The sequence below is a fragment of the Nicotiana tabacum genome, chromosome 18 (genome assembly GCF_000715075.1).
Source record: "Nicotiana tabacum cultivar K326 chromosome 18, ASM71507v2, whole genome shotgun sequence".
Classification (NCBI taxonomy): domain Eukaryota; kingdom Viridiplantae; phylum Streptophyta; class Magnoliopsida; order Solanales; family Solanaceae; genus Nicotiana; species Nicotiana tabacum.
Window position 1 is genome coordinate 107,734,825 of NC_134097.1, and position 56,992 is coordinate 107,791,816.

At 37.4% G+C, this 56,992-nt stretch overlaps 2 protein-coding genes and 1 pseudogene across 2 annotated transcripts; 2 read left to right on the top strand and 1 right to left on the bottom strand.

The window, feature by feature from the left end:
- The first annotated feature begins 19,685 nt into the window (after positions 1–19,685).
- On the top strand, positions 19,686–23,262 carry LOC107795545 (non-specific lipid transfer protein GPI-anchored 2-like). Its single transcript, XM_016618203.2, has 3 exons — positions 19,686–20,842; positions 22,436–22,498; positions 22,901–23,262. The coding sequence occupies exons 1-3, from the start codon at positions 20,446–20,448 to the stop codon at positions 23,020–23,022; spliced, it is 582 nt and encodes a 193-aa protein (XP_016473689.1). The 5' UTR covers positions 19,686–20,445; the 3' UTR covers positions 23,023–23,262.
- A 3,909-nt stretch (positions 23,263–27,171) lies between these two features.
- Positions 27,172–46,472, top strand: LOC107795544 (uncharacterized). Its single transcript, XM_016618202.2, has 12 exons — positions 27,172–27,396; positions 27,489–27,639; positions 27,982–28,059; positions 28,684–28,799; positions 29,730–29,783; positions 30,805–30,892; positions 31,018–31,110; positions 33,646–33,686; positions 35,116–35,169; positions 35,258–35,421; positions 45,189–45,258; positions 45,917–46,472. The coding sequence occupies exons 1-12, from the start codon at positions 27,301–27,303 to the stop codon at positions 46,067–46,069; spliced, it is 1,158 nt and encodes a 385-aa protein (XP_016473688.1). The 5' UTR covers positions 27,172–27,300; the 3' UTR covers positions 46,070–46,472.
- Positions 46,473–46,723: 251 nt separating this feature from the next.
- LOC107795547 (short-chain dehydrogenase/reductase 1-like) lies at positions 46,724–50,782 on the bottom strand (annotated as a pseudogene).
- Between the last annotated feature and the right edge of the window lie 6,210 nt (positions 50,783–56,992).

Sequence of the window (56,992 nt, forward strand, 5' to 3'; positions counted from 1 at the left end):
CAAAAATCAAACATTTAAACAGTATCGATACATGGTTTGAATTATACTGACTAAGCAGAAATGCACACGAGGAGTTAGCTAGTCAGTCCAAACTCGAAACACAACCAATACACATGCCTTATCAGAATAGGAGGGGGGGATTTAGACAAACACAGAGGTTTAAGTGAAGTGGACAAACAAAAGTTGATAAAATCAAAACAAATATGAACAGACTTTTAAACAATCACACGGACTAAAACAAATAAAGGAAAGAAAGCAGACTTACCTTAAAACTTGAAAAGTTAACAGTTTGAACTCGGATTTGGACAAACTTTTCTTAAGGCTGAATGGACTTTAATCGAAGTGTTTCTCAAATGAGAAACACTTTGATTAAAGTCCATCAGACCTTAACCTCTTCGGTTTGAACCGGTTTGAACCAGTGACGAGGGACCTTGTGGTTTCGAAACTCAGATCTAATATTCGTGCTTCCCTGGTTATATTCGGACCAAACCAAGTATGGTTTGGTCACGAAGGGGGTCTGGGGGGTGTCTGGTATGAGTTTAAGGCAGATCGGTGTAGATTAGGTTCCGACTCGAATCTTCATTTGAAGATTCGAGAAGGTGGGATAGGATTCGAAGTGTGTGGTTGGTAGATTGGGTTCAGGATGGCATGGGGGTTCTATGGTGTTAGGGGCGAGGTCACCGGCGTCCGTGCCTCCGGTTTTCATGGTGAGGGGTACATGGGCGGCTCTAGGGTTTGGGGATTATGGTGAAGACGATGAAGGCTGGGGTTTGGATAGGGGGGGCAGGGTAGTGTTAGGAGTTTATAAAGTTAGTGAGCAAATGGATCCTGGCCGTTGGATGAGATGAGATGAAGGGCCAGGATCCTTTGGCTAAACAGGGACGACGTCGTTTCAAGGATAAAGGTTTGGGGTCGGTCCGGGTGAGACGGGTCGGGTTTGTTGGTGGGTTACGGGGGATTGATCTTGGCCGTTGATCAATCTGAGATCAACGGCCCAGATCACACTAGGCTAAAACGTCGTCGTTTGGATGTCCTGGGTATCAGGTGGTGTTGGACCGGGCAGGCCTGGGTTTTGGGCTGTTTGTTTGGGCCAATTTTGTTAAAATTGGCCCAAGTCCGGAAGGGAAGGGGTCCTTTCTTTATATATTTTTTTTTATTTTATTATTTATTTCCTTTTTATTTTAAAACAAAACTAAACCAAAAATCAAATTAAAATTAAATACACACTCAATACAATTATTTGCACACTAAAATATTTCAAAACAGGTAAAGTTGAACAAAAAATAAAATCACGGACGAAGATGCCTATTCATGATTTTCTATTTAACGACCGGATTACGGTTCGAATTATGCAGGACACATATATATTTTTTGAATTTTGTTTTAATAAAGTAAATAAATAAAAATGGGCCGAAGTCACAAATAAATTAACAAGGTGCCGCACAGAAATCCAAAATTTGTACAGCAGGGCCAATTATTATTTTTTACTTCCTTTTGGAGCGATTGTCGTGCGAAACAAAAATCACGTGCTCACAGCTGCCCCTCTTTGTTCGGAAACACGAAGAGTTTTCGTGCAAAGATGAAGTGAGCGTGTATGAGCGATTTTTGCCTATGGAGTTCTTTGTGTTTTGTTGGTTGATGTCAAGGACATTCAGGGTGTGTGACAAATAATTCGACCTAATATGTCATACAAATAAACAAGTATGATATATTATTTTGAACTAAAATACACACAAAATATTAAAGATTACCAAGCTCGAGTTCCTCAAGATACTTCAAATCTTCTTCAACACTAATAGGATTCTTCTCTTCTCTAAGCCAATCTTGAACATATATAAGAGCTTGCACACATTTAGGAGTCAATGAACTCTTAAATGAATCAAGAATACGGCCACCGGCGCTAAACACACATTCTGATGCCACACTAGAAATTGGAATGGCCAACACATCACGAGCCAACTCTGAAAGAATAGGAAATTTAGGAGCATGTGTTTTCCACCAACTTAAGATATCAGATTCTTCACTAAAAGGCTCTTGTTCTTCACTAATGTATTTATCCAACTCCGATTTAGCACCCCCACTTCCATTGTCTTCCTTTTGTTTCTTCAAGTGAAGCTTCGTCCTTATTAAAGATGCACTTATAACACTCACACTAGATGTATTAGACGTGTTGTTAGAAGAAGTAGAACTAGATGGAAATTGAGGACAAGATTCGATTGAATACTTTTTTTAGATACTCTCCAAATAAAGAATTCATATAAGCATACACCTCAACATTTATTTTCTTCCCTTTTTTTCCTCCGCAAAAAGTTTTTCAAGTGCTCCCTCAACATATTCAAATTTATTACGTGGATCCAAGATGGAAGCAATAAAAATCATTTTATTCATCTTTTCAGGCTCACCCCAATACTTCTTGAACTTTTCTTGCATTCGCTCAGCCATTTTTCTCAAATGCTCATCCTCACTAACTAAACACATTTTCAAATGACAATAAAGTTCAGATACATCCTCAAAATGAGAATTACAAGTGACATAACGTGAACCTGAAACTTTTTTAGTTAGCTCGTGAAATCTTGCAAGAAACTCTATCATATTCCTCACATTCACCCAATTATCAGATTAAAGAGGACCTGTACTACTACCATCTTCACAAAGATGAGAACATTGATAAGCAGAAAATCCATCATCAAAAAGATGAAACTTTTCAAAGGCCTTTTCAAAGTTTTGTGTCGTATCCAACATCAAATAGGTGGAATTCCACCTAGTAGGAACATCCAAACACAACGTTTTGGTACATTCTACCTTTACATGTGCACAACACTGTTTAAACTTTAAGGTCCTTGCAGGTGAAGATCTCACATACCTCACAATATTTCTAACACGTGTCACAGAAACATCAAGTTCTTTCAAACCATCTTGCACAATTAGATTTGGTATATGAGCGATGCATCTCACATGAAGAGGTTTACCACTCATCATATTAGTTTTCCACATATCTAACTGTTTAGACAATTCTTTGACTGTGACATCATTTGAAGAAGCATTGTCCACGGTAATAGTGAAAACCTTGTCTAAATTCCATTCAAGTAAACAATCCCTAATAGTTTTAGCCATCTCTTCACCCTGATGACCAGTGATAGGGCAAAAATTTAGTATTCTTTTATGCAACTTTCAATCCCTATCAATGAAGTGGGCTGTCAAACACATATAATTTATTCTTTGTAATGAAGTCCATGTGTCTGTTGTGAGGCAAATTTTTGGTTGTGCTTCTCTAAAATACCTTCTTAGGTTTTGCTTCAATTCACCGTAAACTTCATAACAATCCCTTGTTATTGTTCTACGAGAAGGAAGACGAAATAGTGGTTGAGTCTTTCTCATAAACTTCATAAAGCCTTCATTTTCTACAAAGCTAAATGGTAGTTCATCAATAACTATCATCTCAGTTAAGGCCCTCCTAACCACTTCTTGATCAAATTTCCAAAGTGGTCCTTCATCATTTTGGCAAGATTGAAAATTTATCTTTGTTTGACTATTATCTTTAACAATGTTAAGTGGGTATTCTTTGCATCTAAGCAAATGATTCTTCAATCCTGTTGTTCCATTCTTAGATGAGCTAGCAACATAAGCTTGCTTACAATATCTACATCATGCTTTACCAACCCCATTTACCTCAAATTTATCAAAATGGTTCCAAACATCAGACCTAGGTTGCATGACTTTACTTTTCTTAGAATCTTGAGTATCAATGGTGTTTGTGTTGCTATCTACCGTAATAGGTAAACTTTCACTTGAACCAGCATCACTTACTCTACTTTCATCTGCCATCTATACAAAATTAAATAAATATAAACACAAAGTAAGATTCTCATAAGTAGTGATTAGGATGGATTGATGTGATGTCATTGAACACTTATATCTCTTTTTATTGATATACTATATATGTATATGAACTCTCCATGGTGTACAACATAAGATACAGATATGAAATTGAGATGGAGTTACAGTGATTTAAAATTAAAATTGCATTTCTATAGAAAAGCAAGAACCAGAAAACCGTTAAACTAGACTAATAGTAGGATGGCAAAGACGTACTCGTGCAAGTTCTCATGTCAAGAAATGGTGTACTGAAGCAGCAAAATGCTTTGTTAGTACAGATTAACTCAAATTACAATTAATTTTCCCTTAACATATCACCAACTAATTCATAGTAACAACTAACTTCAGCAAGCGTCCACTGAGATCAGTCACAAATAGAGAAAACCAATTTCTTTACTAATCAACATCATAAAAAAAATACATCCTCCTCAAAGCAATAAAAAAATCGATAATACAAAACTTCAAAACTTCGCAGAGCATCCGAGAAAATGGACATTAGTTCTATCTAAACTTCAAAACTTAGATCATGAAATGAGAGTTCCTCGAGACAAAATAGAAAAATGAAGATTGAAGAATGAAAAATTGAAAAGTTATGAACCTATTGAAGTCTTGATTTGAATAGTTGACAGCGGTGAGAGGACACCGGATAGCCGATCTGGCGATCTCACATATGAGTGGCAACAGTAGACACCGGACAGCGATCTCACAGGCGAGTCGTTCATTCTTACTTAGGTTTCTCACTATCTTAGACTCTCCGTCGTTCTTACTTCTTAGTTCTTAGGTTTCTCAGATGTTATGACTTAGGGTAAGAATTAAGAAAGTGAAAAACTTTTGGGTTATTGGGTTGGGCTCCAAAAATTAAAATTTTAGCTTTTGGGTACTTGGGCTGGGGCACTGGGCACTAGGCAGTCCACACTCCTAGTCAGCTAGTCTCCTATATGATTTTTAAATTTTCGGTATTTTGGTATACCAAATTGTCAAGATCCTAATACCGAGGACCGAACCGAAATACCAAAATACTAAAAATTTAGTACCGAATTGAACCGAAATACCGAAAAAACCAAAACCGAAATACCGAATTAATTCGGTCCAGTTTGGAATTCGGTTTTTCGAATTTTATGCCCACCCCTAACCTCTGCACTTCCTTTTTGCTCGTGAGTATGTCTGGTATCTCCTCAATTGCTTTGATCTGTGCAGGGTTTATTTCAATACCTCGATTAGAAACAAGAAAACCTAAAAACTTACCTGAAGCCACGCCAAAGGCACATTTTTCGGGATTTAACTTCATATTAAACTTGCGGAGAATCTGAAAAGTATCTGACAAATATTGGATATGATCTCCCGCCTGTACCGACTTGACTAGTATGTCATCGATGTAGACTTCCATAGTCTTTCCCAGGTGTTCTTGAAATATTTTTGTTACTAATCTTTGGTACGTGGCTCCAACATTTTTTAGTCCGAAAGGCATGACTTTATAACAGTAAGTCCCCCAGTCTGTGGTAAAAGAAGTATTTTCCTGATCTAAAGGGTTCATCTTTATCTGATTATATCCTGAATATGCATCTCATCCTGGATCCCATGATTTTTGAAGGATCCTTGCTTCCTTTTCTTCTGTTTGACAGGTGGATACGATGGATCTTTATTCAGCTTATGGGTTATCACCTCCGGTGGTATACCAGTCACATCTGAATGTGACCAAGCAAAACAATCCATGTTAGCTTGTAAAAATTTGACAAGTTTACCTTTCATTCCCGGACTTAGCTTCATTCCAATATAAAATTTTCTATCTTGCCACTGCTCGGAAAGTGTGATAGTCTCGAGTTCTTCAATTGTTGTTTTGATGCTTTCATTCTCTTTTGGCTCTTGAATGGCATCAGGTCTTGAATCTACGTCTATCTATCCATTTTCAGTTGAGGTTTGTGTTGTTATGTCCTCAACTGAATTCTGTAGTTGTTATTTCTTATTTGCATCATTATTCGCTATGCTCGAATCTGCAACTGAATTGATACTTTTAGAAGCTTGCTGATCTCCACGGATTTGTTGAATCCCCCAATGCAAAGGAAACTTAATAACTTGATGTAAAGTAGATGGTACAATATCCATATCATGAATCCACGGCCTGCCAAGAATCATGTTATAATCCATGTATGTATCTATCACTTGGAATTTCGTATCTTTGACAACTCCTTCTGCAAATTTGGTAAGCATTATTTCCCCTTTTGTGACAACACTTGAATTGTCGAATCCAGATAAGGTACATGCTTTGGGCACCATCTTGTCATCAACTTACATCTCGTTTACCACCCTCAGAAGAATGATATTTACAAAGCTACAAATTCGTTTCACATTAGTATCATGTACAAGTAAAGATATTACCACTGCATCGTCGTGAGGGATTATCACGCCATCTGCATCTACATCATCAAACATTATACTTTTTCTTCCAAAACTTGGCGAACTCACTTCCCATGGGTAACCGTGTCTTTCTACATCTTTTTTGTAGCCGTATATGTCATATCATTGACATCTTCTCCTCCGCTTATCACACTAACCGTCCTTTTTGGTGATAGAGATTTTGGAGGCTCTTGTCTATTATTCATATATGATTGCTTACCTTTCTCACTGAACAAGTCATGGCGTGATGAATGCTGTCTTTTTCGCGTCCTCCTCATCCATTAAAATCTGGTGGTAGCCCGCATAAAAATCCACAAAAGAACCAACCTCATGTTTGACACAATTATCGATCAATATATGGATGTTCGGCAGTGGGAAATTATCCTTGGGACTCGCCTTGTTGAGGTCTCGATAATCAACACACACCCTGGTCTTGTCATCCTTCTTCGGCACAGGCACTACATTGGCTAACCAAGTGGGATACCGAGTGACCCGAATGATCTTGGCCTCAAACTGTTTGGTGACCTCTTCCTTGATTTTCACACTCATATCAGGTTTAAATTTCCTCAGCTTCTGCTTGACAGGGGGGAATGCCGGATCAGTGGGCAATTTGTGAACCACCAAACCAGTGCTTAGACCTGGCATGTCGTCATAGGACCATGCAAAAACATCTTTATACTCGAACAGTGTTTTAATTATCTCCTATCTGAGTTGTGGTTCAAGATGGACACTTATTTTAGTTTTCCGGACATTATCTTGGTCCCCTAAATTGATTGCTTCTGTATCACTCAGGTTAGGCTTGGGTTTTTCCTCAAAATGGCTTAATTCTTTACTAATCTCTTCAAAGGCTTCATCCTCGTCATACTCTGATTCAACATCACATTCTATTTCTTGAACTACTATTTCAGAACTATATTGGCTTATAAGACTGGGCCGGAGATTCTGCATGCATGTCATATCATTGAAGCCAGCATAAAAAGAACTGTACAAGGAAGAAAGGAAAACAAAAATAAAAACTATCAGGAAGAGAGGAAAAGAGAAATTGCATTTCATTGAAATTAAAGATAACGGGTTTATACATCCAAACGGACGGAACATAGAATCTGAATTACAACCCAGGAATAATCCAGATAAATTGAAAGAAAATCAAAGCAAACTACTAAAACTCCCTCCTGGTGGGGAGAGGAGTAGCTTCCCAATTGTTAATCTTCGCACTAGGCCCAACAAATTGCACATCTGCCTTGCTAGAACCCTCTCCAGCTTCCAACACGTTCACATCGGTGAATATCCTCTCGAACCTTTCCATCAAATCTCCATCTACATCAACCACCGAACTGGGAACCGTCGCCACTGAGCGTTTTCGGGTACTAGGCTTGACAAATGATCGGGAGAGACGCGGGACTGGCTTTGGAAGGGCCCATGCCCTCTGTTTCATCTTTCTGGCTCTTCTCACATCTACGACTGTGGGCTTGAACCCCAGACCAAATGTATCCAAGTTCTTAGGAAGAGAAACCGGTTGTACGATACCTTGCATAGATGCACCCAAACCTTTGCCCGGTACGAAACCATTTTTCAACATTTCAACAGCTACCATGACTGATGCAGTAGCTACCCTTGGAGTCGGCATGCACTTCCCTTCAGAAATTTTCTCTACCGATATCGTGTCAAAAACCTGATAAACCCATGGTCCCTTATCGTCTTTAGTCTCTATGAGCGGAACGATGGCATCATTGGGAACACAAAAATTGTCTTCGCCATGCACAACAATTTCCTGTCGATCCTCTTCAAACTTGACCATTTGTTGCAGAGTAGACGAGACTGCTCTGGCGGCATGAATCCAGGGTCATCCTAACAGCAGATTGTAAGAAACAGCCACATCGAGTACCTGGAATTCCATAGTAAATTCAACTGGCCCTATTGTATGCTCGAGCACTATGTCCCCGACTGAATCTTTCCATCCACCATCGAATCCCCGAATGCAGATATTGTTCTTATGAATTCTTTCATCATCCACCTTCAACTTGTTTAGAGTGGAAAGAGAGCAAATATTTGCACTAGAACCATTGTCAACTAGTACCCAAGTAACCACAGAATCTTCACTTTTCACCGTCAGATAGAGGGATCTATTGTGCTCGGTACCCTCCATGGGCAACTCATCATCCGAAAAAGTGACTCTGTTTTCCTCAAATATCTTGTTAGCTATCTTTTCCAAGTGGTTTACTAAGATTTTGTCAGGAACGTGGGCTTCTTTCAAGATCTTTATCAAAGCCCGACGGTGCTCGTCTGAATGGATCAATAATGACAAGAGTGAGATCTGAGTCGGTGTCTTCCTTAACTGCTCCACAATGGAATAGTCTTGTACTTTCATCTTTCTCAGAAATTTTTCTACTTCTTCCTCGATCACCACTTTCTTCACCAACACTGGGTTATCTTTTAAGGTTTTAACTTTTCTCAACTCTTCGGGAGCAAAGCATCTCCCCGATCTAGTCAAACCATGGGTCTCACACACTTCTTCTTTAAGATCTTTCCCCTTGTAAGTCACTGTCATTCGTTCATAATTCCATGGGACTGCCTTGTTGTTGACTATCGGTAATTGAGTTACCGGTTTGATAACGACAGGATCTGTGCAGGCGCCCTTCACAATTACCACAAGCTTGTTCGTCACTCCTGGCACAACCATTTTTGCTCTTTCATGTTTTCTTGCAACGTCACTTGAGGACCCCTTCTTGACATCCACGGATGGTTCGCTATTTGCCCCGTTCAACTTGATCACAGACTTCTCACTTGTTAACTTTTCAAATGGCATGGCTTCACTAGCCCGAATCATCATGACGGTTTGCGAAGGCTTCTTAGGCTCCCCTCCTTTATGCACTATCTCAATCATATTAGTCTCATGATGGGCCGACAACGGGTTCTGGTTGATGTTGGGTGCCTCTGGGGCTTGGACCTCAATCCAATTAGTATCAATGAGCTCTTGAATAGCTGTTTTCAACTTCCAGCATTTCTTTGGGTCGTGACCCGGTGTCCCTGAACAATACTCACAACTCATCGAGCGGTCAAGATTTCTGGGAAGGGGATTTGGCAGTTTAGCCTCGATCGGATTCAACATACCCAACTGTCTCAATCTGTGGAATAGGCTAGTATGTGATTCTCCCAAAGGAGTGAAAGTATTTTGTTTCTGCAACCTCTTATTCTTAAAGGCTTGATTTGGCGGGAAACCTGTTCCAGGGGGATTTCTGTAGGCTTTCGAGGGTGGATGGGCATTTTGTGGAGCTAGGTATGGACTTTGTGGAGTCGGCACACGCCATTGTGCGTGAGCGGGAGGTTGGGTATAGGTTTGTGCATGATGGACGGAAAAATGGGGATCGGGCGGTGGGTAGTAGTGTTGTGGTGGACTATATAGAGTGTGGGGGTAAGTTTGGTGGTAGGGTCGAGGCGGGTTGTAGTAACGTGGAATGTTCCTGGATCCAACCCAAGCTCCCGACTCAATTGTAGCAACATCCTCTTTCTTCTTCTTCCCAAGTACACCCCCAGTACCGTTTTGAATGGCTTGGGTGGTCGCTTTGATTGCTGAATAACTCATGATCTTGTTGGACTTGAGTCCCTCCTCAACCATGCCTCCCATTTTTACAACTTCATTAAAGGACTTGCCTATTGCTGACACCAAATGACCAAAATAAGTGGGTTCCAAAGCCTGCAAAAAATAATCAACCATCTCACTTTCTTTCATCGGAGGGTCAACCCTCGCTGCTTGCTCTCTCCAACGGAATCCATATTCCCTAAAGCTCTCACCGGGCTTCTTCTCAATATTTGTCAATGACAGACGGTCTGGGATAATTTCGAGGTTGTATTGAAAATGGCAGGCAAAGGCTTGGGCCAAATCGTCCCATGTGTACCACCTATTGTGATCTTGTCTGGTATACCATTGTAGTGCCGATCCACTCAAACTTTGGCTAAAATATGCCATCATCAATTCATCTCTTCCACCTGCTCCTCTCATCTTGCTACAAAATCTTCTTTAAGTGTGCTATTGGGTCACCATGCCCGTCGTACAGATCAAACTTGGGCATTTTGAACCCTGCTGGTAACTGAACATCTGGGAACAGACATAAATCTTTATAGGTCACACTTACTTGACCTACCAACCCCCTCATATCTCTGAACGATTGTTCTAAGCTTTTGACCTTTCTGATCATCTCTTCATGCTCGGGATTTTTGGGTGGCTTCTCGCTCTTTGCCGGGAGGTCAAGATGAGGGGTGCAAGAATATGGTTCTGGAACTTTGAAGGTGGGTTCAGGGGGATAGTACTAGTTGTCGTGAGTTTGGAACAGAGGTTCATTGGAAGATCGGTGTAATGTAGCAGGTGGAGGTGCCACAAAAACAGGTGTAATTAGTGGGGGGTATGGGACTTGTTTGGGTTGTGGAGTTGAGAAGTATGGGAAGTGGCGCCATAGCATTGTTGGTAGAGGGGAAAGGCTGGAGATGAGTTCACAGTGGGAGGCTCCTGAGGTTGGGCCGATGGTGGGATATAAGCAGGGTTGGCGGGATAAACCGGTGGTGGATGCCCTTTTGCCCAGGCTTGGTACATTTCAGCCATCTGCTGCTTTAACTTATACATCTCTTCCTTCATTGCATTAAAATCTAGTTGTTCCACCTCTTTTGACGGGTCAACAATACTTGTCTCCGGTTCTTGGTTGGCCATATTCAACCTGTCTTTTGATCGGGTGTTGTATTAGTGAGTTGCCAGAATGCCAATCAACTAACCAACTACCTGGACTCAATATATCAACAACAACCTTGTTAGTGGTTAGGGCTTTAACAGATTGGTAATCGCACATTTGGGGAATGGATGCACCTAAGCAGTTAACCGTCTCTATTATGTATTTGATCAGTTGCATGCGTCATCCCGACCTTTTCTTACTTTCAATTGCAAACTTCCCCCTTTTTCTTTCTTTTTCTTTTCCTTCCTTTCACTCTTGCCTCTGTTCTCTCTTTGTTTTTATTCCCTCTTGATTTCTTATTTTCTCTCTTTTCTTTCTTGTTTTTTCGCTCTTTTTCTTTTTTACTCTCTTGTTTTTCCTCTTATTTTTTCCTCTCTTTTTCATTTGGTTACGGTCGAATCCTATGGAGATTGCCTACGTATCATGACCCCGCATGAATCAGACTAAGCGTAGTTCTTGGAGATAAAAAATAATAAAACATTTTTTGGAATTTTCAAAAAATTTTCATAATAAGACTCGGAAATAGACTTAAACAAAAACTAACAGACTCTGATGAAAGACGAAATACATACTCAAAAAATAAATAACCCATATACTCTAATAAAAGAAATACATAGTCCAAGACAAATTGGCAGACTTTAACGAAAAGAAAATACAGACTCAATAAGTCACGAATACATCAGTGCCTCAATCGCCCTCGGGACCCGCGTGGCATCATTCGGCCTCGCCGCTGGCCGACTTGATAAATCCCCTTGGAGATGGTAGAGATCTTCCATTACCCGGTGAACAAAAATCATCACAGTAGCGAAGAACATAGATCTAGTCATATCCTCACAGCTACTGCACGTCATCGCGATGTAGTTGGCGACCCTTTTGACTCGCTCTCTTATGACACCCTTCTCTTATAACAAACGCCCAATCTGTTCGGTTATGGCTTCCAAAATTTGTTCGGCTACCTGGTTCTGCTCTTGGAGTTGTTGCAAGTCTCTTTCTAGTCGTGCCATTGCCGTATAACACTGTTCCCTTTCAGCCTTGAAGTCTTTCGCCTGTCTGATTGTTTTATTCTCCGTGGTGATGACCTTTTTCTTTAATCCTGCGACCTCATTGTCATACTTTTCTTTCAATTGCTTAACCAGGTGCACTTGTTCATCTACGTTTTTAGCCAATTGTTTTCGAGCCCTGGCTAGTTCACTTTTTGCTTTGTTCAAATCGAAACTGTAGTCATTCACTTTCTGCCTCAGGTTATTTATGATCTTTTCATCTTTGGCACTTCGGGCGGGGTTTTCTGCTACTATTTTCATTTTCTGAATTTGGGCTCGACGGGCCTCATTTTCTTTGGCTAGCCTTTTCTTTTCTCATTCGTCTGCCATGACTTGCAAGCCACTCTCGAATTGAAGCTCTCTGACTTGCTTTTCCAAATTTCCTATTGTGGCCCTGTACTCATTTTCCTTAGCCAACCAAGCCCACTGTTCTTGCGACGCCTCAACGAATTCCTGAATGTGAGGCTTTTTGGCTGGTCTTTCTGGTTCAGCCCTTGTAGTGTTCTTCTTTCTATACCAGGCAAGATAGGTGGGTGAGACTTCGCCTCTAGATAGGTCACACACTCGAGTGTTCACCGTCAAATATTGGCATTCATTCCAAATAGAACGAACTGTTTCTTCATGAAATTGGCCGTCGGAACTAACCTCGACCGCATAAACGCTAAGATCTTCATCTGGGTGCATCACCTGACACCTTCCCAACTGTCGCATTACCCGGTAAGGAGCGTAGGGCTGAATACCTCGCAAACCCATTAAGAGGAAGTAAGGACCAGTGGCGGGCATATACACAATCTCTTCAACAGGAAGCCAACCCAATGTCCATTCTATTTGTCCTGCAGTAATGGAACGGAGGCGGGATACCCAATCTCCAAACCCCTCTATCAGCTTGAACCCCGAAGTCCTTATGTCAAACTCTTCAATGCAACTTTTCTCTGTGGACCCGTAACTTATATACTGAGGGCGATGACACAGGTGCTCGATCATCCACATCTGTAATAGCAAATTGCAGCCCTCGAAGAAATCTGCCCCAGCTTTACAAGCTGTGAGAGCTCGGTATATCTCAGACACTATCATAGGGGCAAGAATGCTTTTGGCGTTGGTAATCAGGACCTTGACGACTCCGGCCACCCGTAAATCGATATTCCCATCTTTTCGGGGGAACACCACAAGGCCTAGGAAAGCTACCATGAAGGTGAAACGCATATGCTCATCCCATTTTGTTCGGTTTCCTCTACTATAAACCCCGCTTGCCGGATCGTTGAACCCTCCTACATGCACATACCTCTGATATATAAAACGTAGGGTAGAAAAACCATCCTCCAACTTGGAATACGGGACTCCCTTGCTTATCTTTAGTAAATCCATGAACTTGTGAGAGTTAACGGCTCTTGGAGAGATCAGGTACTTATGCCTCAGCCCTTCAGTACTTCCCATATAACCTGCTATTTCTTCCAAGGTTGGGGTGAGTTCAAAATCCAAAAAGTGAAATACGTTATGGGCCGGGTCCCAAAACGTAACCAAAGCCTTTATGATATTTCCTCCATGTCTGATTTTCAACAACCCGGTGAGACCTCCCAAATGTAGATTGACTTTATCTTGCTCTGATTTTCCCAGATCCTCCCACCACATATGCAACTCCAAAGGGATCTTGTTCATGACTATTATTGGCAAACTTGGACTCGTGCTCATTCTGCACATTTATTAGGGCGATTAACCAAAAATCAAGACTCATTTGACTTAAATACAAAATTGACTCTTTTTTTATTTAAAAATAAAATCCGATTTTGCAAGTACGGCCTTTCAGCACCTCGGAGACGAAGATTTTAAGGTTGTGTTGGCTAACCAGTGAAAACCTTGAAAAAAGTGACCACAGGCGGTTGTTCTTGCAAAAGCAGCCTTCCGGCGCCCTTTTAGAGACATTCGGCTATTTCTGACAAGAATGGCACCACCCTAATTATTTTTTAAATAAAAGTAAATTTTTTGTTCTTTTGGGCTATTTTTGCAAAAAAAGAAGTTGGACCCGATGGGGGTTGCCTACGTATCCCACATCCAGTGGGAATCAAACTGGCATAGTTCGGACAAATAAAACGAACTATTTTCGAAAACAAAACTCCTTTCTCATTTTTCAATTCGTTTTCCCTTTTTTTTTCAAAAATTCGGCAGAGTTTCAGCGTAATTTGGACACTGGTTTTTCTTTAAACAAGTGATTCACTTCCTTAACCTTCCACACTGCTATTTCTTTCCCAAATTCTCTCCTTTCATTCCAAAGCCGGTCAGCATACAAATCCGAAGCAAATAAATGCGCAAGTAGCAAGTAAGATGCATTAGGATGTTCTTTTTTATTTTGGGTGCACCTGTCCTAGACAGATCCAACCCTTGTGTTGAGTCTCCAAAGTCAAAATGCACATGATGTAAACAAACGTTCCTACTAGGGATCCGTCATGAGGTATTGTTATACTAGGTTTAAACCTGGGTTTATTGTTCTAGACCTGGCTTACCCGAGCGGACAACTCGAGCCGAGGGGGGCTGCGTACCGGTAACCAAAAGATCACCGACTTTGCAACTTGTCCGAACCTCATTCTATTTGGGATATGACACCAACAGAAAGAAGTCATGACCAGCGTGCACTCCTCAGGAGGGAGAAGAGAGGGGTTTCGTAGCAGTTTATATATACAGTTCAGATAATATCAAAGCGGTAAAAAGCAACATTTAGCACATTAGGCTCAAACATGTAATAAAATCAGATAACAGATAAAACCAAATGTAACAATTCATCTAAGCTCGAATTCTTGAACCCTGAACCAGAGATTCTGGGTTTGGTCCCCAACAGAGTCGCCAGAGCTGTCACACCTCCTTTTTCACTACACTCCCGGAAGGGAGAGTATAAGGGAGTTTTTTCCAACTTAAAGTGACAATCGAAATGAGATTATTTTATTAAAAATTCAGAGTCGCCACTTGGGATATTTATGGTGTCCCAAGTCACCGGTTGAATCCCGAATCAAGGAAAATATTGACTCTATTTAACAGTCCGCGAACCAGAAATTCGAGTAAGGAATTCTGTTAACCCGGGAGAAGGTGTTAGGCATTCCCGGGTTCCGTGGTTCTAGCACGGTTGCTCAACTGTTATAATTGGCCTATTATCTTATTTTAATACATATTTTAGCCTATGGTTCAATTTTAACTTTATAACTGCTTTTAATCATTTTTAAGGAAGATTGCAACGTCATTTAAAATACGTCTTGAACCACGTCACATAAATGCAGCCGCGACTCTTGACATATTTTATCTAACATTGTTGAGACTTAGATTTGGGTCACATAAATGTGCACCCGAGTTTAAGAAGGTAAATTATTAAAATAACGCGGCTAAAGCAACTACGCGTTTTAACTTTGCGAGGGCCATGGAAAATTCGCTAAATGGCACGCCTCAAATTCTAAGGACTAGAATATTAACTAAGCGAGGGCCATGCATTTTAGGATTTTATTTTGGCATGGCACCTCAATTCCAATTCTAAAAGGGAATTCGAACAAAGTTTCGAGGACCATAAATTATTTTTATTGTCTAATATGGCACACCTCCAATTTACTTTTAAAAGAGTCAACATTGATTAAGTAAAAAGCCTCGAGGACTTCAAAGGGCCTTTTATGCCAAAGTTAAACTTACATTGCAGCCTAAGTGATTAAATGTCCACTTCCTTTTCAGATCTGGGCCCAAGAGAGCCCAATAACTCATTGCAAGTGTTATGAAAATACTAGTTTTAAATGACTTGAACTAGGCCCCAAAAGAGGGCCCGATTCGGAAACATGACGCAATAGCAAAGCAGGGACTCAGGATCGAGTTTCTGCAGCAACACGACCATCGCACAGACAAGGAATTAAATGATTCCAAATCGATGCTTTCAACATTAGAAGTTGCAGGAAAGGCACACTGTCATGCTAATTCAAATTCGGGCAGCAGGCTATTAACACATTGCACAAACTATTTCATCATTTAGTCCATATATTCGAATTTTCAACAAAGAGAGCAATTCTTAAAAGGACTTTATACATATGCTGAGTGCTGATTTCACATTAGCACACTTAAATAACCTCATGGTTTCAATTTGTTAAAATAAATATGAGAAGAATTAGACTAGGCCGGGACACTCCCAGCACAAAACCAAAATTGACGTCTCTTTGAAATTCCTCATTGAAACAGAATACTTACACGAACCAAAGAGAAATGTTGGACAACAAACTCCTGAAATTACTGTACTTCAAACCATAAGAAAGCAGGTTTTGAAAACTAAATGGAAAAACAGGATATGAACCAATTGTATTGGACCCAAAGGTTCGAATTAATGCCTTTGAACCATGGCCAAGCCTAATAGCTTCAATTAATCAACTGAAAACCTCACTCCCAAATTAAATAACACACTTAAAAGTCCAAACAGTCCTGAATCATTATATTCAAGCCAGTTCAAATCCAAATCATAAAACGAACTACAATATTAACGATATAAAACGACTACACGTGATGACTACACCAGAGAATACATGAAGAAATTATAGGGAAATCCAATAAGCATTTGACAAAGAAACATATAGCCACTTCAACTTGGTCGCATGACTTTCAGCTTTACATTTCATACACGATTCAGGGGTCAACACATACCTGGAATTGAAGAAAGGAATAAGAGAAACAAAGGTTAATCAACAACAGCAATAGAGTCAGCCCAGAAATAGCAAAGAAGAGATATCAAATGTCATTTGAACCAATTTTGAAACTCCAGATTTGATTAGGACTCCAAACATAAAACTTAACCCAGAATTAGTTTGCAAGAACACATCCAAACTCTGACAGTTCTAAGCCTCAGAAAATGCTTCAGGACTCGAAAACTTCAGAAATCAAAGAAGAAAGGAAAAAGTCCAATGGAACGGTGAAAACTTTAGCCGTTTTTCTTTTTCTGGATTTTTTCTCCTCTTCCGGTCCCCCTCCTCTTGAGTCTCAAGTAACAATGCCTTGACCCATTAGGTCGAACCCTATTTTCTCTGGTCTTTGATTCAATCAACAATCAAATCCAGTCCATTGAAGCCCAAATAAAATTCAAACCCAAAAATGATTAGAGATTTAAAGTGAAACCAGAATAAAGGAAAAAAGAGATTTAAAATTAATCAGGTAAACGAAAAATCTGAAACCAAAAATGACTTAAATAAAAAGAACAACAATAAACAAAAAAGGTGATGGGAACCTACCGATTCAACCCTGGACTGGACTGACCCTCTCAATTACACCGCCGGATAATGTCAATCATCTGTTCTTTGTCAAGAACAGGCAAATGACATCATTTCACGATGAAATTGGCCCTAAAACATCATGAGACAGGACCCTCAACCTTGCATGCGTAGTTTCAATGTTAGGCTTTTAGGGCTTAAACCTTTGATTTGATATTCGAACCACTCCTGAGGTGTTTGAAGGAAACTGAGATAGGATTTGGGAAGAGGGGTTCGTGGAGGTCCCGGGGTGTCATTTTGGTGAGGATCAGAGCCGACGCCACCACCGGAGAAAACAAGGGCGACGACTAGGGTTTCGGAGTTTTGAGGGATTCTGGTGGGTTTTGAAGGGAGCTGATGGTGAATTCATGATGAGGAAGGGGAGAGGGAGCTTTGGTGTGAGTTTTGGGGCATTTGTTGGTTGGCCGCCGTCGTGGGCGATTTCCGGCGGGCGGCAGGCGGTGGTTTAGGGCGGGGCTAACAGGGGGTTTCTGATAGAGGAAATGAAAGAGGTGAGATGGGGGGTGCGAGATTCAGACAGTTAAATAATAAACCCCACCCCACTTCCCCACCGTCGGATTAGATTAATCTCGACGATTCTGATTGATTCGAGCTAGGACGGTGTCGTTTGAGGAGGAGGGAAAATTGGACCGGGTTGGACGCGGGTTTGGGCTGGGTAAAGGGTATTTTGGACGGGTGTCTAGTGCAGGAGGTTTGGGCTTGGGGTAAATTTGGCCCAGAACTGAATTTGTTCTTATTCCCTTTTCCTTTTCATTTTCATTTTTTATTTTTTCTTCTAATTTCTTTTAAATTGAGATTGAAAATTAAACATAAAACCTAAATTAATTCCTAATCAAATTATCCTATCGAATTAAGTTAACTAACTCTAAATAATGATTACCACAACTAATTAAATACCAAATTAAAGAAAACCTCCAAAATTCGAGACTAAAATTAAAAATGCAAAAATAAGTTATTTTTGTGATTTTTCCATTTTTATAAAACAACTAATTTGTCAATTAATCCTAAAATGTAAAATTAGATCTTAAATGCAAATGCAACTTATTTTTGTATTTTTCATTAATTAAATAAAATAAACATGCACAGACAAATGCAAATAATACCAAACAAAAATCTACGAAATTGCAAATACTGAAAGAAATTATTTTGTTTTGAATTTATGGGAACAATTCATATAGGGCAACAATCACGTGCTCACAAGTGACTTATTAAATGAAGAACATATGAGTTGTCAATTAGCTTGCCATAAGGGTTTCGAGATTGAAGAGAAAATTTGTATCAAGTTTGACAATTATGAAAAAGGAGAACAATTAGTTCATAGAACATTGCATCAACTTTGATAAAAATATAATAAAGAAAAATAAGCGAAGTATAGCTCATATCCAAATATCAATTGAAGAAGGGGGCAAATGGCATGGCAATATTCATGAAGCTCTAGCGAAAAGAGAAGATTACAAACAAGTTATTTTGTGACTAAATGATTTTTTTTATTAGAAAGGTTGTTATTATGTTCATTGCGTTGACAATTGAAATTTAAGAAAAATGTCTAATGTACCTTAATAAGATATTTCACAAGTTTGATGAGTAATATATTTAAGATTTTATCTGTGCATCGCACGGGTACTAATACTAATAGTTCTTAAAAGAAATTTCTTATTTGATGTCAAAAATTGTTTTATTCATCACGAATACAATTAGAATGCCATTAGGATGTCACGTAATTATGGAAACTATGAACGTCTACAACTTTTGTACTAACATACCAAATAATTGACTTTTTAAACATTTAGTTAAGGTAAAATTTTAATCAATTTTAAAGTCCTAATTAATAACCAATTTAATTTTCATGTCCTAAATATTAGGAAATGCTTAATTGACTATTTTATCTAGGTTAGGGTAAAAAAGACGAACTATATTTTGCTAAGGGCTTTCGTGTTTTTAATATAGTATAGATAGATAGATAAATTTGATTTTTGAAGCTCTCATGGTATTCCGATGTTTAAATTAAAGGTTGAGTTATATTAGGAAAATAAGATTTAAAACTTCAAACTAAAATACATTAGAAAGATAGATAATACATCTTGCTTAAAGAAAATTCGTTCTATTGTATTTTTTTCTTCATTTTTTGGCCATATATAAATAACACAAAAACATGCTTGGTGTTGCAAGAAAAGATAGAGCTAGAAGTTTTCAAAAGAGAAAGTGAAGAATTCCAGCTTTCTCTGTCCTACATGCCATGAAACTTTCGTCTTTTCCCATGGCGGCACATTCTTCTTGTTTTCAAACGCCCAACTCTTTGGGAGTTTCTTGTTCCTCACTTTCTTTTCTTGGGCGGGTGGGTGGATCAGGTGGTGGAGGACATTCTTTTTTCTTTGTCAATTGCTTGTTGAAATGATATACTATTTTCACCGTTTCAATTTATGTGTCTTATTCGTTTAATTTTTTGTTTTTTCAGTCTTATGAGCCGAGAGTTTATTGGAAACAATCTATCTAATTTCTCAAGGTAGGGATAAAGACTGTGTACACATTACTCTCCCCAGACCCCGCATGTGAATTTTCACTGGATTTGTTGTTTTTTGTTTGTTAAAATATCACATTTCCACACGTAGTAATTTTTTAATTCCAAACATTTCATTATAAAAGTGACAATATCATATTTAAAATCAAAATTTCAAATGTTGTTTTTGATATGTTACACACACTTTTACAACCTTAAATCCGTGTATAGTCAAAGTAAGGCATATATAAAATAAAAACAGAGAAGGATATGTGATACAAGTTTTAATTTCCTTGTGCGGCGTCTAGCACTCAACTCATTCACCCACATCAATGTGTAATTTGACCCCTTGAGAACACTTCATTGATTTATCACTAGAGGTGGACCATATTTTCCAGAGTTTAGTTTGCCATAAACTGTATGGAGAATGTGAAAAGAAAAGGAAAAAGGAAAGAATAAATGCAGAATTTTAAAACATAGTCTGGTAGTAGGTATTGGAAAATTTAATTTTGGGCTACCTAAAAGTTAGCTATTCACATTTCCCTATTCAAGCTACCTCAATAATAAGTACTACTACTTCTTCTTTATATCTCTGACCCTGCTTATACTTCATTGCTCACACATTTCTAACACCACCAAAATCAATGGCCTCAACAACCAAAATTACCGGCGCCATTGCCACCACATTTCTCCTATTTTCAATTCTAGTTTCGTCCGGCGAAGCACAAATATCACCGATGGGAGCGGCCTCAGGGCCATCGATGGCGATGGCCCCGGCCGCCCCGAGCCCCGGGTTGGATTGCTTGTCAGTGTTGGTGAACATGTCAAGTTGCCTAACATTTGTAGAACAAGGAAGCAACTTGACTAAGCCAGATAAAGAGTGTTGCCCTGAACTTGCTGGATTAGTGGATAGTAACCCAATTTGCTTGTGTCAGTTGCTTGGTGATCCTGATAAACTTGGTGTCCAGATTGATATTAGTAGGGCTCTTAAACTTCCTAATATTTGCAGTGTAGAAACTCCACCAGTTAGCACTTGCGCAGGTAACCCTTCTTTTTCTCTAATACGATACTTTGATTATTACCCTTTTTTTTTACAGAGGAAACGAATAAAATTTTCTTCGAGAGTTATGGATAGTAAAGGTAAATTTCAGATATAGTTTGTTGTTTAAAATTGTTGTCAAAAAACTGTATACAGAACAAAACTTGATCTAATCTTCCTCTTAAACAACTTGCGAGACGAAAATTACATTGTATAGCTGCTTCAAAAAATAATAAATGATAATATATATTGTATATTAATGTATAATTTGTATATTTGACTAGTAGACGTAATTATTTTTGGTCGCCTGGCCAAATATGTAACTTACCCTTTTCCTTTTAAATTTTTTGGGGACGACAGATCGGAGGCCTACCTAAGAGAATATTAGGAAATTAGATTATGGTCAGTATGCAACTTTATACTTGTAGGATATTGTAAGAAAACAATTTGTTTGACCCTGTTTATGACTTAACTTTTCTGTTTATGACTTAAATTTGTTGGAGATTTCAAGGGATTTGCATGTGAGGAAACTTTGTTTTCAAATTAGGAAAGAAAAGGACATAATGGCATTGATGAAGTAATTATATTTTAATTAATGCTAATATTCTTGAAACGAAAATTAAGTGAGGAGAAAGATTCAAGAACAAATAAATAATTAAACTTGAATTCTTAAGAGACAGGGCAACTTTTTTAGAAGTGGAAAAAAATATCTTCTTTTCAAAAGCATTTTTTTTGAAACACTTTTAAAAAAAATATACTTGAAAATAATTTTTAAAAGTTTGACCAAGCATTAAATGCGGGTCAAATATATTTTTCACATTATTAATTAAATACAAATTGGCAAAAATAATTTTGAGAAAAATACTTTTTATATTTTTGACCAAATAAACTATTGGTGTAGTGCGAGCGGGGAGAATGTGGCCCAATTAATGGTCTTCATTATAGTCCGCTGGTTCACAACTTCCAACCAGATTGGCAGGCTCATCGAAAAACCAATAAATGCACCATTTCTTCCTATCTTATTTCTTTGCGTCCAAAAATTACATTGTAAAATTTTCTATAAGATTATAATGTGAGGTCTATCCGTAGGTAATAAGTTACATCAATCACGATTAAATAGTATTAACCATGTACTCATAATTAAGTGAAAACTGCATACATAATTTCTTTATTTATTAAGCTCTTATGTGATATCTCTTATAGATAATATTATTATATAGCAGTGCTGTGTAATATTAGTTTTATGTATTGATTGAGACATTCACCAAAACATTTATAACACCCATACAGTGAGACTTCAAATATAGAAACCGAAACAATATACTACGTAACTTTTGTTTTCTTTTTACTTATTAGGATGTGATAAACTGTTGTCTATCTGCAAACTGCATAATAAAAAAACTAATATTCTATAAACTTCCTTTTGTTTCCCCCCAAATTTTGGGTTATATATATATATATATATATATATATATATATATATATATATATATATATATATATATATATATATCTTAAGATGTATATATAGTATATCTTCAACTTGGAGGTTGGATCTGACGGATTATTTTTAAATTTTTGTTTTTGCTTTTCAGCTTTAGGTATTCCAGTTGCAGCTCCAACAACAAGTGATGAATTAGCTCCTGCTCTTTCACCTGGTAAAGTTATTTATCTATTTGTGCTTAAATAATTTAATATTTACCTTTTTCTCTAAAAGGTAATTCAACAACCACAGAAAGATAGCTTTAAAAGAAACATTTTAAAATACGTAAACGAAAATTTACAACATTTAAAGTTTACATAGTTCTTTTTTACCCAATATTAGAAAGTGATTTTGTATCATGCATATTTTTTTATTATGTCACCTAAAATATAATCACGGAAAATCGTCCGTACAAAGTGGGATTAATAACCTAAAAATCAAGATAGTTTTTTCTTACCACAAATTAAAATACACTGATAATGCAAAAATACCAACTTTCTAACCTTTTTTACAGCAAATTAAAATACACTGATAGTGTAAATATACCATTTTTCTAACCCTTTCTCTCTTTCCACAGGAGGATTGGCCTCAAGCCCTACAACTGAGAACAACGATAAAAATGCAGCTCAAACCATGTCATTCTCCAAGATGAACATCGTTCTTGGCTTTGGAATTATGTTTTTCACAACTATTTTCTGATTCGACTACAATTCTTTCTTGGAATTGACCCTTTGAATTCTTGGTAGATACTAAAATTTGGATCATTCTTAGAGGACACCAATAGACTCTTAGGGAGTTTCTATTTTGTAACTTCTCATTATCTTTTTCACGTTCAAATCATTCTTGATTTCTAGTGACATCGATGATATTTGCATATTGTTATTCTGTAATGTTTTACTACGACTTTTGTTTTACATTAAATTGTTATTTGTTGAGAAATTGAGACTGCCACTTGTTTGCCTTTGGGTTCTATAAAGTTGCAATCTGTGGTAATATTCTTCAGTTTGGATAACGATGCACATAACATTGTAGCTCACGACTCAGCTAAAAGTTGCTTCTTTTCAGCAGATTTCGTTCATCAAATTCTTGATGCATTTTTTCAAGCCACAACTATCGAAGAACTGTGATGGTAGAGTAATTTTAATAGACTCTCTACCATAAATCTATGAAACAAGAATTTGTTTTTCAATTTTTTTATCCTTAACAAGAACATATATAACCACACATATAGCTATGACTTTTTCTAAAATACAAGTTATTGTTATAAATAGAATTCTATTTATGGTGAATATCTATATTTAGAGAGATTCTAGGGTTTATTACTTGGTGGCTAAGTCACTCTCTCCCTATAAATAGAGGGTTCTATTTCAATGTAAATCATCTCATATCAATAAGAATTTTCTTTTATTATTTTATAACACGTTATCAGCACGAGACTCTAACCAATTGAGTAGAAACTTTGGGATTGAGCATAATGATTGTCAATTGTTCCATGAACTTCCTTCATGATTAAATTCTGGATTTAAGGTAAGCATTTTACTTTTCTCTTTCAAATTCTTGACATTCTACAATTTGATTTTAAATACAAACAAAGACGATAAATTTTGATTGTAACTTTAATGGAGTTTGAAAGAAATTATAACCACCCAAAGTGGTAAAATTTCTATGCCTTGCCATGATCAAATTCATGTATGATTGTGGGCAAAGAATTGAAAACCCGTCCCATTGAATTTGCTCCATTCTCATTCCCTTAAGAGAATGTGATAGCAATATGTGATAAGTCTGAAAGAAGATAAAATTATTATCGTGAAGGTATCAATGGATGTGGACGTGGCAATAGACGAAATTATAATCGTCATCATTGTGATAATGGGAATAATAAGGATTCTCAAAATAATCTCACTTTGTGAAAGTAATATTTGTCATTGATTTGACATGAGATTTTATAAAGCACATATAGATGATTATGGTCCATTCATGATGTGAATGTGACAACATCTAATTTATGAATACATATTCATTCTTCAAAGAATATGAACGTACTAGTGGTAGCGAATATACCACACTCACCTCTAGATGAAGGTTTGAGATGATAAAAGAAAATAATATCATTATTATGGCATGAATGGTCATTGGTCACGTACCTATTGTACGCCAAAATATTTTGGCAATGTGATTATTAAAGGACAACAATAATGCAAAAAACATATCTTTCATATAATTTTGACCATGACCATAATGGTATAACTTTCTCCTTGAAAGAGATATATGACCATATGGATGTTAATAAATATATGGTAGTACAAAATTAATTGAGAGCTCTGGAAGAGCCAATTACCACTATTTTGGAGAAATAAAATTGATTATCAATAAAATATTGTGTTGTAGTAAGTCTCAAAGAAACTAATTTAGTTTCTAAAGTATTCGCGAAAGCGGTTGGTCATACTGAGACTATAAATAAAGGAAAGGTTTAATATCTTCTACTACTACAATTTGTAGCGGGTAATATGTATGTGAAAAGTTACTCGCTTTATTCTCCAGTTTGTACTATACACACAAAAGAATGCCATAATAAAGTAGAAGTTTATTGATATAAAAACTCATATCATAATAAACTTGGTGTTTATTAATAATTGCACACGTCATGATGTAAACTTGAAGTTTATCAATATTGATAATTTATTCAGTTAGCATTTGGGTTAGCCATATCAATTTAAGTATGGTGTGCAAAAATAATAGAGAATTCACATGGGTAAATATTAAAGAACTAGAAAGTTCTTTACGAATTCTCTTACATTGCTTGTTCTTATTAATTAGTAGACCAACTAAAATTGGGATTGAATCCCATGAATGCTGGAAATATCAAAAGTGAATATGGGCTCATTCACCTGCCATGTATACCACATAAGATGCATCTATGAGATGGTCACATGTGCAATTATTATTAACTCGCAACATGGTATTTTGCGAGGTAACTTGCTCAATAGTTTAATTTCGAGCATAAATTCCAGATTTTCTATTCAAGAAGTTCATCTTGATAAGTTGGCTTACATCACAACCAGTTTAACAAAATAATTTATTGAGTGTCTCCACTTAATAGCTAAAATATTGCTTATGAGAACAAAGTTATATGTATCAGTTTGATATAGGTTATATACGAAAGTATATTACATTCTCCCCTCACAAATGGTTCAAGGTCAGGAACCAAATAATTCCATCTTATTATTATTGATGTGCAGTGTATATTGATTAACACCATAACGCACAAAGATGAATTCTCAAAGTTGAGAAAACAAGTTAGTTTTTCTAACATGAGGGGGAGACATGATAAACAGTTGAGAAAAAGTTACGTGGAATGAATTATCATGTGTATATCTAGATCCTCGAATAACATAATATGAACTTGAAGTTCATAAAAGGATAATTTATTTGCAATATATTGCAAAGCATGCCAGACGCATTTGCTGGTCCAAAGAAAGTAACTATATTCTCATTGCAAATGCTCCTATTAAGTCCTAGAAGGACAAAGTCTATGGTACGCTTAAAGCGTATATACTAATTGGTTTCAAATAAAACTTCTTGATAAAGAAGATGAGAAAATGATCAAAGTGGTCATAATAAGGAGGCAAGTGATCTAGAAGATCACATGACATAGCACTTCATAACATCTCATGAGAGATTCAGGTACCTGAATATATGAATGAAGAGATCTCTATGTTATGTCTTTATGAAAAATGTTAGGAATCGATATAAAATGTTCGTCGACGACATCTATGATAGCGCTAAATATAGATGAAGATCTTAAGTCTGTCGCCTACAGACAAAAAAATATTGGCCAAATGGAAGAGACACAATTCGAATAGAATTGGTTTCATATGAAAGACATATAATTTTGTCTATGTTGTTCAAATACTTGAAAGTATAAAGTCAATGGTATGTGCAATCAGTTTTCAATATCTTATATGTCTAGCATGACATAAAAACTTGATATGCATCTAAAGTTTGTTATATGGCTTATATGACTTAACTTATATGACAATCCATGAAGGATTTAAGTTGCTTGAAACATCTACAATTCTTGATCTTGAGGTACCACTTCCTCAGTGTAATTTGTGCACAAATGTATCTTGCTATAACTATAAGCATGATAATATGATAGCAAGAGTTTTCACCTCTACGTGAAGATATTGAACTGACGATTCTAACAAGATCATATGAAGACAATACATCTTAGCTTCTACCAAAGATCTTTTGAAGACGGTGTACAAGATTGGAATGCAAATGCTTAAAGATGTGAATTGATGCTCTCATCAGGGGGAGTTAATGTGCGTTGCACTCTTTTTCCCTTACAAGGTTTTGTCCCACTGGATTTTCCTTGCAAGGTTTTTATGAGGCAATCAAAAGGCGTATTATTAAATATGTGTACTCTTTTTCCTTTACTAGAATTTTTCCCACTGGATTTTATTTTAGTTAAAGTTTTAACGAGGCACATTATCTGTTGAATAGACATTTAAGGAGGAGTGTTATAAATAGAATTCCATTTATGGTGAATGTCTATATTTAGAGAGATTCTAGAGTTTATTACTTGGTGGCTAAGTCACTCTCTCCCTATAAATAGAGGGTTCTATTCCTATGTAAATCATCGCATATCAATAAGAATTCCCTCTCTCTACTTTGCTATGCAATACTCTTTTTCTTTTATTATTTTATAAAAGTTCTAAATTATGTTTTTAAACTCCATACAAAGTCAAAATGCATAACATTAAATAGTACAAAAAGAGCAATAAAATTGGTCAGACAACTAAAAACATTCATGTGCCTCACACACACATGGGTCTAATATGTCACATGCGAAACATTAAGAACCAAAATGTACACACAGACATTCGTCCAAAACCCCCAAAACCCCGATCGATCAAAGTATCAAAACCAAAGTCTCTCGAAAGGAAATCGGAAAATTCAAAATAGAGCAAAAAGATGAAAAATATACCGTTGCTTTTGATGGGTTGTGGTGGAGTTGGCCGTCAACTCCTCCAACACATTGTTTCTTGTCGATCCCTTCACGCCAAACAGGTAATGATCATTTTTTGTAACTTTAGAAAAAAAAAAGAATTTTTAATGCTTAGCAGTGTATTTTCTTGGGTATTTATGAGTAATACTTGCAGGGGGTGCATCTGCGAGTAGTGGGTGTGTGTGATAGCAAATCTTTGGTGGTTGCACCTGATGTTTTTACTGCAGAATTGGATGATTCATTTCTTCTAGAAGTTTGCCGGGTCAAATCCAATGGCTCTCCTTTGCCGACACTTGGAAATTTTGGTAACAGTTCACCATTTTTCTTGTGTTTTTATTTTTATTTTAATGACGCCTCCACTATTCCACGTTGCACCTGCTATCTCCCACCAGCATATGTACCGGCTAACTCTGCCCACCATGGCTTAGGTAGATTGGAATAAATCACGTAATTTTTAATTTTTTTTGCTTCCGTCGGGATATGAACGTGTGACCTCATGGTTCTATCCGTACTTCATTAACTACTAGGCCACATCCTTGAGAGTTGAATGTCATTTTCGTTGTGTTGTTAAAGATGTTAAAGTCATTTGGTGTGTTCATTTGCAGAAGGACTAAAAGGTGATTTTTTTTTTTGGTTGTAACATGTAGGTGCATGCCAAGTGTTTACCAGTCCAGAAGTTATACCGAAAGTAACTGATATTGGTGGTCTTCTTGGTAAATCAACAGGTTCGTGGCCTGTTAAAAGCTTTTTTTTTGGATTATTGGGGTTGGTTGGTTTGTTATGGAAAGCATAGACTTGCTTATATTATAGTGTAATCTTTAGTGGTGGAGGAATGATCTCCTTGAGAAAGATGATTAATAACAATTCCTAGCTGTTAAATCTGTTCCGTATAATCTCCTTAAGAAGTTTGATTAGTAACAATTCCTACTGTTAAATCTTCACCGTGACTTTTAAATGTTTTAATGAGTATGGTACAATTGTGGACTTCAGTTGCCATATGATTCTGGACCTTGCTTATTTACTTCCACTCTATAGTCTACTCTCCAGGCTCAAATGCATGAAGTACAGTGAATAAATTAGCTTTAATGGAGCTAATTGGCTGCCCATTTTTTAACCTTTTTTTTTGCGTCCGGAACGAGTTGCTAATTAATTATGCTGCAGAAGGAAGTTTTGTCTTTATAGGGAGCAAATGGGTTCGAAATACATTTTATTCTTGCTTATAACCTTTATTGCACTTGCTTAACTTCTTTGTACGTGAAGGCATAAGATAATACAGGTCTCAAGATGTTAGCTTTTGGAGAGTTCTTTCGCGAGCAGGCTCCTTTTGACTGAAATTCAAACCGTGGCAGGTTTAGCATTTGTTGATTGTTCAGCTAGTGCCGAGACTATTGGAGTGCTAAATCGCGTTGTAGATTTTGGTTGTTGTGTGGTGCTGGCTAACAAGAAGCCTCTTACTGTGTCAATGGTAACTTACCCTTTGTATTGTTGTTAATTTCTTTCAATTGGTAGCTTAAGTATTGGAATGGTCTTGTATTGCAGAGGTCGTGCAAGAAGGGATAAATCCAAATATTTGTTGTGGCATAGGAACATTGCTCTAGACATGGTTTGTCCATTGAATGTGTTACAAGCATTTGAAGGAGAAAATGTAGCAGATAATGTCCTCCATGGTTGTAAAATTATTAATTTGCAGCAACCAAGCACATGCAGAAATGCAATAAATGATCCAGTTTAATTGTGCTTAATCTTAAAAACTAACAAAGATGCTACATGAGAAAAGAAAGAAAATTGAGTCAAATTCCATCTCAGGAAGTATATAGTCTGTTGAAGATATGTTTAAATAAATAAGTGTGTTGTATCGAACAGTTTAAGCTTTGATGAGATGACTACCCAATTCAATATGGCAGCAAAGCATAAAAGGTTCTGGGTTTAGGCCTCAACTCTCGCCATCACCGTTCATCAGAAAAATATAAAAAAATTCATGTGCTTGGCCCATGGAAAAAAATCAGGTCCGTATGTGAGGGAATGTGTCGAAACATAAGTAACAACTTCAACCTTTGGATGAAATGATCGCACGATTCAGTAGAATCAAAGTCAAAGTCAGTTTCTAAAGAAATTAGTTGATTATTGCTTCCTTTGATTCATTTCACTCTTTCTTATTATGTTTGCTATGGCCACTAAGATATGTAAGACTCTGTTAAAGTTGGGGTGGGGGAATGAGATATAAGCTGACACTGCATAACTTGGGTACCTGCAGAATTATGGGTCAATTTCAACTCTTGTCACCTTTTATCTTTTTAATCTGCAATGCAATTACACTTACTGAATACAAAAGGATTTCCTCTCAACATGGTGACTATTGTGTTGCGTGTATTGATCCTTTTCCTCCTATTTGCAGGACGATTACGATAAGTTGGTCTCACAGCCACGTCGCCTTAGACATGAGTCAACTGTAAGTTCTCTTGTACCTTATAAAAAAAAAGTTCTCTTGTTTCTTTGGGTGTAAAATTCTTTTCTGCTCTTGGATACTGGAGAAAAAGATGATTTTAGAGTGTCATCTTATGGGGTTATTCTAGTGTATGGGTCTTTAGGTAGAAAATATTAATTTTTTTTTTTGATCCAGTAAGACCAGAAAGCTTGCTGAAACCTTGGTTGTCCTGGCTTTCTGATATCAGCATTTTACACCAAGCTTATTGCTATGGAGACCAGTTCCATTTTCTAACTTCGTCTCCTGTCATATAGAGTTTAAACACAAGTATATCCGGATCCCTTGAACAAACTAGGCCAAGGAAACTCTGGAAATATAGTTAATTAAGTATTCTTCCTTTGCCCCCATTCCCTTTCCAAATAAAACAGAGAAGCTGGATGAGTTCTTCACTGGATATGATGAAAAAATACTATTAAATTACATATCCAGAGTGGCTCATTATGATGAAAAGATACTATTAAATTACATATCCAGAGTGGCTCATCCAGATCAGAAGGCATTACCTTCTCTCCCAACTGAGAAGAGTATTTTCCTACTGGTTGAAGTTTAAAGTTCAGATTCCCTGTCTCAATTTTCCTCCCTCCATTCGCTAAAAAAGGATGTAGTTAGGCATCTATCTGCGAATATAGATTTGAAGATAAAAGGAATAAGTGATAACATATTGATGATTGATATCATTTGGTTTATCTGATGTCTAGAGTACTTGTATAGTAAAAATCATCTTCACTTGTATTTGAGATCCTTAAATGTCTCATGCACTTTAAACCTTTCTCTTATTCTGTTTTAAAAGCTGTAACATGTAGAAATTACTTTGAGTTTTTTGTTTGGCTTCCTTCTCCTGAATCATTGATATGGAATTTGTGGCGCAATCTCTTTGTTCAATTGAACTGGTTTAGTTTCTGTTGTATACAAAGGATATAATTATCTTGGTTCAGTTTATACTTGCCCAAGCAAAGGGGTCTAAAATTGCTATATCATGTGGTAGGTTGGTGCAGGCCTTCCTGCCATTGCATCCTTAAATCGCATAATTTCATCAGGAGATCCCGTCTACTGTATTATTGGGAGTTTGAGTGGTAATACTTTATGACCATTTACCACATAGGTTAGAGATGCAATTAATTATTTGTAATGGTTACTTTGCTTGTTTAAATATCAGAATTTTTGATGGTATGATGCTGTATATCTTGGTATCTAACAGGTACCCTGGGATATGTAATGAGTGAGGTTGAGGATGGAAAGCCATTCAGCCAAGTCGTTAGTGCTGCTAAAAGCCTTGGCTACACTGAACCAGGTGATAAATTGCAATCACCCTAGGTTAATATTGTAAATCACCATAAAGTAGTGAAGATATGACTTACAAAAACAGAAAAATGGGATATGGTACAATCCATTTCGAACTAAGTTTAGAATCTTACTTTTTGTTTATATGCTGCTCCTTCTTTGAGTAATTCTACTTGTTTTCCTGTCAGGCAAGTGTTTCACTGGTACAAATAATAATTTTCTGGCCTTTTGTCTAGGAAGTTTGTCTTCAAAGCATTCCTTGTAATGTATTAGAAATCATACAAACATGAGAAGCGATTAAGAGAATGCATGAGAAAATGTCTTTCACCTGAATTCTTTATATGCTTACATTACAATCTATCTTCTTAAATTTGTCTAATGTGGTGCACATGCACATACAACTCTATATATTACATTTAGTTCTTGTTACTTACATTTAGCTATCTAATTCTCCCCTCTAGTCGGTGCATATACGAGCTTGCTGTACATGTAACCGGTAGGGAATTTGGTGAATATGTCTATAAGTTGATCATTTGACCTTACAAACTTTATAGCAATCTCTCGTGAAAGTATCTTTTTCTGGGACAACGACAATCGGTTTCTATATGGTTGGTTGTGAGAAGTTGCATTTGATGCGATACAAATACAACTTGATAATCACACACAAGTTCCCTTTTGATTAATTTCAATTGTTAAGAAAATGAACCTCGGGCTTAGCTCGACCCAAAAGCTAGTTCATGGGGGTGAGGATTGCCCAAGACCACGTAAAGAGACAAACTCACTTCCTCAACCAATGTGAGACTCTAACACTCCATCACACATACATGGTTGGATATGTGGAGCTTGGATAACATAACATGGGGGCATAACATCTGGTTACTTAACCAATAAGGCATACTAACATAAGCAATTTTCAATTCTTATGGTGGTTGTTTGATTTGTAGAGTTCATAAGTTACCATAGTCAATGCTACCTTTCTCCCAAAAAAAGTTACCGCAGTCATGACCCAATATTCTCTCTTCTACAAGACCAGATTGCCTCTAAGTAGAATATAGTATTTAGAAGTACAACGTATATTAGAAGGTGATCATATTCAATCTGTGCATCTTTATATATAGCAATAGTAGATTGTCTTTGATCTTCACTGAGGGATCCTTTCCATAGAGCGGATTTTATATACCGAAGGATACAGATCGTTGCATCCTAGTGAATATGACATGGCGAATAAAAAGCCGATTGACAATAACTAGTGGAAATATGAAATCTATTATTACTTCATCAAAACATAATAACTAGTGGAAAGGCAATATCAGGTCTAGCCACTCTCAAATAGTGTAACTTGTTAACGAACCACTTATATTTCTCGAGATCACTAGGAGACACTAAGAGGCTCCTCCTAACTTGGTAGAAGCTTAACATTTAAATTCATAGAAGTATCAAGAGTTTTCCTTATTAAAAAATCGATAATTTTACAATCCATCATGTATGTCTTCTCGAGAATGTTGAGCACATACAATCCGTCATATCTGTCTCTCCAGCTCTATGTGTTGGCGTAAAAGATGAAACTGATTCTGATGAGTCAGAGGAAAAGAGATTGAAGGTTATAATTCTAGTAATATCAATGAATCACCTAATTGAGAAAGATGGCGTAGAGTCATAGATGAATATGATAGTCTTACGGATTAGAAGTAGAATGGTTTTATCTTTTCTTATTAAGTTTATGATTTTATAGACTTTCTCTTCATCATTACTAAATATGTACGTACTATTTATGTGTCTATTATGATCTCTAACATTGTGTGATATGCGTGTGAATATAGGTATAAATTTTCTTCATATTGCACTTCTTTTTTACTAAAGCCCACACTTTAAGTGTGCTTTGGACTTTAAGCCTCAACAAGGCTTATTGCCTTCTCTGCACTTTTTGTTTTTGAAAACATTGTGTCATTAGTTAGGATTCTGGATTTGAATGTTTATATGTATGCACTGAGGAAATAATACTAATATAGGGTCAAAGTTGGCAGTTAAAATATTTCTAGTTACAAACTTGCTCCTTTATCAATTTGAAATCCTTAGAGGACTTGTCTTCTCATTCTAGTCCATCTAATCCATAATGAATGAATCCAAATATTTACTTTCAAGTTCCGGGAAGAACTTACACCATCTGATGGAGACTGGTAGATTGTATACATGAGATGTAATTTCGAAGCAAGTAAACTTTTAAGGAGATTCTAATGCTTTGTCTGAGAAAGAGATAACATCAATGTTCTAATACATTGTGAAGACATAATTCTTTATAAGATTGGTGGAGCCATTCCAAAACTTCTAAGGAAAGTCTGGTGCCCTTTCTGGCAAAGAAATACATCAATGTTCAATCCATCGTCAAGATATAGTGTTCTTTGAGCAGTGATTATACAGGAACAATATGGCCATGCCAAATGGCATTAGGGAAAAAGCTGGGAAAAAAATACTAGACTTCCATCTCAATTCTTATAAGAGCAGTTGAAGTATGAAGGTATTCTTATGTATTTTACACTTTCTTCAGATCCTCGGGATGATCTTGGTGGCATGGATGTAGCAAGAAAGGTTAGGAAACATCTTTTTTCTGATTAAACATACAGTGGGACCTCAATCCATTTGTATTGCCAAATATTTTTGCTGATTAAAGCATAATCTTTCTTGTTTATCTGGACATACCTGCAGTCTTACAGTCTGCTATATGCTTTACTGTCGGAAGTGTTTAGAAACTATTTAACTTCTGTGATATTCTTGTGCTGAGTATTATCCATTTATGAATAAAGGAAGCTAGCAGAATGGATCCATGGTAATATGCATGCATTCACTTTATGTATCTTGCATTATAACTTGAAGTTTGATCTTCAAAAGGGAAATGTGAAAGAATTTCCTAGTACACCTAAAACCTTGAGAGGTCATTTGGGGATAAGGGATTAATAATCCCGGGATTAAATGCAGGACTATTTTATCCCGCGTCTTATTGATTCTAAGAATCCAGGATTAGCAATCCCGGGGTTAATTAATCCCACAACTGAGTATTATTCTAGCCCACATTGAGGGTGGGTAATAATCCGTAGACTAATTAAACCCCGGATAAACACTAAAATGACAAAGATGTGCTTCTCCAAGGCTCTTCCGCCAAAGTCTTTTAAACAATCTAAGGTTAACATTGGAAATAAAAGTTTATCCCAAATCAAGTAAACCAAATACATGTTTATATTATACCCTGTATATCCCATTTTTAGTCCTATGAACAAAATATTTTCCAATAAAAATATATTTACCAAATAATTCCATCATTATTTAATCCCCGTATTATAATCATCATTATAATCCCGGGATAACTTGTTCCCCTATGAAACGACCCCTAAGGGAATGGGTGAAATACCCTAAACCTTTATGAACTACTGTGTAACTCTTTAGACAACCCGTACAGGAAAACTATATAACTCAACACCCTCTTGCCGTGTAACCAGATTTTGAAGTTCACACGTGAACTTTAATGTGGACTTATTACTGCAAGAATAAGCTTAGCAAAGGTTGGCTATGATATTATGTGAAAAAATTCTGAGCTTCCAAGGGTGGAAGCCCAAAACCTTTATGAACCCCTTTGAAAGCCTTCATTTAACCCATATGGAGCAATTATGTATCTGGAAATGGCTAATAATCAAGTATGCAATAATCTAAGACCACTTAATTTTCCTGTTCATGAGAGTATTGAAGGAGTATCTCATCAAATACTTTGTTATACTCTTTCCTTATTTGATACTTCGAATGATGATGTCTTAGGGGAACACAAAAGTAGTGATTTAGCTATAATCATTTGCACGGACTGTGATGGAAAACATATCTTATCCAACTTGATCTAGTTACTACTTGGTTCCTCAGTACTGTAGTACTGTACTTTCATGCTTATTTGCCTAGTTATACTTGGTTTTTGGAAATTTTGAGAAGTTGACATCCCTCATAACAAGATTTTGTTTCGATGTCTTCACAATAGGCTCTAATTCTTGCTCGACTCCTTGGGCGGCATATTAACTTAGATGATATGAAGGTTAGGACACGTGTCACTATGCTTCTTAATTTTGTAACTAGTTTAATTAGCTTCAGTAACTTTGATACAATTGTAAAGTCCTTTTCAGATTGAAAGCTTGTATCCTGAAGAAATGGGACCAGATGTGATGCCTCTGGAAGACTTTCTAGCTAATGGTCTTCCCTTACTTGATAAGAATATTGAAGATAGGATTAAACAAGCTTCTGCAAACGGGAATGTTCTGCGTTATGTCTGCTTGATTGATGATACAAGGTAATTCCTTATATTCGTTTCTAGTTTGCTCATCAAATATGGACAACTTGATCCTGTATCCTAATCACAACTGCAAGTCACCACGCCTCTAGTAGCCTAAACAAAAGCTTGCTCACTGATGGGAGTGTTATGACAAGTTTTCTCCATGACTTCAGAAGAGCTTGACTGAATTTCTCTGCCACAATTTTGGAAAGTAGATAAGGAATCCAGTAAAGGTACTGTTGAGCAATGAAGACTATTGTTAAGGACAAGTTTATCTTAGAAAATAATATAAACTCCTCTAACAAATGCTTTAAAAACTAAGACAACTATACCCTAGGGTATGGGCCAACAGTAAATGAAGTAGGGGTAACCTTGAAGATAAGGGTTCAAACCCCAGCATAGACAAAAAATTGTCGTCCATCTGCCTTAGTGTGGGTGGTAGATTTACCCAGTACCTTTGCAGGTAGGAGGTAGCAGATATAAAATGGTCAAGGTGTGCGCAACTGGCTCGTACACCACCATTATTAAGAAAATAAAATAAAACAAAGGATGACTACACCTGCTTTGACATATAAGTTTGAGATATACTATCCCCAAATCAATAGTATCTGTTAGTCTGTTTTATGTTTGTGAAGTCCTACTAATAATTTCACTATGCCCTTGTCATCTGGTCAGTTGTTCACCTCTCCCGTGTGTGAGCATGTAATTTTTGCCCTAATGCAAATTACTCCCAAAAATATTCCAAAGTAGCTTTTAATCATTTTATAGAATTTAGGAATTTCTCTATATTTTATTTGATTTGTTTTGTGTTTATTTGTGTTTTGTACATATTTAGTAGCATTTTAAATCATGAAAATCATTAAAAATATTTTTATCTTTATTTCATTGCATTTTTTAGATTTTAATTGCATTTGTAGGATTTATCACGTATTAAAATACAAAATAACGCATTTGTCATTTTCCTTTGTATGTACAAGTTTAATTAGTCAACTAAGTGTATTTTTAATTCCTAGTTAATTAGTTAACATGGGCGGGCTATTTTTTTTGCGTGCTCTATAATCCGACCGGGCTGAACATTTAGAGCGGCCCAATTGACTTCAATACCCGCCCAGTCCATAGTTACACCCGGTCCATTCCCTCATTAAAACAGACGACACCGTTTGACCCCAATCAATCCCCACCCTCTATTTCTCTTGATCGAATGGCTGAGAATTAACCATACCTTACTTTAAAACTGCCCGAATCGACCCCTATCCCCCCCCCAACCCAAAAAAAAAAGACTCTCAAATCATCCCCATCTCATCTCTCTAATCCTTCGCCCTCCGCCGCCGCCAGAAATCGCCTCACGGCGGCGGACAGGCTCCAAACAACCCAAAATCATCACCAAACAAGCCCCATACCCCTTCTCTTCCCAGCCTCGTCCCTCAAATCTCTCTGGAACTCCACGAATTATAGATCTAGAAATTCAAAAAAACCTAACCTGCTCCTTTTTCAGTTCTCCTTTTTCAATTTTCCCCAAATTTCGGGTTGTTTTAGGTAGAAACCAACATCAATCGATCACTCCCAGTGGAGCTATCGGTTGATGGTGGTTTGGTTTTATTTCATGATTGCCGGAATTCGGTTTAAACTTCAACCACCGGCCAGAAATCTCCAGAACTTATCACCTCCTTCCTTTTCTGTTCAAACCTTCAATTCTCCATGAATGTTTGACCTATGAAGTGTTTATCAAACTAAAAGTCTGAATAATTTACTTAGGGCAAAAATTTCTGGTGATTTGAACTCAATAAACCCATGGAGATTCGTTCCTTTTCCCCGGAATTGATCAGCACTAGGAACCTTGATGGGTAATCCTTTTATGCTTTTCTTAATCTCGCTTTGTTTAGTTGTTTAGTTTACTGTTTGATTGTCAATGGGGTTTCAATTTGTGTCGTTTATATAATAGCAATTCTGTTTGCACGACTAGATTGACAGTTGATTGCATGATAAATTAGGGTAATTAACAGATTTGTTTAGTTTAATTGAAAGTATGTTTAGTTAGTTTTGATTGCATTATTTCTTTGTTGAAAGCAATAAAATGTAGGGAATGGTGTACCCTTGGAAAATCATGATTCCTTAGGGATGTTGTACCCTTATTGTCAAAGTGACGCCTCAACTAGGAATGATGTACCCTAAATTGGGGAAAATGCGGCCAGGGAATGGTGCACCCTATATTGGCAATGATATTAGGGATGGTATATCCTGCATTTAAGATCATTCAACTGAGAGTGATGTACCCTATGTTGGAAACACAGCTAGGGATTGGTGTACCCATACTGATAAGGAGACTAGAGAATGGTGTAACCTAATCCCTATATTTTGTAATGAAATCAGGGAAGTGGTGTACCCTGCATATAAGATCAATAAACTAGGGAATGGTGTATCCTATGTTGGAAAACACAGCTAGGGATTGGTGTACCCTATACTGGTAAGGAAACTAGGGAGTGGTGTACCCTATATTAGCAATGATATCATGGAGTGGTGTACCCTATGTTTGAAAACACGGCTAGGGATTGGTGTACCCTATTCTGGTAAGGAGAATAGAGAGTGGTGTACCCTATATTAGCAATGATATCAGGGAGTTGTGTACCTTGCATTTAAGATCAATTAATTAGGGAGTGGTATACCCTATGTTGGAATTTCCACAGCTAGGGAATGGTGTACCCTATACTGGTAAAGAGAATAGGGAGTGGTGTACCCTATGTCTAAAATCGTCAACTAGTGAGTGGTGTACCCTATGTTGGAAAATGCAACTTGGGATTGGTATACCCAATACTAGCATGATTTTGAATGTATTTAAAAATGCGAACGAATTGCGGAAAAGAATTTTGAGAAAACTTCCCTTTTGCCAGTTTTGTGTTGCGGAGCTGTTTTCAATCTCTGCACGATTTCTTTTCGGTTGTATTTGTGAAGTTGTTTTTCTGCATTGCACAATGTTTCCTTTTTTTTTTCTTCTAAAAACAACTACTCCCTCCATTCCAATTTATGTGAACCTGTTTGACTGAGCACAGAGTTTGAGAAAAAATGAAGACTTTTGGAGTTTGTGGTCCTAAACAAGTTAAAAAGGGCCCCAGAGTATTTGTGTGGTTATAAAAGCTTCTCATTAAGGGTAGAATTGTAAGTTTAAGCTAAATTGTTTCCAAATTTAGAAAGGGGTCATTCTTTTTGGAACGGACCAAAAAGGAAATAAGTTCACATAAATTGGAACGACGGGAGTATTAGTTTAAAATGATGGTCGGTTTTGTTACCAATTGCCTTTCCGGCCTCGAGGAACCTTTGGCTTTTCAAACTTTGCTATGACGGTTGGTCACGTGGGACTCAACCTTTTCGACTCTATTTTGCCTTTGTGAGCATTTCAATTTGACTTCTTTCTTTCGAAGTTTTCAATTTCGGAGCATTGGGGAACCTTTGGCTTTTCAAACTTTTCCATGACTGTTAGTCGCTTGAGTCTTAACATTTTCAGCTTTATTTTGCCTTTGTGGGCACTTCGATTTGATTATTCGAAAAAAAATTCAATTTTAGAGCATCGCCCAATCATGGCCGGTCTGGAGTACATGCGGATTTTAATGAACATGACATGCCTTTTGAACTAGATGCTTGATCTGTGTAAACCGTCCGACTCTCAGAAACTCATCACAACTCTTATCTTGAAACCGAGAAACCTTGCACATGACCGTGTTGATGCCATGGCGTTGCGGATCCTCTCTTTGATCAGTAGTGCCCTTTGCGGATTTTCACCAGCTAATCTCTCTCATTTCTCTTCTCTCCGTTGCCTTACAGTGCCCTTTACGGGTTTTCACCAATAGGTTACCCTTGTTAGTTTGATAGTTAAATAATAGTAAATAACCCTAATACCATATGTATTAGGAGTAGGACATATATATATATATATATATATATATATATATATATATTATGGATCGTTGTATCATTGTTAATAATAATCAATAATATTTTCTCTTGTGCATTCTCACATGGTATCAGAGCATTGGTGAGATAATTATCGTTGTGCGTCATTCCAATGACATCCGGGAAGAAATCAGTCGGCACCGTGCAATTTTCCGGTGACCTAAGTGACTGTTTGCGTCAAAGTCATTATTTGTCAGTGTTGTGAACAAACCAACACCACCACAAGGTCCGCCGTAGCCCCGCGACCAAATCCCAACAAAACCCACTGGAAAACTCATTGCCACGCGCCCTCACACATCGGGCAGAGTCAAGATTTTCCGGCGAGATCTGTGCACGCGCTGGACCGTGAGACCCCTTCCAGCCTTTTTCCGACGAACTTCCTTCAGGAAAGGTCACTCGCACAGCAATTCCGAGTCGACCATTGCTATCCCTGACAAATTCTGACAATTTTGAAATTTTCCGGCGAGCTACAGTGTTTCCGGCCAGATTTTGGAGAAACTTTTTCAGGATAGTGTATTCTCCTCGCAAATCCGAGCCTACCCATCCAATTTAAATCAATTTCCAACCACTTTTATATTTTTCCGGCGTGAACAATAATTTTCAAAAATAAAAAATCTGCTTTTTCCGGTGCAACATTATAATGACATTCATATCTGAAGCCTTTAACTCACAATCCGTTGGATCCAATGCATTGAATCCAATCCAGATGGTTTCTTTACCGGATTATATGGAGTTCCTTCAGTACAAAGCATGTAAACCGACATCTTCAGGAATAGCTTCTGTTCAAACAGAGAGTAGTGTGACTTGTGTCTCCCAACCTTCAACCTCTGAGTCTTGGGTCATTGATTCAGGTGCATCTGATCATATTTCTGGTAACAAATCTCTTTTTACTAGTATTTCATATTCTCAATCTTTTCCAACAGTCACAATGGCCAATGGGTCTCAAGCCATGACAACTGCAATAGGTCAAGCAAGTCCACTTCCTTCCTTACCTTTAGACTCAGTTCTTTATGGTCCTGGTAGACCTTTTAATCTCATAGCCGTTAGCCGCTTAGCCAAATCACTTAAATATGCTGTTTTATTTCTTGATGCCCTTGTTTTTATACAGGAACGCAGTACAGGGCGGATCATTGGTACCGGACGTGAATCAGATGGACTTTATTACCTTATCCTTGCAAAATCACATGGACTCGCATCTTGTCTTCCTCCAATAACTTGTCCCGTTACTGATTCACCAGATTTATTACATAAACGGTTAGGACATCTCAGTTTGTCAGAACTTCAGAAAATGGTACCTGGCTTATCTCACTTGTCCACTCTAGAGTGTGAGTCATGTCAGCTCGGTAAACATACCCGCTCCCATTTCCCGCAACGTCTTGATAATCGAGCAGAGTCACCTTTTACTTTAGTCTATTCAGATGTTTGGGGTCCTAGTCGGGTCAATTCTACCTTGGGATTCCGCTACTTGGTCAGTTTCATTGATGATTATTCCAGGTGCACTTGGATATTTTTGATGAAAAATCGATCTGAGTTGTTTTCTATTTTTCAGACCTTCCACACTAAAATTCAAAATCAATTTGGGGTTTCTATCCGCACATTTCGTAGTGATAATGCCCTAGAGTATTTGTCTTCCCCATTTCAGCAGTTTATGAACTCCCATGAGATTATTCATCAAATATCTTGTCCGTATACATCCCAACAAAATGGGGTAGTTGAAAGAAAGAATAGACATCTTATTGAAACTGCTCGTACCCTACTCATACAATCTCATGTTCCATTGCGTTTTTGGGGATGTAGTTCTTACATCTTGTTATCTTATTAATCGTATGCCATCTTCAGCTACCCAAAATCAAGTTCCATTCTCTGTCCTGTTTCCCCACTTACCTTTATTCTCTCTTCCACCACGTGTCTTTGGGAGTACGTGCTTTGTTCATGACCTTACTCCAGGAAAAGATAAGTTGGCTCCTCGTGCTCTTAAGTGCATATTTCTGGGTTACTCGAGAACGCAAAAGGGATATTGATGTTATTCTCCCGACCTTCAGCGATTTCTTATGTTACCTTCTTCGAAACCCAATCATACTTCACAGGTCCAGTTAATCACTTAGATATTTCTGAGGTGCTACCAGTTCCTTCTTTTGGAGATTCAGTCCTTATCTCCCATTCATCTTCCTCCATAGCTCCACAACCTACAGTTCCAGTTGCAGCTCCACCGAGTCCAGTGCCACCACCTAGTCCAGTGCCACCAACTATAGCTCTAGTGCCACCACCTAGTCCAGTTCAACGTTCTACAGCTCTACCACTCTTGACTTATCATCTTCGTTCGCGCCCAGCATCAGGCCCGGCTGATTCACGTCCTGCACCTGACCCTGCTAATACTGCGGACTTGTCTCCTCTTAATCAACCGATTGCACTACGAAAATGTATACGGTCCACACGTAATCCTAATTCTCATTATGTCGGTTTAAGTTACCATCGTCTGTCATCATCCCATTGTGCATTTGTGTCATCTTTGTCCTCTGTTTCCATCCCTAAGTCTACAGGTGAAGCACTGTCTCATCCTGGATGGCGACAGGCTATGATTGACGAGATGTCTGCTTTACATACGAGTGGTACTTGGGAGCTTGTTCCTCTTCCTTCGGGTAAATCGACTGTTGGTTGTCGTTGGGTGTATGCAGTCAAAGTTGGTCCAGATGGCCAGGTTGATCGACTTAAGGCTCGTCTTGTTGCCAAAGGATATACTCAGATATTTGGACTCGATTACAGTGATACTTTCTCTCCCGTGGCTAAAATTGCATCAGTCCGCCTTTTTCTATCTATGGCCGCTATTCGCCATTGGCCTCTCTATCAGTTGGACATTAAGAATGCTTTTCTTCGGTGACCTTGAGGATGAGGTTTATATGGAGCAACCATCTGGTTTTGTTGCTCAGGGGAAGTTTAGTGGCCTTGTATGTCGGTTGCGCCGGTCCCTCTATGGTCTAAAGCAGTCTCCTCGAGCCTGGTTTGGTAAGTTCTGCACAATTATTCTGGAGTTTGGCATGACTCGTAGTGAAGCTGATCACTCTGTATTTTATCGACATTCTGCTTCAAATTTCTGTACTTATCTAGTTGTTTATGTTGACGATATTGTTATTACCGGCAATGATCAGGATGGTATTAGTAAGTTGAAACAACATCTCTTTCAACACTTTCAGACTAAGGATTTGAGCACATTAAAGTATTTTCTATGTATTGAGATCGCTCAGTCTAGCTCAGGTATTGTGATCTCACAACGAAAGTATGCCTTAAACATTCTTGAAGAGACAAGAATGACAAGTTGTAGACCTGTTGACACCCCGATGGATCCGAATTCTAAACTTCTGCCAGGACAGGGGAGCCTCTTAGCGATCCTACAAGATATAGGCGGTTGGTTGGTAAATTAAATTATTTCACAGTGACTAGACCTGACATTTCCTTTCATGTGAGTGTTGTGAGTCAGTTTATGGATTATCCCTGTGATAGTCATTGGGATGCAGTTGTCCGCATTCTTCGGTATATAAAATCAGCTCCAGGCCAAGACTTATTGTTTGAGGATCGAGTCCATGAGCAGATCGTTGGATACTCAGATGCTGATTGGGCAGGATCACCTTCTGATAGACGTTCTATGTCTGGATATTGTGTCTTAGTAGGAGGAAATTTGGTGGCTTGGAAGAGCAAGAAGCAGAATATGGTGGCTCGGTCTAGTGTAGAAGCAGAATATCGATCAATGGCTACGGCGACATGTGAGCTAATTTGGATCAAACAGTTGTTCAAGGAGTTGAAATTTGGTGAGATTAGTCAGATGGGACTTGTGTGTGATAATCAAGCTGCTCTTCATATTGCGTCAAATCCAGTGTTCCATGAGAGAACTAAACACATCGAGATTGACTGTCACTTTGTTAGAGAAAAGATACTCTCGGGAGATATTGCTACAAAATTTGTGAGGTCGAATGATCAGCTTGCTGATATTTTCACCAAGTCTCTTACTGGTCCTCGTATTAGTTATTCATGTAACAAGCTCGGTACATATGATTTGGATGCTACTTTAGGTTTGTATTTGTTAGAATAGTTATGTAAATAGTAGTAAATAACCCTAATCCCATATGTATTAGGAGTAGGACATGTATTTTATATATATATATATATATATAGGGCTCATTGTCTCATTGTATCATTGTTAATAATAATCAATAATATTTTCTCCCGTGCATTCTCACATCTCTCATTTTTATTTCTCCACTCATCATCGTCTTATGGTGCCTGTGAGAGTTTTCACCAATAAGACTCTCATTTTTATTTCTCTCATTCTGGCGGTACCAACCGTAACCTCCGATTCTTGAACATTTTCGCCAGTTGGTCGGAAGGACTTGAGAGGTATTTGGGTAAAAAGAATTTGGATCGAACTACAACTTTGGAACCTTTCTGCAAAATTATCGCCGAAATACCATAACTGCTGCCCTAGTTTACTTTTGGCTGGAATGTGGATTTTACTTGGCGTGACCGACCCCCCAGAGTGAGGCTGCCTAGGAATCCTTTCAGAATTAGGTCGGACATAGTTCAATTAACAATTGCTCACTTTATCTTTATCCAAAAACTCTTCATGTTCTCGAGCAAAAAGGGGCAGCTGTGAGCATGTAATTCTTGCCCTAATGCAAATTACTCCTAAAAATATTCCAAAGTAGCTTTTAATCATTTTATAGAATTTTAGGAATTTCTCTGTATTTTATTTGATTTGTTTTGTGTTTATTTGTGTTTTGTACATATTTAGTAGCATTTTAAATCATGAAAATCATTAAAAATATTTTTATCTTTATTTCATTGCATTTTTTAGATTTTAATTGCATTTTTAAGATTTAATCACGTATTAAAATACAAAATAACGCATTGGTCATTTTCCTTTGTATGCACGAGTTTAATTAGTCAACTAAGTGTATTTTTAATTCATAGTTTAATTAGTTAACACGGACAGGCTATTTTTGCCAAAGTTTGGTCTTAATGGGTGTCATAATGGTACTCTAGATAGAATGGATCAATATCTGGACTTCTTGCATCTCTTAGGGGGAAACATGTTGTAGGATTGGTGGTAGTGTTGTTATCTTGTTCTTGTACTATTTCTGTACCATCTTTGCACCAGTTTAGTATAAGACTTTACCTATCAAAAAAAGCTTTAATCATATTTTTCTCGAGACTTATGTTGGAAAAATCGTTATAAACTCTTGTATTCAGTATAACGGCAATTGAAAATGGGAAGCAAAAAACTATTTGCCTCATTCTACCTTAAGGTATTTGTATGGATGTGTTTGGATATAATCCAGTAACCCGTTCATATGATATGATGGCTTCATTTGGATGCAAAATGATCGTCCTCGTTTGAATATATTCTCTCCATAGTGGTAGATTATATGTTTGGTTTTGTTTCTAGGCTAAAAGCATATGCGTTCAAGCTTCAATAGTTCAGTTCCTCTTGTCTTCTCCGTGGAGGGGTTTGGTCTAACTTCATAACATTTGAGATTTCATTTCTTTTGTTCTTTAGCACAAGGTTATATTAAGAAGTATCTATTTACTTGTTGACTGAAAAAGAAAAAGTAGAAATTTCTCTTTATTGGTTATTGAGTTTCTATTTTATTGATAAGAATCTGTTTGACCTCTTTATCAAAAAAAAAAAAAAAAACTACTTTTGAACTATAATGATTTGTTCTAGCTAAATCAACTGCTACAAACAGCTCCACTTAAAACAAACAGTGAATAATAAAGTATCTGCTGCTTGGGAAAAAATAATTATTGAAAGATCTTTTGAGTACATGACTAACGTCTCTCACTTTCAGATGTGAAGTTGGCATCCAAGAAGTCCCAAAAGATTCTGCTTTGGGAAGATTAAGGGGAAGTGATAATGTGGTAAGCATTTTGCACTTTCACCTCCCTTTTTGCTGTTTCTCTGGTCCCTCACTTCTATTCTCTGTTCGAAAAATTGTTTTGATGTTCGTTAAAGTATCAAGGTAAAACATTTTTCTAATTGTCTAAGGTCCTGTTTGGGACATTTGTGAGGTAGAGTCTCGGACTGTCTCAAGAGTGAATTTGAGGCGTTTGCCTACCTAAATCATGATCCCTATTGGATTACGCAATCGACTTTTCACGTTTGGGCAAAAACTGCTAATCGGCATACAAATACCACCATGCTGTGAATTTAAAGTAAGCTTATTTATCATCTCTTGAAAAGATGCAGACATCTTGTGCATGTCTTACAACCTTAGCCATGACTCATGAGGCCCATTGACAGGTGACATGGATGTCGCAGCATGCTGAGTCTCTCTTTGAACAACTCTTAATATCTGTTCTCAGGCCGAAGCCTATATTTGTCATTACACATCATCTGGTGTCACCTTGCAAAACTTTGTGCAGCTTAAGGTCTTAGATTCTACTTATCTTAAGTTGCATCCCTTAAACATAGGAGGTTATACGAACAATAGATCAGTGACTGCTTTTGTTGAAGAATAGCTATGGTGTTTCTCTGCAAACATATGAAGATTGATCATCTGTATTCATTTCTCTGCAGCTGGAGATATACAGCCGTTGTTACGAGAAACAACCCTTGGTTATCCAAGGTGCTGGAGCAGGAAATGATACCACAGCAGCTGGTGTCCTAGCTGATATCCTTGACATTCAGGATTTATTCCCTCAACCGAGTGTTGTACACCGTGGACATTGAAGACTCCGATTTGTGACGCTTAATTTAACATCTGATTTTCAAAGAGGAAATACGGACTATTCTTGACCGTCTGCTTCCAGATTGAAGATTGAAATCGGTGTCAGCCAAGCACATCCAATTTTGAAAAGTTTCTCAGACACACGAGAATCCCTTGTCTATTTACAGTAAATTATTATGTGATTTCTCTCCTCTTATCCGTAATGCATAACGACATGAATGGAACTACTGCATACAGTGACACTGAAATGGCACAGCTGCAAATTGAGTCATGTGTTGGCCTTAGCGCAGGACAAGGACAAGGTTTCAGGATTATACTTTCAGCTTATAATCAGTTCAATTGGTAATTACCATTTCGGTACCTGAACCGTTGATGCTATGACAATTTTTAGAGAGTCATCTCTTTATTATGTTTTTCAATGTATGAAGTGATTTTGAGTTCATGCTCATAATATCCGTATGAGCAGATAATCAGTATCCAAAATAAAATGAAAAGTTAATGAAAACAATGGCTTGTTATAAGGTTGGAGTCAACCTTTAGCATTGAAAAATGATTTTGGATTAATAAAGCTACAGAATAGAAACAGCAATAACATCATAACAAATACAGAGAATCGTAGATGTAGAAAGCTTTTAGTTTCTTGTGCAAACGTTAAATTGCGACAATTAATACAACACGTTGATGATATTAAGAGCGGTAATATGGACGCATAAACAGACTAATTTCATTCTTTCCTTCCCTCATTATACAACAACAAACCAAGTATAATCCCACAATTGGGGTCTGGTTTCCTTCCCTCATTATGTTAACTACTAATACAATCACAAGGCACCATCCCAACACTGTAAATATTGCATGCCACCAATCTGGAAATCCAACCAAATACCAAGAGATACTTAAGAAAATAGTTGTCTTTCACAAAACCATTTTTCATGACATGATCTAAAACTCGGCCATTGTTGTACGATCAAAGTAGCAACCAGTAGGCCCTCCATCTGGCAAAAGAGCTAGCATAACAGGGCCTTCAGCACCTTCTTCTACAGTCATGGTTCCTGCGTGCCAGGTTAAATCCGTATTGACAAATCCAGGATGGACACAGTTGATACACATTTTCGGATACCTTCTAAGAAGAAGTCTGGTGTAAGCATTAAGAGAGGCTTTTGATATGCTATATGCTGGTGCGCTCATCTGCCAGCCGTTCACTTCAAGAGCATCTTGTTCCAAATCATCCAAAATTTCTGCAGGATCTTGTCAATTTTATCTTCTGTCAGGTTTTCAATATCTCCAAGCTCCTTTCTCCTCTCCTCATTTGGAACAAGCTGGATGAGAACAAAAACTCAACAAGATATATCAAATGTTAAAAGATTATGTTCCCATTTCTTTGTGTTGTAAAAGTTGAATCATCGTTTTGCTTTGATTAGCTATCAAGAAAAACAAGATGATCCTTCTAAATATCTGTTGAATTTAGATTTCGTACTGAAAATGACTCAAGAATTATGAAGATCTTTTGCATTGGCAGTTAATTGAAATAACTAATGCAATCCCTTGAAATACAATAAGCCATCATCAAGAGGAAATTCTCGATTATTCACATTACATTAGTCAGTCATAATAGAAATCAACTTTGCAGGGTAATTGTTGTTACTGCCTTCATTGCAGCATGTTTTTTTTCCTTTAAAATATAACAGGCGGTGACCATGCACTGGAAACTAGATCACTTATACAAATTGAAGATTCTTTTTTACCTTATCAAAAAAATAAATATATAAGAAGTAGAATTACAACTAGCTCGAAATCAAAGACTAGAAGCAGAAAAGAACAGGAACAATGTGCTGATAGCAATTTATAGGCAGACTTCGGTTATATGGTTACTAACTTTGCTTGGGCAAAGGAAATTCATAAAGATGCTTTATTCACATCGATATTTCCAGAAATGACAAGGGTGATGGCCTAACATACCTTTAATGCACCTAAACGGGAGGAGACATTAACAATTCTTGCTGAAGGGGAAATTTGTAGCAGCGGAAGAAGAGCTTCGGTAACATTCTTAACACCATAGTAATTGGTCTCAAAGCATAATTTGGCACTCTCATAGGTTGTTTTGGTCACAACTTGAGGCAAATTGCCGGCTTTCCCTGCAAACTATTTATTGTTGGAGACATAATTAAGTAAATAAAAGTGTGTTTTCTTTAATAATTTAAGCTTTTAGATGAGATAGTCACACACTAAAACATGGTATCAGAGCAGACAGAGGTCCTGAGTTCGAGTCACTGCCACCCAATATCAAAAAGAATATTCACCTGCTTGGCTCATCAAAAAAGAATCAAGCTTGCACGTGAGGGGCGTGTTGGAGACATCATTAAGTAAATAAAAGTGTATTTTCTCTAAAAGTTTAAGCTTTTAGATGAGATGTTCACACACTTCAACATTTATATTAATAAGTACACGGATAAATCCATTTACAGCAATCTATAAATACTCTATTAAAAATAACCATAAGCAGACGTTGATCTAGAATTTAAACTCTATTGTTCCAACCTTTAAGGTTTTTAGCATTGAATCCATTATATTTTAAAATTATGGTTTAAAGCTACTATCTGTCGCAATTTTAGTGAATTTTTACACATAAATTTATACACCGTATCGAAAGTACTGGGTTCAGATAAACTTGATGCTATGACGCTGCATCCGCCTCTGACCTTAAGTGCATTATTAGTAAAAACGACAAAGTAGGAGAGAGGCTAGGGGTTGTGTAGTGACTAAGATGAGATAAGGAGGGACGGGATCACCTCATGTGGGTTTGTTCTATTCTATCCCATCCTTATGGGTTGCAACAGAAAAGAATATCTCCAAACTAGTTCAGAGCGCGACCAGAGACCAAACAAAGGGACTTCCGTCCACCTCAAATGTTGAGGACCAATATTTCAGTTAGATATGGGATTGAATCACATATCGCTTTACCATGTGAAATCCATAATAACACAAGACCTAATCTTCGAGCAAATTATCTTACCAAGTCTACAGTATCTATGTTCAAGGTCCTTAGGACATCTTCATCAACTACAACTCCACCACGTCCAGCATTATTTACCTGCAGAAATTTAATCAGCAATGTTTTGCACTATTTGCTTCAAGAATCGAATGAAAAGCAATATACATAAGTCGATGCATCTTATCTCTCTCTTCTTTTTTTTGATAACCGAGAAATCCCCGAGGGCCCAGTGGCGCACGGTTCAAGCTCAGTAGATAATGGGCAATGCCCTTCTACCGTTCTACATTTAAATAGCAGGCTTTAGTTTGCGGCAGTGTTCCGGCCCGTGATGTGCGCCCGCACATCATGCTCTGTGCTCTTACCACTAGACCTAAGACCGAGGGCCAAAAGTCTTTGAATCTCATGCCAACATAAAAAGTTTTGATCTCACACAATGCGCTTAGATGGAAATTTATCTCCAGTAACTCTAAGCAAAGGCGGACCTACGTTGTGAGTTGAGGGGTCACGGGACCCTGTTAGTCTCGGCAAAAATACTGTATATATATGTTATATATATCTGTACATATATATGGGACCCCTTAAATGTTTAAGTTGTGCCCCTAGACACAAAAAGGCAGATGGAGAAGTGGTTGCTTTGGGCATTTAAGTTCGTTCCTTGGCTAGATGACGTGGATTCGAAGCCCTTCTTTAGCCTTTTTTTCCTTTTTGTTTTAGTTCTTGGAATACAACATTGTTTATCCTTAATAGCAAATTGCTTTATTTTTAAATTTTATCTTTTTTTTTTTTAAATTCAATTCTTGGAAGACAACATTTTTTTATACTTAATAGCAAATTGCTTTATTTTTAACTTTTATCTTCTTTTTGAATTCAACTATAGCTTTGTACTAATACATAATAGTCAACTTAATTAGTTTTATTCTTTTTCAGATCCTTACCTTAAAATTAAAAGTCTCAAATTGCAGCTTATCGCTCCACAAATAGAAAAATACAAATCGTTCTACCACAACCTTATTCAGCAATCACTTTGACTCCAACTCGGCAACTAAGAGTTTGAAACTCTTCTTCAGTTCTTTGACTATTAACGTACCCATAATCTTGATTTCTTTAGTAAATTTTAATAATTTAAAGTTTGAACGCCCTTTTGATCACCGGCCCCTTTTTTATTGAAATACTAGAAATTTAAAGTGTGAAACAGGCTTCTCAAACACTTACCCTTCCCATAGCATCCATTTTGCGAAGAAATCTCTCTCTACTCAATGTTTTCTTTTTCTTTATAACTTCTTGTTGCTTATACTTGAATGATACGTCATCATAATATTAAGTTTTCAAAGAGTTGCACGCTAAATTTTACCACTAGTGATTAGCATGCAGTGGTACCTCTGTTGTGCTGAAATCCTGGGTCCATCTCTGACTCTAAACCACTATCATGAGAAATTGGTCTGTTCATAATCTTACCAGAATATCAAGCCTCCCATATTGTGTTTGTATGAACTTTGCCAAGGACTCAATGCTCTGAGCATCTTGAACATTGGAAAACAATATTTGAAAAACCTTGTCTATTCAGCAAGGATATTGCTTCCATTCCCCTCTTCTCGTTTCTGGCTGTTAGGATAACTGTCACTCCTGAATCTGCAAGCTGCTTGACAATCTCAAAGCCAATTCCCTTGTTTGCTCCCGTAACCACTGCATACCTACAAGCATCTCCCATCACTTCAGTCCAAAGTTTCTAACCTTTTCTACCTTAGAATCCTGTAGGAAGAAGGGATAAGAACACCATTCCAAAAGAAGAAACATGATAGGAAGAATGAGGTACCTTTCAGGTGCCTTCTCTACATTAACTGCCACTGCTAGAATCCTTTGAGGTTGGAAGATCTTCTGAGCAGAGGTGAATCCAGGATGTAAATTTTATGGGTTCAACCTTTAAGGTTCTTAATATTGAATTCATTATATCCTTAAAGTTAAGGAAAAATATCTACAATTTGTTGCGATTTTAGCAAATTTTTGTATATAAATTCATGTTTCGCATCGAAAGCTATGGGTTCAATTGAATCCGTTAGTATAGGCTACATCCGCCCCTACTTCTGAGCAGGTGCTCTCTGACTTTATCAACACGACGAATATTCAAGTTTTAATTGGCATTATCAAATTAAACCATAGACTAAAAGGTCATGTATTGTTCTATATTTTGTTGTCAGAGAACCTTATTCAAGGACAGTAACAACTTAAGTGCTACCGTGATATGTGTGTGCATATTTCAATTTTTGTCTTTAGTTTTATTGTAAAGATATGGCACAGGGATAAGCTCCTTGATGAGGACAGGTAAGATTTAGGCATTTTCAGGTACACGACCTCCTACATTTTAACAATGAACTAGTCAATCTTTCAGCCAAAAAAAAAAAAAAAAAAAAAAACCCGATCCCTATGATCAAGACTTGCTCATAAGAATGTGTCCTGAGGGAAGGGAAAACCTGTGTATGTATGAGGATTTTCTGTGAATAGTACCGCCGTCACTATTCACGGCCCATAACTCCGGCGTCCGACAAGGTAAGATCGCAAGATTGGTCTCAAAAGAACCCCCTTTCTCTTTGCGAACAATCCCCAGTTGGTTTCATCCTCAAATCCATAGCCATCTGTAACAAATCTTGATTTTAGATCGAGAGTCACTGTAGCGCCAAGTTTTTCCAGAATTTCAGCGCTGCTTCTTCTATTTTCTTGTACAGAAATGGTGAGTTAGCTTCAGTCATGGATGTGCAGGCCTCTCCCCAGCTTCATGCTGTGGGAGAGATGGATCCCAGCTCTAAAACAAATTCTTATGCTTCACTATTCTCGGCAAAATTGCAAGCAGTAACTAAAACGATCCTTAAACCTGTCCAAAATGTTCATGGACAACTTATGATACAATTTTCTGTTAAGGAATTGGAGGAATATGCAGTTGAAGAAGGTCTCCACCAAGCTATGGTGATGAAGCTGTCATATGGTGCACCAGAATTACTGGAACTTCGTAAAATAATTCCAGCACAAATTAGGATTAAGGGTCGATGCTTGATTGGCTTGCTCGCAGTTAGGCAACTGTTGATTCGATGTGATGCTTATGAGGATTTTGTAGCGATTGTCTCAAAACAGGTTAGTTATCTACAATACAAAGGTCAACAACATCAATATCGTACATTCCCATGGACTCAAGATTACGATCCTAAGGCGGAGACATCAAAAACAGTGGCATGGGTGTCGTTTCCAGATTTGCCGACGAACCTTTTTGCAAAGAAGCCTTTACTATCAATTGCATCAGCCGTGGGAAAACCTATTGCTATAGATAAAGCCACACAAACTAGGACAAGACCTAGCACAGCGAGGGTCAAGGTAATTATTGATCTCCTTGATAAGCATCCCAAGAATATTAAGTTACAATTCATTGATGAGAAATCTGGTAAGGTTATTGAGCATTTACAGGAGTTTGTGTTTGACAATCTTCCATCATATTGTAATGTGTGCAAACGACAAGGACATGTTGGTGAAGATTGTCGTTCATTGATGACAAGGAATAGGTCGAATTATGATATGCAACAGGAAGAAAACTTGATTGAGACGACTATTGCTACTGAATGTATAATGCCTGCTGAAGTTTTGGCCTTGGCTGAGGAGATGAGCAAGGTTGAAAAATTGAAAGGGGATGCCAGGGATTTCTTAAATGCATTACAGCTAGCTAAATCGTCAGGGAGCTTGGTTGATGTGGGAAAAGACAGAACACATCAAAAGGCTCATGAATATGCAGAAGAAGCAATTAATGCAGCAGGGCATATAGCAGCAGCACATCGAGATAATGTTGATTCTGATGATGCAGGGCTTAATCCTGTTTCTAGTGCAATTGTCCCAGTTGCTGAAGCCCTTGCTAGAGTTGCTCAGGACTTGATGGCTGCAAAAAATACTGTGGTTGATCGAGATTTAGCTGGAAGTTCTAAGGGTTCAGCTTTTGAAAATGGGCTGATGGATGACAGTGCTTTAGCTGCAGCTGTTCGAGCAATTTTTGCCAAGAATAATGCAGCAGCAGCAGTAGTAGGACAAGTTGACAAAGCTGTAAAACGACCAGTTTCTGTAGGTTCACAATTGGAGGCTAAGGTTGCATTGAATGCTACTGGTAATCGATGTACTGTTGGGGTTATTAAAGCTAATGCTGCACAAGTTGATCTAACTGAAAAACCAACTGAGTTAATAGCTACTGCAGTGCAAAATGAGGAGCAGGAACTTGAAGATGTTGTTTTGGGAAGTGCAGCTGCAACAGGTTTTAAGGAAGGTGCTGGGCTCATTAATTGTGGACAGGAGACGACTAATAACCAGCAGATAACAGGTGCAATGAAGAAGGGAACTGAGACAGTTGAAGCTTCTATGCAGGTACTCACGACTACAGTGAAATCTGCTGCTGCTCGTACACAAGTAACTGATGCTTTTACGTCAGGTGCTAAAGGGGTGCAACAATCTAAGGGTGGTGACTTCACAGTAGTAAATCAATCAAACATGTCACCTAACAAAAAGAATTCTCGAGGTCTCACAAATCAGGTTATAGACGCAAACAACCTCAGGTGTTCTAGCTCTTTTGATGTTTTGCTAAATGAACCTACATTGGGGGATGTTGAGATGAACATACAACAGGTTGATCATGATTTAGTTTCAACAATTAGGCTGTCCAATTCACTAGGCAGTGGAAAGCAACAGCAGTCCATGAAGAACGCAGATGCCCGATCAAACTTCGAGGATCTTGCTCTTGTTCCTGTTGACGAGCAAAAGGCAGGGGCAGTACCTAATGCAGCCTCACCAACTTTAAAGATATCCAATCCAGATCTGGCCAAGATGGTAAAGGATGCTCAGGCAGCGATGTTCATAAACACAACTCCAAAGATCCATGCTCCATTGGTTACATTGAATACCACCGTTCATGACATTCCATCCCAGTCAATGGAATCGTTTGGTGAGAGAGATGGCGATTCTGGGCAGCAACTTTTATCTACTGGAAATAACCAACAGGTAGAGAAAAGTATGGCTGCAATATCTCAAGCAAACTATGCAAATAAAATGCTTGATTCCAAGGAACAACAAGATGTGACGAGTGAATTTTTCCTTACTCGCAAAACATGGGCTGATCAACGTGAACACGAGGAAGACACTAATTTTGACAACCTGAGTGTTTCTGAGGAGGAAGCAGATCATTGTTCATATACTTCAAATGAAGGGGCAGTGGAGGTGCACAAGGATCAAGTTTCAAGCTATTATCAAAGAGTGCAAATCAAAAAAGGTTTGAGTCCTAATGCTGCTGTTTTTGTACCTGCCGGGCAGCAACAAAAGCTTAGTAATGCAGCAGTTTCGAAGGAGATCGAAATTTCGTCGATGCACAAAGCAGTAGTTACTGGAAATAACAATACAACGGCTGTAAAATACAATTTTACACCTACTAATGTCCTCCATGCTATTGTTTCTGGGCAGCAGCAAATAAATTTTGCGCATGGACAGCAAGTGCAGCTTGCAAACAGTCCACTCCGACAGCAGCAGCAAAATCAAAGTATCGCAGGGGCTGCAGTAATGTCTCCGAATTCTGAACAACAACATGATGCTTTGCAGCAGGCAACACTTATTTCTTTGGAGGATAGAGAGTTACTTGACGCTTTGGTAAGACCTAAACTCCTAAACTACATAAGTCCAATGCAAGCTGCAAGCACTGGAAATGTGACTAAGTACAGGAATAACATGCAAGCCATACAACAACTTCAAAACACTACAGCCTTAGCAAATACACAAGAAGGAAATGAATTGATAACACTTGACCTCCACGACAATCGACCGCATCCAGTGAATGTGGGAATAGATATATATGAGGAAGGAGAAGAAGATGCAATTTTGCAACAATGCCGGGCAGAGGCATCAAGAAAAGGTGACCTATCACCTATGCATAGTGGAAAAATAAAGAAGGCACATACAAGGAAAAATAGTTGGGACGACAAGGTCAGTGATTTTTTAAATGTTAGGCGACCTCCAATAAGAGTTGCCAAACAAAAGAAGGCTGCCCCAACTACCTCAACGAGGTCCAACCGTTCAAAAAAGAAATGATGATTTTTGAATACTTTTTTAACACGGTTGAGGAAAACAACAAAAAATTACAAATTGAAGATTTTACATGTTTGGAAAAGAAGGGACAGGAACCAAATTGGTACTTCATTCTATTATACCACTTTATTAGTATTCTCATTTGTAATATCATCACAGAGTATGTTATAAACTCTGTGATGATCATTGAATATTTGGTACTCTCCAGTTCTTATTTTTTACATGCGTGCTAGTAGGTGAGGCTTTTTCTTGGCCGCAATAGGATTAGTAAGGTAAGGTTTAGCCCGGTTTGTGTTGCCTTGGTCCTATGTCTTTGGGAAAATACCAACACGGCTATGAGATTATATGCCCTCGTGAGACTTTGGCGGCAGCTACACCATGAATCCTCTACATGAGGCTGCCGTCATAAGGCAATGTGAGGCGCAGAGGAGTGATTATACAGCCAAGGCATATGGGTAACAAAACCGATGCTATTGTCCACCTTATTTGTACTTTTCCTAATTGTTGTATTTTCTTTTCTTTTTTATTAATAAAAAACTAGCCCTAGGCGCTTGCCTAACGCGGATTGCCAAAAAAAAAAAGACTTGCTCATTATTTTTCTTTCAGTTTGGTCAAGATGGTGTTCCATCCAAGAAGTAAGAGGAAAATAAGAAATGCAAGTCAAAATTATGTTGAGAATACCATACCTATATATATAGCGCAATGTATGCAGTTGAGGAATAAGTGAAGCTTTTAAGAAACAATAGAAGAAGATATGGGTTAAACAGTTCAACCCTTTCAAAAACAAGAAGATATCTGGAATGAACCTTACCAAAAAACACATCCATATATTAGAAATTCAAGCTATAAAGAATTTAAATAAATTACTTAACCTCATTATTCAGAATTAACAACTACAATAACAAACCCAGCTCATTATTCAGATATGCAAAAAATTATCTCTCAAAACAAAGTATAAAATCTAAAGCAGAATTTACAACTGCTATGAAACACTTTCAAATTGACCAACTTGCAAAAATAATCTGTTTATTTTCGAATTTGCGAATAAACTTACCTGAAAGGAGTAACTCTTTTCGCTTAAATTTTACTACTACTTCAGAAGAAAATGGTGAGAACCCAAATACAGGGAAAGTCAACATGTTGATCAGCAAACATTAAACTAAACTAAACAAGACCGAAAATAAACATAAAACAGCTCATTTTTCTCAAGAAGAAATAAAGGCCCAGAAAAACTCACCTGCAAGTAATACCTCCAATCACACAAAAGGTTAACACCTTATTTCTCTAATAAATAAATCAAATGGGTTTGCAGTGCTACAACTAAAATTATGGAGTATTACTACAACTATTAGGAAGTTGACCCGTGAAATAATGGTGTGCCCCTTTAAAATTATATAAAAAAAATCTTTTTAGATTTTTATATGTAAAAAAATAGATCTCTTATTTGTAAAAGTAAATCTCGCATGTGTAAAGATATATGTAGGATCAAAAAACTAAAAACAAATTTATAAAACGATGTATGTTTCAAGATCCAAATATATAGTAAAATAATGATATTTGGGTATGTTTTCCGATATTACAAGTAGCTAGTGTTACATGCTCATAGTTTGATCAAAATTCTGAGTGTCAAATGTTATGGTAAATTTATAAGTTGGTCAAATATTTTTTGTTATTTACTAGGTATTTAATAAATACCAAAAGTATTTTTAGACCAAATACTTATACACTAAAATCAGTCAAAAGTCATAAACTCTAATATCTCTTGTATTTCCCCAAGATACTTTCTCCAAACTCCATTCCATTTCTGTCGTTCATCCTTGCTAACATCCTCTTGTCTATG

Bases quoted from the DNA above. Each gene is read 5' to 3' on its own strand.
- LOC107795544 (XM_016618202.2), top strand. From the start codon at position 27,301: ATGAAAAATATACCGTTGCTTTTGATGGGTTGTGGTGGAGTTGGCCGT. The intron at 27,397-27,488 runs GTAATGATCATT...TAATACTTGCAG, and splicing joins GATCCCTTCACGCCAAACAG to GGGGTGCATCTGCGAGTAGT. The intron at 30,893-31,017 runs GTAATACTTTAT...GGTATCTAACAG, and splicing joins TATTATTGGGAGTTTGAGTG to GTACCCTGGGATATGTAATG.
- LOC107795545 (XM_016618203.2), top strand. From the start codon at position 20,446: ATGGCCTCAACAACCAAAATTACCGGCGCCATTGCCACCACATTTCTC. The intron at 20,843-22,435 runs GTAACCCTTCTT...TTTGCTTTTCAG, and splicing joins ACCAGTTAGCACTTGCGCAG to CTTTAGGTATTCCAGTTGCA. The intron at 22,499-22,900 runs GTAAAGTTATTT...CTCTTTCCACAG, and splicing joins AGCTCCTGCTCTTTCACCTG to GAGGATTGGCCTCAAGCCCT.